This window comes from Magnolia sinica, chromosome 6, assembly GCF_029962835.1.
Source record: "Magnolia sinica isolate HGM2019 chromosome 6, MsV1, whole genome shotgun sequence".
In the NCBI taxonomy this organism is placed as follows: Eukaryota; Viridiplantae; Streptophyta; class Magnoliopsida; order Magnoliales; family Magnoliaceae; genus Magnolia; species Magnolia sinica.
Window position 1 is genome coordinate 36,912,801 of NC_080578.1, and position 72,089 is coordinate 36,984,889.

General features: G+C 41.8%; 2 protein-coding genes across 2 annotated transcripts; both read right to left on the reverse strand.

The window, feature by feature from the left end:
* Positions 1 to 31,475: 31,475 nt before the first annotated feature.
* On the reverse strand, positions 31,476 to 51,926 carry LOC131248657 (conserved oligomeric Golgi complex subunit 4). The gene is made up of 2 exons (XM_058249040.1): positions 50,090 to 51,926; positions 31,476 to 32,168 (listed from the first exon to the last, which is right to left on the reverse strand). Exons 1-2 carry the CDS (start codon positions 51,722 to 51,724, stop codon positions 31,539 to 31,541), a joined length of 2,265 nt encoding a protein of 754 aa, XP_058105023.1. The 5' UTR covers positions 51,725 to 51,926; the 3' UTR covers positions 31,476 to 31,538.
* Positions 51,927 to 54,739: 2,813 nt separating this feature from the next.
* Positions 54,740 to 56,373, reverse strand: LOC131248658 (conserved oligomeric Golgi complex subunit 4-like). The gene has a single exon (XM_058249041.1). The coding sequence runs from the start codon at positions 56,150 to 56,152 to the stop codon at positions 54,740 to 54,742; it is 1,413 nt and encodes a 470-aa protein (XP_058105024.1). The 5' UTR covers positions 56,153 to 56,373.
* Positions 56,374 to 72,089: the final 15,716 nt, after the last annotated feature.

A 72,089-nucleotide genomic window follows, 5' to 3' on the forward strand; every position in this document is an offset into this window, starting at 1 on the left:
AGCAGCACCAGCAGCTCTTAGCCACTATTGAGGGGCCCTAGCTCAGGGTGGAAGTGCGACTCCACCTTCACCATCTGTACGCCCTGCTGGGACTGTAGGGCCTTTCGCTCAGGATGAGGGTGTGCCTTCACCTGCACCTGCTATATACCCTACGGGGAACTTGGGTATGAGTGGCCTCCTCAAGCGATTCCAGCGCTTGCGGCCTCCTAACTTTGCGGGTTCTCACAGACCCGAGGAGGCCGAATATTGGCTAGACCGCATCTCTAAGATGCTGAGGATACTACACTGTACAGAGCCGGAGCAGGTTGAGTTGGCCACCTTTATGTTTAAAAAGGAGGCCAGCTTACGGTGAGATAGTGTTCTGCGGACCGTTGAAGTTGACTATGTATGGACGTGGGCAGCTTTCGAGTTTCGCTTCCATGAGAAGTACTATCCCCAGACATACCGACACGAGAAGGAGAATGAGTTCTTGCGCCTCAGACAGGGAGGCATGTCAGTGATAGAGTACGAGCACCGGTTTATAGAGTTGGACAGGTATGTCCCTACCGTACTTGCTGACGCGCAGATGCGGATGCGGCATTTTTCAGAGGGTCTGCGACCTGATATTCGCTCGAAGATGTGTTGTGCTAACATACCCTCCTATGCTGAGTTAGTACACATGTCTATGTGAGCGGAGTAGGATGGAGATCGATTGTCACGTTCTCGTGGGCCTATGATCCCTAGGCCACGACCAGATATGCCGAGCAGGCCATTCCTCAGCAAGAGATCTCATACCGACTCTCCTCCCAGGATCGCGACGCCACCAGTTCCGATGAGGCGACCTGGTGTGACATGTACTACTGTGGGAAACCAGGTCATGCGATGGAGAGCTGTTTTGCACCCATGAGAGATAGTGGATTTTCGCCACCACAGAGAATCGACCGCCCTCGCCCTCAGGCTTTATCGGCTCCACCCCTACGGACAGCACCTGCACATCCTTCCTTCAAGCCCCCTGCACCTCGATCTAGGCCACCTCAACAGCCTATGGCACCTCAGCCCAATCGTTTTCAGTAGGCTCGGGTGCATTCACTTACAGCAGAGGCATCAGAGGCAGCACCTACGCCACCCATGGCTTTTGATATTACAGCACATATCCAAGGTACTCCCGTCTTTTTATTAGTGGACACTGGGTCCACTGTCTCTATCATATCGTGCGCAGCAGTTAAGTGGCTAGGGTTGGAAACTAGTCCTATGGTTGGGGTGAGAATCCTTACTGCCACGGGGACTTTCTCGGATGTTACTAAGATCTGTAAGGGGTGTTTGATAGATGTAGGGAGCGGGACAGCGCTCCTCGACTTGATTGTCACCCCATTACATCACTATGATGTCATTCTCGGTATGGATTGGCTTACAGATATGAAGGTAGAGATCGACTGCGATTGTAGAGTGGTGACAGCTTATGGACCAGAGGGCACGACCTTTACTTTCCCGGTGCAGGTCAGTTGGCCCTATCGCATTGATTGTTATGCTTCCATGCTGAAGGATGCTCATGGTCCAATGCTTGAGAACACTCCTGTGGTCCAAGAGTTCTCAGACGTGTTCAGGAAGATATCTGGACTACCCCCTCAGCGCGAAATTGATTTTACCATCGACCTAGTGCCTGGTACGACACCTGTATCTCTTCCGACCTATTGCATGGCTCTGTGTGAGATGGAGGAGCTGAGGAAACAGATCGATGATCTGTTGGATGCAGGTTTTATACGACCCAGTGTGTCTCCATGGGGAGCGTCAGTGTTGTTTGTAAAGAAGAAGGATGGATCTCTGCGATTATTTATTGATTATCACAAATTGAACCAAGTGACGGTAAAGAATAAGTACCCTTTACCCAGGATAGATGATTTGTTTGATCAGTTGAGAGGAGCGCAGTATTTTACGAAGATCGACTTGCAGTCAGGTTATCATCAACTGTGTGTTAGGGATGAAGACGTGCAGGAGACGGCTTTTAGGACTTGTTTTGGGCACTATGAATTTCTTGTGATGTCGTTCGGTCTTACAAACGCTCCGGCTGTGTTCATGGACTTGATGAACAGAGTATTTTGGTCGTTCCTTTACCGATTCGTCATTGTGTTTATTGATGACATTCTGATATACTCCAAGAGTCGAGAAGAGCACGAGGAACACCTATGAGCAGTCTTGGATACTCTAAGGAAGAACCAGTTGTTTACACAGTATAAGAAGTGTGTCTTCTAGAAAGAAGAAGTCAAGTTCCTGGGACATGTGGTGTCCAGAGAAGGGATAACTATGGACCTTGCTAAGGTAGCCGCAGTTCAGGACTGGAAGCAGCCCGGTTCGGTTACCGAGGTGAGGGTTTCCTTGGTCTGGCAGGATACTATCGATGATTCATTCAGGATTTCTCGAAGATAGCTAAACCTTTGTCTCAGTTAACATAGAAGGATATGAAGTTCGCCTGGAATGAAAAGGCGAAAGCAGCTTTTCAGGAGCTTAAGGACAAATTGATGTCCGCCCCTGTGCTAGTATTGCCAGAACTAAGGGTCAAGTATACGATATACACGGACGTGTCTCGCGTCGGTTTAGGCAGTGTTTTGATGCTGAATGACAGGGTTATTGCTTATCTGTCACGACAGTTGAGGAAACACAAGAAAAACTACCCTACGCACCACTTGGAGTTAGCTGTCGTCATCTTTACCTTGAAGATCTGGAAGCATTACCTCTACGGAGAGGAGTTCGAGCTCTTTTGCAACCACAAGAGCCTCAGATACATATTCACTCAGCAGGACCTGAATATGAGGCAACGGTGATGGATGGAGACCTTGAAGGACTTCAAGTTCGAGGTTTCTTATCATCCCGGTAAGGCCAACCTTGTGGCAGACGCACTGAGTCGCAAGAAGGCATTAGCATTTGCAGTTCCGTTGATGATAGTAGAGTAGGACATGATAGAGTTTGTGCGAGACTTTGAGTAGAAACTCAAGGTGGACGAGTCGTATGAGGGCATCGCACATATTCGACTACAGCCCCTTATTGATGACAGGATTATCCGGCTCAGGCAGACGATGAGCTGTTGACGAAGATGAGAGCAGGCTAGCAGCGATGAGGACTCAGAGTGGAGCATTGGTATGGATGGGGGCTTACGTTACCGTGGTCCCTTATACTTCCCGAACCTCTCTGACTTGAGGAAAGAAGTTCTTGAGGCCGCTCACGATTCTTGGATGGCTATGCATCCAGGCAGTATGAAGATGTATCATGACATGAAGAGGTCGTACTGGTGGGACAATATGAAGGTTCACATAGCAGATTACCTGTCCCGTTGTCTCACGTGCCAGCAGGTCAAGGCAGAGCATCGCCGATCTCCTGGTTTGCTTCAGCCCATACGCATAGCTGAATGGAAGTGAGATTTCATCTCTATGGACTTTATCTCTGGGCTACCGAAGACGAGGAAGGGTTATGATTCTATTTGGGTGATTGTGGACCGGTTGATAAAATCAGCTCATTTCCTCCCTATTAGAGTCTCGAACTCTGCAAACGAATTGGCTAGGTTATACATCAAAGAGATTGTACGTCTGCATGGAGTTCCATTAGAGATTGTATCGGACTGAGACACGCGATTTACATCCATTTTCTGGACTCGCATCCAGGAAGCGATGGGTGTAAAGTTGAAGTTCAATACCGCGTTCCACCCACAGACTGACGGCAGACGGAACGAGTGAATCAGATTCTAGAAGATATGTTGCGGGCCTGTGTACTGGATTTCAATGACAGTTGGGATGACTGTCTTCCTTATGCAGAGTTCGCCTATAACAACATCTTCCAGGTGAGTATTGGCATGGCTCCTTACGAGGCACTGTATGGGCGCCCGTGCAGAGCGCCGTATTGCTGGGCAGAGATTGGCGAGAAGAGCTTGATTGGCCCAGAGTTAGTACAGGCGACCTCAGAGAATATCGACATTATCAGGAGCCGACTACTGACAGCGCAGAGCGGACAAAAGAGCTACGCCGATATGAGGTGGCGACCACTAGAGTTCGAGGTCGGAGACCATGTGTTCGTCAGAGTTTTTCCTATGAAGGGAGTCCTTCAGTTTGGCAAAAAGGGAAAGCTTACGCCTCGATTCATTGGCCCATTCCTGATACTTGGTCGAGTGGGAGCAGTAGCGTACCGTCTTGCTTTGCCCACACCACTTGCGGGCATGCATAACGTATTTCATGTATCTATGCTGAAGAAATACGTTCCCGATCCTTCCCATATCATCAGATGAGAGCAGGTACAGTTGAGCGAGGACGCTACATATGTACTGCGACAGATACATATCCTAGACAGGAAGGAGCAGGTATTGCGTAGCAAGGTCATTCCACTTGTGAAAGTGTTGTGGACGCATCACACGGAAGAAGAGGCTACTTAGGAGACAGAAGCCGAGGTTCGAAAGAACTACCCTCAGATTCTCGAGGAGTACCAAAATGTACTAATTTCGAGGATGAAATTTTTCTTTAAGGGGAGTAGATTGTAACGTCTGAGAAAAAATCCGTACAAGGACCCGAGTACCACCTCAGGCAGAAATCACCCAGGACCAAATCCTTTAGAAATCAAGTTAATATTTGCAAGTGCTAAACTAGAGTGCTTATGAAATTAGCACTAATAACTTTAAATATGATCTGCAAGAGCCAAAACGTGCAGAATCATTGACGCTACATTACCCTGAAATCTAGAATCCATCTCAAAACCCAATTGCTCTCGGGAGCATCTTGAAACTTTGTATCGGACCGGGACCGCACGTCGAAAGTCCGATTACCCCAAAACTATACAGTTATGACCTCATTACTAGACTTGACAACCCCCTCAGAAATCAAGCCTTAATTGTGTCTAGAACTGCACAACTTGAGCCCGGAGCGAAGAGTGTGAGAAACGTGAAAATATTTAGAAATAAAAATCTGAATTTAAGTAATCTGAGTCGTGTCACTTGCGAGCCAAATATAAGGATTCAGACCGTCAGAATCTGACCTAAATACACCCTCGGATTAGGAGAAATGTCCCACACATGTCGATGTACTTGTGGCCCTGATCGAGTGACCATGACCATTGAACTGAAACTAGTCCGCCACGGCTGATCTGTAAATCTGATCGGAACTAAAACTCAACCTGACCTAGATCCATGGTCAGGGAGCTTAAGTCCAACTGCACATGGAAAAAGGGCCACCAGAAGTGCTCCGTTGGACCGGAACGACCCATATTTGGATATAACCTAAGTATACCTTGGCCCTGGGGCCATTCCCATCAAACTTGGGCCTATATAAGGACCTTAAACACCCTCTCTCATATGCCATACAAATTTGCAAACCCTAAGGGAAAGAAGAGAGAAAAGAGAAGAAGAAAGTGAGGAAGAGAGAGAGAGAGTGAGAGTTAGAGGTTGAGATCTTTCCCTGACGCTCCACGTGCTTAGCCACCACTCCTGTGTCGCTATACGGGAGATACCAATCCCGTTCTTAGGTAAGAAAATCTAACCCAAATCTGTTTTAGGGTTTCAGATAGTGTAAGTTATGAAATAGCTAACCTAAATTATGATATAGGTTGCCAATCTGTCGTAAACAAAGACTTCGCATTAAAACTGAGTTCGTTACAAGTCTACCGGCGAAAGGTGCGGACTATAAACATATAGGTTATGGTTTTCAAGGCTTTCAATGTCGGTTAATGGTTTATTACTGATGTGGGTGCAATTTCACATGCCAAATACAATGTTTGTATCGCGTTTCAAATATATATGAACTATATTGAGTTTAGTGTATTCCATGTATATGTAAAAAGTATCGTATAAGTATGAAATTAGAACATGTATTTGCCATGATTAATTATCGTGTATTTGTGCTAGTTGTATGTGTAACAACTCCTTGGCGAAAGGATTTGTCCTAATATGTGCTATCACCAACATACGTCATGTATGTTGGAATATGTAGTCTAAGTGTTTGTAGAAATGTCTGAATGAACAAAGTGTGTAATATATTGTACTTTATATGGACATTGAGAAGAGATTCTCAACTACCTTAACGATGTGTATGATTTCCTCCATGTAACTTACATTCTTTGACTGTTTTACTTAGACACTGCTTATATGTGAATTCATGTTTAAGTTGAAATCCATCAAATGCTCACATGCTCCATTACTGTTCTGATTTGCTTGTATGATTATCTATTATAATTGAATGTGTTTGGGACTACGGAATAGTCCAGGCAATCGGTAACAGGCACTGAATAGGTGGCTGAGGTTGTCTCGCCACATAAGACGTGATCGATGAATTCGAGCCGTACTTGGGATGTCGGCAGTGGTTAGGCCACGCGGAGTGCTTACGCACTTCATGTCGATCAGCTCAACGTGCGCTCGTACTAATCGAGCTCGTCAAGTAACCCGATTGACCCAATGTATGTTCACCATGTATGGACGCTACTACTTGAATCTAAGGTACCAAACTCACCAATGAAAACCCTTTTAAACTTTGGTACCTCGATCCGCTAAGACTCGTGAGCCGAACATGGTGGTATGGGACACCGTGGTCGAGCTGTCGGCCTACGCTGGGGTGACAAGCCTCCCCGTAGTGACCAGTGAGCAACCCAGACTCGTGAGCCGAATATGGTGGTATGGGACACTGTATTTGAGCTGTCGGCCTACACTGATAAGGTGATGAGCCCTTTGTAGTGACCTCGAGCGTACGCTAAGACTGCGTAGAGGCGACGAGCCCTTATGTAGCAACAGGAGTACACTAGGCCTGCACTGATAAGGTGACGAGCCCTTTGCAGCGACCTAGAACCATAACATCGTATGAGATTACTAGAATTGATGACCCTAAATTGGATCATTGTTTGAGAATTGATATAAGGGAGGTAACTTAGCTTCCCAATCCTACTATATGAAAAGGACTAATAATAACTCGGTAATCACGCTCATTTCATCGCACTGCATGTGCCTCGGGTTGAAGAGCACAGAGGGAAGAAAGCATGCCACGACCGTAAGATGGTGTTGCACGAGGGAGTGTAGGCGAGGGCATGCATCATGCTTACATTTTATCCTTGCATTAATCAGAGTACTTAGGGATGTTTGATTGTATTGCTTTATCATTACTGCTTGACTGAATTGAGAACATGTTAACCTTTGCTTTATTGTTCCACTGAGTTGATCACTCACTCCCACATTCTGGGACGATATTCTAAACACCCACCAGACTCTGTCTTAGTTGCAGATGACGATACAACTCAGGAGGCGGAGCCCGATTACTATGATGATCAAGATGAGTTCTCATATATGCAATTCTCCGGCGGTTTCGCTTAGGCCACCCGGATCAACGGGGCTACAGGGTTTATTATTGTAGTTGAACTATTTTGAACTATTACATGTATATGGTGACTCAGTGATGTATTCATACTCTGGAGACCGATCGTGATCTTTTTGGTTCATACACGTCTATATACATTTTTCAGTCTTCCACTTGCGTTATATGAATTGATCTGGAGTATGAATTACTGTTTTGGTATAATCCCACTCATGATTAATGCACTAACACAGACAACATTTAATCATCATTATCTATGTTGCATAAGTGATGCGTTGGAACTCGGGAGTTGGACTTTTACTCGACACCCGATTTTCAGGGCGTTACATTAATCCTATTTATTTTATTAAGTTGTATTGGTGTTAAAGTAAAATTTTCAATTTTGGGAATGATGTGACCCTACGAGTCGTCGCGCTCACACTCTTATAGATTGTTTTGTAGGGTCTATGTATAAAGAGCCAATTAGACGAGATTAAAGACTTTTCTTTTTGTTTATTTAAAAATTTCTTAAAATTTAATGTATGTTGTTATTATTTATTTTTAAATGTTAATGTAACTAAAGATTCAAGGATTGAATAGTGGACAATATTTAATGACAATGATTAGTATCCTTTTAGTTGGTCTGATTGCCTTGAAAATGCATGGAAATAATGTGGGTTGTGTCGTATATTTTATTTAAAGTCGACTCACAGTCCTGAAATTCGGGTTTGCGCCTGGCCAACTTGGGTTCTGAATTTCGGGGCGTGACAGGAGAGATCTGAGGAGGAGTAGGCAGCTCTAAAGATCCAGCTGGAGGAAGTCCAGAAAGGGGAGGCCCAAGTGAGGGTCAAGCTTGACGGGGTGTGGTCACACCTAAATGTGGTGGAGGCTAAGGCTGTAAAGCTGGAGGCCGAACTGGCCGAGTTGAAGGTTAGCTCAGCAGAGAAGTTGGTTGAAGTCGAGGCATCCATCCCAGCAGCGGTTGTGGAGGAGTTCAAAGCCTCAAAGGATCGAGCGAATGAAATCGAGGTGTAATGTAGTTGCGACTATGATAAATGCCTCAAAGACGTCAAGGGGACATACCCTGAGCTTGACCCGAGCAACCTGGAAGACAATGTTGTCGAGGACCTGACCCCAAATGAAGCGGAGCAGCCCTCAAGGAAATTAGCCTCGCCAACTGTTGAGGGTCAAATATTGCATATCAGACCCAGTTGTTGCCTAGATTTATGAACATGGTACCATTTAATATCTCATTTTAATCATGTTTCTGTTGCAAGGTGGAATCAGGAGCGTGGACTGAAAAATAGTATCAAAAGCATGAATTTGACACTCCGAAGTCATCAGAGCAAGGGACGGACTCCAGGGGACCAGGATCAACGGAATTACACTCCTGGGGTCCGCGAAAATTGAGAAACTGAAGCTCAAGCGGCCTGAAAGTCAGCCAAAATGCAAGATCATTGGGTTTCCGCCATCTGCTTGGTTCAAAACTTCATACATGGCCTGAAGACCATAAATTAACCGTACACGTCAAAAATCAGCCATTGGATCTTTGTGGAAATGTCTCAACAGACAGATCAGCCCACAAATTATCAATCTGGGGCCCGCCTGCTATCTCGAAATACTTCAAGATTGGTGTCAACCGTTTAAATTATGTGGCAACCAGGTTGGTCGGAGCTGATCTCTCATATACATCAGCGTGGGACCCACATGTGCATTGCACATGTACAGCATAGGTGCACTAGCCGTGCACGGCAACACGTTTGACCGAGTCTCCCTCTCCAATTCAAATTTTTCTTCTGCGGAAGAAACAGGGATCACGGTTCGCTGTAGTGGGCCGCCATCACGGTTCCAAAGACCAATCTAAACCGTCCATTAGATCATATTGGTCCACATTACCAATGCCTAGGTGGATGAACTTCAAAATACCAGCGACAATGGCATCTTAAACATTCTAACACAGGTCGAACGGTTGTAAGACTGATCAAGTGGGTCGCACCAACGGAAGGCAGAAACCATCCGTTCCCGACCAGAATTTCAGGAGGAAACCGATGGACGGCGTGGATTTCTCCATCGCTGTCAGTATTGAGCCCCACCAAGACACAGCGAAAGCTTTTCGCAGGCCCTGCGTCCGTGAAAACCGGACGCTGTGGGCTATTCTATGATCAAGGGCACGGTCGGATCCATGATCCGGACCGTCCGCATGCTCGATCAGGTGGTCCTGACCCCCACCAAGAAGTCAGATTCCGAGTTTGGACGATCAGTCGTCCAAAATTTCAATCCAAACGCAAGTGCCTTTTGCGTTTCTGCTGCTGCGCACGCTGCTGCCGCGCCTGGCTGCGTAAAGAGGAGTGTCTTCGCACCCTATTCCGGGTAGGACTCCCGGACGACAGTCCTGTATAAGAGGACGGAAGAAAGGAGGCTGGAGGAGGTCTCGGTTTGGGGGAAGAAAGGAGGACGTGAAGAAGAGAGTGCAGTCGGGGGGGCTGCTGCTGCTGTGCACGGCTGAGGATAAAAGAAAAAAAAGGGGAGCAGAAGCTTTGCTGCTGGACGTTGGCTGGATAAAGTATTGGACGGTGAATCTGGAAGGAGACAGGCAACAGGAAGGTTTCAACGTGGGAGTTTGGCAAGGAAGCTTGAGGTGGGCGTCAGCAAAGGCAGAGGTTTCTTTTTCTTCTTGTTTTCTTTTCTTCTTATTTGTATTTTAATTTATTTATTTTTTCCAGCCATCCATGTCCGGCTGAACCTCTTAGCTAGGGCTAAGAGGTGAAGCTTGTAGCCTGATGGGAGAGATGTTGCTTGTGCCTTTTGATTAGATTGAAGAGATTTTTGATTTAATTTTATAGGAATATTTTTCCTAACCTTTAATGGTCTGTTGTGACTGAAATTACAATGGGATTGCAAGGGCTTTGAATATTTCTTTCCTTTTTTTTATGTTTATGAAGTCAGGAAGCCCTGTTGTTCATCATTGCTCCATGGGCATGGTAGGATGACAGTACCCTTCCCGATCCTCATACATTGTTGATTGGTTGGTAATTAGTTTAATCCTGTTGTTTGCTTTGTCTCCTGGGCATGGTTAGATGATGGAATCCATTCTAATTCATATACCTTTCATCTCTTGAAAACCAGATCAAGTAAGTTCAGTTTGAATTCCATAAACATTGATGCAAGCATAAGATCTTCCTGATCTCTACAAGTGGATCTTCTGAATCCCTAGTTTCCTTCCTCTGAATTCCTTAAAGTTTTAGATAATTATTCCACAATTATTTGCTAAATTCTATTTGGTTTAGATCACATCTTAGTCTAGTTCTATTTCTACCTAGTTTCAGAAAACGTACAAGTTTCAGTCCCTGTGGATTCGACCTCGGTCTTACCGAGTTTATTACTACATCACAACCCTATACTTGGGGAGTGAACACCAACCCCCTTTACACCTATATTCCTCACGATGTAAAAAATTTTCTTTATCAATGGAAGAGGCCATGTATATTTTGTTATGTTGTGTCTTTTACTAGGTCGGATCATATGCTTCGGATCATATGCTGATGATTAGGTCATTCATAATTGTACAAGTAGGTTGGTCATACCATCCTAGTGGTCGAAAGTCGAGAACTCCTAATTCGGGGGAGTTCGGTTCTTGTAGAATCCGTAATAAAAAATTAACTGCGTTGAGCACTTATTAGTGTGATGGGTAGTTTGATAAGAGGACTATCCTCCCTTGCGCTAAGGGAAATCCTCATAATCGACCATATAGCTTGGGTAGTTAAAATATTAAAAAGGAATTTAATTTCTCGACCCTGGGAAGCTCTTTTTATTGTAGATTCTGTTAAGTAGATAGACAGGTCGTTCTGAGCAAGTAAATTAGTTATTTTCACGGGTAGTAGATTTTTAAGTGCTCGACGCTCCACAGATGTGGCAGAGGTTGTCCACTCATATCCTCAAATCGATGTCCTAGGCTACGTCATGCCTGTTATCCTGTAGGGCCCTTCCCAGTTCGGCCACAAGGTTCCTGAACCGGGCAACTTGGTGTTCTGGGAGGTTTCGCAAAGGACCAAGTCTCCTAGCCAAAATCTCCTCACTTTGACTCCAGAGTTATAGTATCAGGTGACCTGTTGTTGGTGGGCTGTGGTCCTCAATTGGGCTCGCTCTATTTTCTCTTCTAGTAAATCCAGGCTCAATGTCATTTGCTCAGCATTTTGGTCCTTGTTGTACAAGTTAATCTGGGCAATAGGGAGCCCTATCTCCACCGACATGATGGCTTCTACACTGAAGGTAAGGAAAAAAGGGGTCTCCCTAGCTGATGTCCAAGCTGTAGTTCGGTAGGCCCATAGGACGTGCGAGAATTCCTCGGCCCAGGCCCCTTTCTGGAGCTTAGTTATGAGGTCATTCTTGATGATTTTGTTGACTACCTCAGCTTGGCCGTTAGCTTGAGGGTGCCGAGGAGATGAATAGGCATTCTAAATCCTAAGCCTTTCACACATGCCTCGGAATCGCTCGATATCAAACTGCATACCGTTGTCCGAGAGGATAGTGTGTGGGATCTCATACCTGCAGTTGATATTTTTCCAAATGAAATTGGTGATCTTCTGCTTAGTAATTTTGGCCAATGGTTTGGCCTCAGCCCATTTAGTAAAGTAATCAACTGCAACAACAGTGAACTTGGTCTGACCTTTGCCCATTGGTAGTAGGCCGATGATGTCGATTCCCCACTGAGTGAATGGCCATGGTCCGGTCATGGGGGTCAACTGTTCGGGCGATTGACGAGTTATTACTGCGAACCTCTGACACTAGTCACATTTTCATGTATACGCATTTTCACATTTTCGCTAGGGCGTGGCCATCAGAGTGGTTGTCATAGATTCCTTCATACACTTCTTTCAAGACGCACTCGGCCTCTTCAGGTTGGAGGCATCTTAGGTAAGGTAAGGAAAACCCTTTCTTATAAAGGATATCTCCTACCATAGTGTATCGGGTTGACCTGGCCCGAATCCTACATGCTTCGAGATTGAGATGACAGGAAGAATTGTTTCCAAGTCGGGTTCACCAATGTTGGGGTTCGCCAGAAACTCGATTGGGATTGACTTCAAAATATTATCTTCAGTTGTCGTGGCTAATTTTGCCAACACATCTGCTTTGGAGTTTTTCGACCTGGGGACCAAGGTAATCTCGCATTTGCGAAACTTGCCAATGAGTTCTTAGACCTTTCGTAGATAGGCGATCATTTTCTCTTCTTTGACCTGATATTCAATGGTGACCTAATTAACAACAAGTTGCGAGTCATTGTATACCTTGAGAGTTTGACTCACATTGCCACTGCCAACTTGAGTCCGGCAAGTAGTGCTTCATACGACCACATTGTTTGATGATTGGAATCCGAACCTTAACGTATATTGGGTGAAGGTTTGGTTGGGTGCTTCGAGGATGATCCCAGCCCCACTGCCTTTGAAGTTGGATGAGCCATCGACAAACAATGTCCAGACCTTCTCGACGGCTTCTCTGTTTAGGTCCACTGGAACTTTTGGGTTCTGTACGTCATGAATTCAATGATGAAGTTGGCCACCGCTTAACCTTTGATGGCAATCTAAGGTTGATATTTGATGTCGAACTCACTGAGTTCAACTGCCCATTTTGTGAGCCTTCCTAACATCTCAGGTTTCTGAAATACTTGGCGAAGAGGTTGATTGGTCGAGACTATGATCGTGTGGGCCTGGAAGTAAGGGTGGAGGCGACGAGATGACATTACCAAAGCTAGAGAAAGCTTTTCAATGTTGGGGTATTTGGTCTCGGCCAAGACTAGTGCTTTGCTAGCGTAATACACTGGGAGTTGCTTGCCCCTGTATTCTCGAATGAGTGCCAAGCTGATCATTGCAGCGGAGACTACCAGATAGAGCAATAGTGGCTCCCCTTACTTGGGTTTGGAAAGCAATGGAGGTGAACCCAAGTACTGCTTGAGCTGTTGAAATGTTACCTTGTAGTCCTCAGTCCATTTTGTTTTTGTCTCACCTTTCAGTTGCTGGAAGAAAGGGATGCACTTGTCAGTGGCTCTGGAAACAAACAAATTAAAGGTGGTGACTCTGCCCGTCAGGCACTAAATTTCTTTCATATTCCTGGGCGAGCTCATATTTAATAGGGCATGTATCTTGGCAAGATTTGCCTCAATTCCCCTCTGATGGACTAAAAAGCTGAGGAATTTGCCTGAACTGATGTCGAAGGTGCATTTGTTTGGGTTCAGCTTCATTTGGTATTTTCTCAGGATTGCAAACATCTCCTCAAGGTTGGCTGCGTGATCTATGGCTTTAATGCTCTTAGCGAACATATCATCAATGTAAACTTCCATGGAATGGCTGATCTGTTCTACGAACATTTTGTTGACGAGCTGCTGGTACGTGGCTCCAGCGTTCTTTAACCTAAAGGGCATAACTTTGTAACAGTGGAGTCCTTTCTCAGTGACGAAAGTCATTTCTGTTTGTCACGGGAGTGCATGGAAATCTGGTTATAGCCCGAATATGTGTCCATAAAGCTCAAGAGTTCACATCCTGTCATGCTGTCAACCAGTTGGTCTATTCTCGGGAGGGGGAAGCTATCCTTGGGTCATACTCTGTTCAGGTCTGTGTAGTCAACACAGACTCACCACTTTTCGTTGGATTTCTTCACCAGAACGATGTTGGCAATCCAATTGGGATAGTAGATTTCCTCGATGAACTTGGCTTCAAGGAGTTTACTGACCTCTTCCCCTATGATGACATATCTTTCTGGTTCAAATGCTCATTGTTTTTGTCTCACTAGTTGGTGGTCGGGGTCTACATTCAATTTGTGGACCATTACTTCCGAACTGATGCGGGCATGTCTTGATGAGACCATGCGAAGATGTCAGAGTGGCATCGGAGCAAGTCAACGATCTTGTCCCGTAGGTTTGGGGCTAGCAACGAGCCAACCTATATAGTACGAGTCGTGTCGAACTCGCTAAGGGGGACAGCTATACGGTCTTCCACAGGAAATCCTCTCTCAAGTGACTCTTCCCAGGGGTCAAGGGAAGTGATGGTCATTGCATAGTGTTGCGCTTCTACTCTCAAGGTTGTGGAATAGCATTGGCGGGCCTCGTGCTGGTATCCCCTAACTTGCCCGATGTCGTACTCAGTCGAAAACTTCATCAAGAGATAGTAAGTCAAAACCACTACTCGCATGGCGTAAGGGATGGTCGTCCGAGGATCATATTGTAAATAGAGGAATACCTTGATATTATGATTAAAAATAGTGGATGCCTTACAAGACGATACCTCAATAGTTGATACCAACGGTGGGAATTATTGTTCTGAAACACCTCTTTCCACAAATTTAGAATGTTTACCATTAAAGGTGGAGGTGCTGGAATTTGAACCGAAATTTGAAACTTCAGAATTTATAAAGACTACATTGCCTATTAAGATTTATTTTTTTTAATTTCACCTACTTGTAGTCTCCAATTCACCATGGTGTACAAACATTGAAAATTCTTCTGTCACGGATGAATATTGAATTCTTTGGAAACATCAAAGTTTTGATCGATAATATGTTGTTGAGGTTCATAAATTTCTCTGGACATTCATGCTCCAGGGCATCCAAGCGTATTGCAAAAAGGGCTTTTAGATAATCTTATTGAGAAACTTACTGAGAGATTTTTTGAGATACTAGCTGGAGGAGGAACCTTACTGACATGACTGAGTACTTTTCCCTTGCTTTCATAGGATTAGGATTTATTTCTTTCTTAAGATTAGTTAAATTTCTTAGTTTCGTTTAGTTGCTTACACATCTTTCACTAGGAAGTTCGCACTAGCTTATCTGTTATCGCCTTCCAGGTACTCTTCATCTACTCCCCTTTATTTTCATGCTCTTAATTTTTCTCTTTTCTCATATACTTATATATTGAGGATAATATAGATTTTAGGTTGGGGGGGTAGGTTTCCTTCGGAAATTCTTCAATTTGTGATTTGTGCTGAATTGCAAAAAAAAAAATTTAAAAATTAAAAAAATAATAATTATTATAATTATAATTATAATAATAATAATAATTAAAAAATAGCTATATTTTTTTTCAATTTTTATGGAATTTTCTGTGATTTTAGGTGATTTTATAGATAATTCAAAGGTTAGAATAATAAAATACTTAATGTTAAGGATTTTATAATTCTGAATTTTAGTTATTTGCTCAATTTCTAAAGATAAGTTTGAGTTATTAATTCTTGATTTAAAGTTTTTAAACATTGATTAAGTCATGATTTAACATATCACATCTAGCTTACACATTAAAGTTTAAGTTTGATATTGAATTGTTAACTTGATGATTATTAAGAATGATAGGAACCAAACATGGAGAATTTGTCCATCTTGTTCAATAAAAAGAATTGGAAAAAAAAAAGGAAAGAAATAAATAATACCCAGCTAAAAAAAGTTATCATTGAAAAGGGCTATCTATTAAAGTTCATTAAGGACTGTTAAAAAGAACAAAAAAGTGAAAATAGTGTGAAAGTTGTCAATAGAAAAATCAAAAGCTGGAAGAATAGAATGTCAAACTGTAAGGCAAGTTTGGTTGTTTTGAACTCTTTTGATTATCAATGTCATCATGAAAGTAGATAATTGAACCTTTGGTTGTGTTAAGTTTAGAATTCAATATACACTCATGGAACTCAATGTTTAGAATTGTTCTAATTATAGGATTAATGCTTGGAACTTGATTGGGGGATTTACAAAATGCTAAGGTTTAGGATAAGATAGTACTCAACATTAATATATTTTAGATTTCCATAATCTGGATTGTTTTTAAAACCACTTGAACTTATGAAAATCATTCTTTTATTTTCGAAATATCTTTCACATGTTTTGCTCGAGACTAGCAAAATACTGGTTTGGGAGTGTGTTGAGACTCAAATATTGTATATTTAACCCTTCAATTACATTAGTTTTCTTGGCATTTAAGGATTCGATTTAATTATATACATTTTTTGTTCTACGAGGTGATTCGAAAGCCTAAGATGAACTTGTCCTTAAAAGAATGGATTTAGAGCTCAAAAGAAGATAATGAAGAATCGGATGTATGGAGGATAATATTAAAGAATTCAAGTACCAAGGATCCAAGGAAACTAAGTGAGAAATAAAGGAAATCAAAGATTTAAAGTAAAAAAACCAATGAAAAGGAATCTTGAAAATTTAAGGCCAGAAAAATCATATCCTGAAATTCTGGGGCCAGAAAGATAAAATCCTAAAAAATTGTAAAAACAAACCTTCGATGCAATCGATGACAGCTTCGATGCCATTGAAGCTAACTTCAATCATATCGCAAAAAATCAAGGAAAATTCAATTTTCTAGTTAGACATATTTATGCACCTTTCAATGCCATCAAATAGTGTTCGATGCCATTGAAGGAGCTCTAATGCCATCAAAGGTGTGCGTGATTGCGTAAATTCAAAGTCAGTTTGTGAACTTTTCCGAGGTGGTGTGAAAGATTGAGTTCTAAAACTATTTAAAGGAGTCCCTATAATATTCCAAATCATCTTCTAGATTTTGGAAAGGGAGAGATGGCCTAGGTGGAGCACCAACAATGTTCATCTACTTCGATTTCTTCATGAGTTATAGTAGATATTTTAGTTTTTCTTTTATTTTTGAGTTAGCTATAACTAACTAATCTCTTAGCTAAGGCTAAGGGATGAAGCTTGTAGTTATTCTTAATATTTATTTTACTTTGATTCAAGTTATTTGGTTTATGTGTTGAACAATTCATTGAGATTTGGTTTGAATGAAGAAGTATTTCTAGTTTATTTTGATCCATTGTTGACTCCGAGCATATTGGATGCTTAAGAAAGCCAGGAATATTTTCTTATCTCTTTTGTAAAGGATTGATTTGTAAAATCCATTGATCTATCGTAGACTTCAAGCATGATAGATGCTTTGAATTCCCTACAATCAATACTTTGGTGCATGATGTGAGAACCACTTCAATTGAAGTTCGAATATGTTTTGGTATATGAATGATGGTTTAACTTAATTATCTTCCGATTGGATGAGATATGACTTCGACTCCAATTGAGATTACATTGAATCGGTAAATTTAATATTAAGATTGTTATGAGTGGATTCTTGGATTCTTAGTCTTTTATTTATTTGTTTTAAAAAATCTTTCCTACATCGCTAGATTAAAAACTCAGATAAACAATTAGACTTATATTAGTTTTAGGTTGTGTTCCCCATTCCCTATGGATTCAACCTCGGTCTCACCAAGTTATTACTACATCCCAGCCCTGTATTAGGGTTGTTATAACAATCAGATGATTCTGTAATAGAAAAAGGTGAGTCTATATAACTTTAAGGTTTTTATTATAGTGGATCTCTATCACTTTGTGTCGTGGTTTTTCCTGTAAAGGTTTTCTATGTGAAATATCATGTGTTTGTGGATTGTTTATTTTTTTCTTTGGTTATCTGCTTTAATATATTGTTCTATCTATGTTTACCGTGCTTCCGCAAAGCGTACAAATTGAGGATGGTGTTAGATCCGAATTTTTAACACCTAGGGATTGATCCGGGTTTGTTGTTGGCTCGAGATTATAACCGGTTCACTCACAACAATTTCATGAGAAAACGCACGCTTATAACTCAAAAATGGAAAACCTACCCCCCATTTTTTAGAGTTCTAGATTGTAATGCTCTGAAAATCGGCACCTAAGTACATAGACTCCGATCCCGAGTTCCCGGATATTAACTTAATGAAATTCATATGTGACCCCATTCAAATTCACATTCATTTCACACATGAGCAATTAGAGTAGCACGATTCAAATAAGTGGATCCAAAGCGAGGTAGAGATAACAAAAATGTAGAGAACAAAAATCAATAAAAATAGGATTAATAGTCAAAGTACAATTAAAAAGTGGTATCTGCCCAAATTTCGATTATACAAGCCACAATATACATACCCAAGACAATTAAAGTGTAAAGTTTTCAATTTTCACCCAATCCTCCAAAACATAATGGCGGTGGCACAAGTCGATTTAAGCCTACCCGTCTGAAGTCTCGCTAGTACTTGCATTAATAATATTGTTTGGTTGATGTTTTAAAATACAGTCTCAGGTGGGAGTGAATAGCTAACTCAGTGGTTCCATTAGTTATAAGTTACATATATTATCAACTCAATCAGTGCAATTAATTGTAAACAAGAAATCAAGTATTTTCTAAATACTCTTATTAAATGTATGAATGAGATTATGTAATGATGTATTCACCTTACAGTCCAACACTCCCTTACAAGCAACTTCAACGCTTATTTTGCAAATGTCAACATTCCCTCACAAGTGACTCCAACGCCAAATTACAACCTATCCTAGAGTATGCATGATTAGCCAAGTGATTATTAATTCAAATTCATATAACAGATTGGCGAAGCTAGGATACTGACATTAAATCACGGGTCTTTATCCAGATCACGTGGCTCGTTGTGACACGTAGCAGCTTCTCACTAGTGTCTTTTGATCAAAATTTAGGTATCACCTGTTTATCTCACAAATCAATAATTTCAAGGTATGACATGATACCCAAAGGTATGAGGATCAACCCGATATGTATCGTCACCCAAACACCGAGTATGATCACTTAGTTCTGAGGTGTAGGCTTGTCATATAAAAGAAAATCACCACAAAGGAAAGAACTCGTCACCCGATTCCATTCACGCCCGAGTTGTTCAAATGGTACTCTGACATAGAACCATCGGCCAGGTAATTTAACAAGGGCCGTTCAAACAATAATCTTTCACATCCATCAGTGCTCACTAGTCACTACAGGGAGGCTTGTCACCTGAGCATATTTGAAAGGAAGTAACTACAAGAACCTAAGCAAGTATGCAAGCTTGTAATATTTGAAAGGAATTAACTACAAGAACTAAACCTATAAATACGACTGAATACTTACCTCTAATCGTCATTGAATTGACACTGATGAAGGGCAATGTTACTATAGAGGGGATGAGAGGGTGAAGGTGTACAACTCCCCACACTTCTAAGCTCTCTCTTCTCATTCTCCTCTTTCTCTTCTCTCTTCAAAGATAGAGCTCAAAATTCGTATGGGGGAGAGGGGGTGCCCAAATGAAGGCCTTATATAGTTCCAAAAGTGGTGCAAATGGCCCCAAGGGTTAGCTTTTCATTACACTAGCCTTTTAAGAGAGTATTTATAACCTTTTGGGCCCACTATGGGGTGTACAGGTTGATATACACCATAGGATAGTTGGCCCTAGTGGTGATCTATGTATGGATATGATCGGCTTGCCATTTGGATGCGTCGATTGACGTGTATGACCAGAAGTCAGTTCAATAGTCACCAATGGTCGATCGGGGTCGCGGTTATATGGATGTGTTGGGTATTAACTTAGGTTATTTTCTTAAAATTGGTCATGATCTAACGGTCCAAAAGCCACAACTTGGGCAAAGACCAGACGTAAACAATTAACTTAAGTTCTTAATTAATTTTAAGAATATTCGCACATCTCATGCACTAACCTTGTGAGTCAAAGTTACTCGATTTAATGCATGATTTCGGCTCGATGTCCCACGACGGACATCAAGCCCACTAAGACGAATGTCCTTCTATAGTCTCGAGTTTAGTGGCCCACTAACAAGCGGTTTAGAGCTTGTTTGGATAATTAGGGCATTTCTGGAATGAATTGGGTATCGAGATTTCTTGTGTGTAATGATTAAGGTTTGGATTAGCTAAGTTCATAGTGTGGCTTATTTGTAATTTGTGAAAATGATGATATGATCTTAATAACCCTAAACCGTTGGTTCTTAGGCTAAAGGAGTAACTAGATTGATTTAGTTTGTTAATTAAGATCTGACCCCTAGTTGTCTCGACTTTTGGTAGGTCTTTATTTAGTTGTGGTTATCTTGATTAGTCAATGATAGGTTAGCTGGATTTGTACCTTAAATAAACAAATCACAAGGCTAAACTCGATATTTAAGTGATCAGGCGGATTCATTGGCTTTCTATTGTTGATTAATCAGATTTGTATGGTTCTTTACCAGTACCACCCGCGTATAGTCTCACCTTGAGCATTAACGGTCAATCAGTGATAATATAGGCTAGGTATATATATATATAATTAAAGATTTTTTGAAATCCAAAATAGTGAAAATCTGAGACGTTATATAGACTTTCATCTTTTTTAGAAATTACTCGTAATCATATTAAGACTCCAGCAAAAGTTTATTTGGAATTTTTATTTTTGAAAATTAAGCTTTAAAAGAGTTTTGCTAGAATTAGGACTTTTATTGGATTAGAATTTTGTTATTTTTTGTAATTATGAATTTTGGTTTACTTTTTCTTTATTAAGGGTGTAATTAAGAAAAATACACATTTGACATTACTAGACATTATTCAATAAAATTATTTGAGTTTTATCTCTCTCTTTTCTTATGGATTTAAGAAACTACCTTATAAATTCAAGGTTTTGAATACTCAAGGAAAACGGTGATCTTCCTCCTCACTTTTCCATGCTCTTCCCTGTGTTAGTTAGTATTTTAGCGAAGTTTTTCCTCGATTCAAAGGCATCTAACCATGGTAGGAGCAACAATCCTATGGACAGTGCTCCAGGGATCAATTCTATAGTGGCGACGCTTGAAGCATTCCAGCAGGAGAATCAGCAAGCTATACGAGGACTGGAGTCAGCTACTGACCGCATGACAGAAGCCTTAGGGCAAACCCATGTTCATGATGATGAGCGGCCTCACGTTGTCATTGGGGCTCACAATCATCATGTTTATGGTGTAATACTGGTCATGAATCGCAGGCCACCGCTCTAATTGTGAGGATGTCATTGTATATGTCAAAGGTGAAGATAGATTTATTGTGGTATAACATCTTTCAAATAAGGTGCACTGTAAACCAAAAACTATGTAATATAATCATCGATGTCAAGAGCAGCGAGAATCTCGTATCGAAAACAATGGTGGAAAATTTGTAACTGAAGATTAAAAGGCACTCATCTCCATACAGTATTGAATGGATCAAGGAGGTCAGCGAAACAAAGGTAACAGAAAAATATCATATTGTAATCTCCATTGGTAAATATTATAACAATGAAGTAATATGTGATGTAGTCAACATCAAACTTTGTCATATGTTACTTGTTTAACCATCATAATATAATGTTGATGCTACGCAGAGAGGTCGGGATAACGTATTTATATTTATTAAAGATAGTAAAAAGATTATCCTCGCCCCTATGAGCACGAAGAACTAACCCTAGACTTCTAAAGTGGAGGGGTGGTCTCTCGTAACTACGCCATATTTCGTCAAGAAAAAACTAAGGAGACAGGGGAGATCAATGCATTACTTATAAATGGAAAAGAAGTTGAACCCACAAACATCCCAGAGATCATCAAAGAATCTGAGGAGATGAGGGAGATCAATGTATTAGTTGAAAAAGGAAAAGAAGTAGAGGCCATAAATATTCCAAAAGAGTTAAAGCTAGTGTTGTAGGAATTCAAGGCAATCATACCCAATGAACTTTCCGATGGGTTGCCCTCCATGCAGGGGCAAGTCTGCCTAATTGCCCACATTATGAGATCAATCCGAAATAATGTGAGATCTTACAGGGACAAGTGAAAAAACTGAACCATAAGGGTCTAATGGGGGAGAACATTAGTCTGTGTGTTATGCTAGCCCCATTGGCGTCAAAAAAGTTACATGAGTCTAATGTCAAGGAACATGTAAATAAACATCGACGCCAGAAGGTGTTTGAAGTGGATGATATTATACTCATTTACCTGCGCAATGAGAGATTTTCAACTAGGACATGGAAAATAAAAGAAGAAGAAAATCAATGCATATGTTGTTAATCCTCCCGAGGGCATGGAGATTTCATAGACTTTCAATGTGGCAAACATGTATGAGCATCATGAGCCAAGTTCGCTGAATAACTCGATGACGAGTTTTTTTCAAGTGGAGGGGTTTGATAAAAGACGTGGCACAAATACATTCCTAACATGGCTGGACCAAGAGAAAGCCAAATGGAAGCAGAAGTAATCTATCAAATTTGGGCCTAGTTGTACATAGGGCATGATGTAATTGGGCCCTGAGCGTGTCCGATTCGAAGAAATTAAATCTGAATAGGGAGAAATTGTTGTTTGAAGTGGGAACCGTAAATTGGCCATAACTTTTGATCCAAGTATCATTACGAGACGCAGACCTATGAATTTTGACTAGAACAAGCCATTCGAGTCCAACCTACCCACAAAAAGTGGGTCGCGTCTATCCGCTTTGTAAGAAAACACACGTTTACAGCTCAAAATGGGATTTTAGAGAAAAAAATTACTATTTCTAGTAATTTCAATTTTTATCGTATTTCCTTATTTTTAGAGTTTTAGATATCCATCTTTTTAGAAGTTTCTTTTAATCATGCTAGGACTCTAGCAAAATTTTATTCGAAATTTTTATTTTTGAAAATTAGGCTTTAAAATAGTTTTGCTAGAATTATGACTTTTATTATGATTAGAATTTTGCTATTTTTGGTCATTATGAATTTTGGTTTATTTTTTCTTTGCTAATGGTGTAATTGAGAAAAATATATATTAGACATTAACAGACATTATTCAATAAAATTATTTGAGTTTTATCTCTCTTTTTTCTCATACATTCAAGGTTTTAAATGCTTGAGGAAGACGGTGATCTTCCTCCTCACTTTTCCACGCTCTTCCCCTGCATAGAGTCTGATCAGATAGACCAGGGTGCAAATAAGATGCTTTGTAGTTCATGAAAGAACTAAGGAAAGCATGATTAGCAAGCAATCTATCAAGCCAGCACTTTATTATTTCAGACTTGGAGCTCGAACTTGACTATAAAAAGATATTACCCGTAGAGCAAGGTCATCCAAGCCAGTAAATTAGGAGAGGCATTCATAAGGTCCTCTATTTACTTTTAACTTGAGGTCAGCTCCTCTCCGCTTCTCGTGAAGGAATCTTATGCAATTGAAATCTCTCGTTAGCAACCATGGGTAAGACATTCCCGCTCCAATTTGAACAATATCTTCCCACAAAGAGCTTCTTTTACGAGCTTCCTTGGAGTCGTAGATCCCCATAAACATTAACTGACCTGAAAACATGTTAGTTCTAATGCAATGATAAATAAACTTGTTAAATTTGTTTAAAATGAGAGAAGGAGGGAATGATTCCGGGCTATAATTATCCTGTAGTTGGAACAACACTCCACAATAATCCTAAGAACAGGAAGAAAAGCATTGAAAACACAGTACAAGTTTGATTTTCTGATTCAGGTTTCAATGATGTGGACGAGAGAAAAAATAAAATGAATAATGGAGTTTGTTAACTCCTGTTACATAGAGTTAAAAGCAAAGAGCAAATGATGCAGGCTAAGAGAAAAAGATTGCCTTTTGATTTTCTGTGTATTTGAGACAACCCTAAAGGGTTGAATATATAGAGCTTTACAACGTCAATACATGATAAATGTTAAATACAGAATCATCTATCTATGGAAATTAGTTGCACATCATCTATCTATAGAAATGAGCTATACAAAGCATGTGGCCTGTCTAACATCCCCCCTCAAACTAATGCTGGTTATCAACAAGTAATAGTTTGCCAACTAGAAATGAGTGACGTGCAGAAGTGATGGACTTCGTGAGAATGTCAACTATCTGATCATGGGATGCGACATGTGGAAGAGAAAAAAGCCCAAACTGAAACTTCTCTCGGATGAAGTGACAGTCAACTTCAATATGCTTTGTCCGTCCATGAAAAACTGGGTTAGAGACAATCTGAATGGCACTCAAATTATCTACATATAGTGGAGTAGGATTTTGTATATGAATGCCCAAGTCAGAAAGAAGTCTACGTAACCAAACAAGTTCACTACAAACAGCTGACATCGCTCGATACTCGGCTTCCGTACTTGATTTGGAAACAGTGGTCTGCTTCTTATGCTTCCAAGAGACGAGACAAGTGCCAAGAAAAACACAGTAGCCTATAGTAGATCTGCGTGTGAAAGTACAACCGGCCCAGTCAGCATCCGAATAAGCACGAAGATCCAGAGTGGTCGTGGAGGAGAAGAACAGTGATCGATCCAGAGTTCTATATAGGTAGCAGAGGATGCGCAACACCGCAGTCATATGAAGAGTCTGAGGAGCAGAAACAAACTAGCTAACAACTTAGACAACGTACGCAATATCAGGGTGAGTCATTGTTAAGTAAACCAGACTCCCAACCAAATGATTGTATAATGTGGGTTCCTGAAGGAGATCACCATCGTCACGACCATATTGAACGTGAAATTCTAAGGGAGTCTGAACTGTCTTCCGATCCGTCAAGGAGGCCAAGGCAAGAAGATCCTTGGTATATTTACGCTGGCTGACCAGGATTCCACGTTAAGAACGTAAATTCAAGTCCAAGAAAGTATGTCAGATGTCTAAGGTCCTTCATCTTGAAGGATGATTTCAGAACTTCCTTTAATGTCGAGATACCAGTAGCATCGCTACTAGTGAGAAGTAGGTCGTCAACATATACGAGAACAATGACAATTCCATGATCAGTGGTGCACAAGAATAAAGATGGATCATGATCATTTTGAGTAAAGCCAGCACTTGTAACAACATCATGAAAGCATTAGAACCATGCCCGAGGGGCCTATTTGAGGTCGTATAGAGCTTTCTTGAGGCAACAAACCTTATCGGCAAGGATTAAAGATCAAGGAGGAGGTTTCAAATAAACTGTTTCTTGGAGGTCGTCATGAAGAAAAGCATTTTTGACATCCATTTGGGTGAGAGGCCAAGAACGAACAGATGATATTGTCAAAAGAGTGCGAACAGTTTTCATCTTGACCACAGGAGCGAATGTCTCATCATAATTAATTCCATGTTCCTGTTTATATCCTTGAGCGATAAGCCAAGCTTTGTATCAATCCAATGATCCGTCAGACTTGAGCTTTATAGAATAAATCCATTTACTCCCAATCAATTGGTGATCAGTGGGTTGAGTGACAATGTCCTAAGTATGGTTATCATCCAATGCTTCCAGTTCTTCTGCCATAGCCTTTTTCCAACAATCATGAGTAGCTACCTGATGATATGAAGTAGGAATAGAGACAGTATCCAGAGTAGGAATCATGGTAGATATAGAGTATATCAAGCGATTAGGCTGTCGATGTACACGAGTGGAATGACGTACCAAGGTAGGATCTGGATCGGTAATAGGTAAAGTAGGGAGAGGAGTAGGTGGTGGATCTATACATGGTTGTCGTAAGTAAACCTGCAACGGACAAGGGAGTGTACTTGAAGTAACAGGAATGTCAGGAAAAACAGTAAGACCAGGAGAGTTTGATGCAGGCGAAGGAGGAACAGATGAATGAAAGGCAATATGCTCAAGAAAAATATCATGTCGAGACACCTGAACACGAAGAGAGACCGGATCATAGCAACGAAAACCCTTCTGAGTTTCTCCAAATCCTAAGTACATACATTTGACTGATTTTGGTGAAAGTTTGTTAGGTTCACGTGATGCCAGATAAACATAACATACACAACCAAAAATACGAAATGTGGAATACATAGGAAGTGAACCGGTGAGAAGAAAGTATTGAGATTTACCGTTCAGAACTGTGGTTGGCATTCGGTTAATCAAGTAAACTGAATGCATCATAGCTTCCGCCTAAAAGGAACGAGGAACACTCATAGCTGTTATCAAGGTATTGGCAGTTTCAATAATATGGCGATTTTTTTTGTTCAGCCACCCCATTCTGTTGGGGAGTATCAGAACAGGTTGTCTGGTGAATAATCCCATGACCCTGAAGATATGCATAAAAATTTGTGAAAAGATATTCTCCCCCTGAGTCAGAGCGGAGAGTTTGAATTTTTACTCAAAATTAAGTGTCCACCATAGAGTAAAATATCTTGAATTTTTCAAAAACCTATGATTTAGAATGCTGGAAGTAAATCCAGGTGTAACGTGTGAAATCATCAATGAATATAACATAGTATCGTAGTCCAGAGAGTGACATAATTGGTGAAGGGTCCCAGACATCCATATGCACTAGCTCAAACATAGATGATGATTTCGTAGTACTTAGAGGAAAAGAAATACACTTACTTTTTGAAAGGCAACAGGAAGAACAAGAATAATCCAAATTACTTTTATTAAGAGAAATATTCCCTAACATGCTAGAAGAAAAGAGTTGAATCAAATGATCAGAATGTGGATGACCCAGGCGAAAGTGCCAGAGTTTTCACATTTTATTTGCCGAACAAATATCCAAGGAAGCTGGAGAGAAGAAACAACGAGCTGGAGTGATGGATGGATCAAAGTCCAGCACGTACAAACATCCATGCTGCCTACCCTTCCCAAGTACCTTCTCCGTTGACAGATCCTGCATAAACAACAATTTGGAAGAAATATGACTAACCAGTTATTGGATGTAAGTTGACCAACAGAAATTAAATTTGATAAGAGTTTGGAGACATGAAACACAACACGAAGGGTAAACTGGCGATGGGCAGAAGGAGAGAAAGTCAAGGAACCAACAGACTGAATGAGTAGTTTAGTATCATCCACAGTAGAAATAACCTGATTTCCAGTGTAGGGACGAATGTCGCGAAGATGTGATACGTCACCAATCATATGATTAGAAGCACCCGAATCGAAGAACCATGGAGAAGATAAGGATACACCTGACATATCGGCCACAGAAAGGGCCTGCACGATCTGCTATATCATTGCAGGAGTCAAAGGTGAGGAAAGACATTCAGCAGAAACAGTAAATGCAGTATCACCAACAAACGGCTTGGAAGAACCGGTCACAGAAGTAGTAGAAAGAGCACAACCACGACCACGACCTTGACCACCACGTCCACGGCCGAATGAGGATACATAGACACGTGAACGGCAGTCCTGAATACCATGACCAGTCCGTCGACAGTAAGCGCACCAATCTTTGCACTAAGCGACAACATGTCCCACTTTGTTACATCCGCGATAAGTTAAAAGAGTGGAACCACGGTTTGGGGCAGAGGTGTATACAGCGAGTGTCAGGTCAGATAGTTCTTGAAATGGTCCTTGAGAAAGGACTTGCAGTTGTTGTTCCTCAGCTAATAGATCATTAATAACCGAATTCATTAAAGGAGTTGAGCTACGGTTCAGGAGAGCAGCCCCACAATGCTCAAATTTCGGACTCGGCTTCATAAGAAACTGTCGAACTCGGGCATTGTTTGGAATATCTTAAAGTCATTAGGGAATTCAGGATCCATCATACCCATCTCTGTCCAAATTGTAACCATTGTAGAGTAGAATGTTTGAATACTTTTGTCACCCTGAGTAAGGTGAACTAGATCTTTTTCCAGGTGGTATAACCTAGCCGCATTACTCTGTTGATAAATAGTCTGGAGATGTTCCCACATTGCCTTAGCAGTGCGATGTGGCGTGAGGCCAACAGTAATTGACCAATCGACTAAATTGAGAATCCAGGTAATAATCCGTCCATTTTTCATTTCTCACTCGGTCACTTTGTCGACATTTGTGGAAGTGGGGACAGTAATAAACCCATCAATTAGTCCCCACAAGCCACAACCCTTGAGAAAACTCTGAAAGTGGATAGCCCATAGATTGCAGTTGGTACCATCGAAACTACATCGTGGGGCCTCTGTACGGAATTCTTTGTCCATAGTTAGGAAACGATATAAACCACGCCAAGGAAGAAGGTACCTTGCAGCAGAATAGCTGATTGCAGCGACAGGCAACAGAACAACAACAGATCAGTAGCATCAGAACAGAGACGTGCGCAAATCAGCAGTGACAGGCAACAGAACAGCAGGGGTGTTCGCACTAGGTACTTGCGTAGCAGAGATGCAGCAAGGACGAGCACAGCAGCAAGGATGGGGCGTGTGGGCGTACGCAGCAGGGACGCAGTAGGGGCGTGCGATCGGACAGGCCTGGGGAGATTGGACGGGCCTGAGGAGGTCGGATGGGGGTTGGGTATGGTGGAACGGAGCTGTTGACGCAGAAGGGGCGCAGGGGTGGTCCGGAACAGGGTTTTCTAACGCAGGAGAGGTCGGATCTGGCAGGAGGCGGTGCAGGTGATGGAGGTGCCAGATCAAGATCGGTATGGCTCTGATACCATGAAAGCAAAGAGCAAATGATGCAGGCTAAGAAAAAACGATTTCCTTTTGATTTTCTGTGTATTTGAGGGTTGAATATATAGAGCTTTACAACGTCAATACAAGGTAAATGTTAAAAACAGAATCATCTATCTATGGAAATTAGCTATACATCATCTATCTATAGAAATGAGTTATACAAGGCTTGTGGCCTGTCTAACAAGAGGCTCTCTTGAGCTCACCCACATTCAGATTAAGGTTTTCATTTGATGGAAAGAGAGGCCTCAAAAAAGGTAAGAGGGGGCCTTTTTATGGGTTGATAGCACCAGAAATTTATTAGCTGGAGCTTGATTTCGTTCTTCCTAGACTCAGCCAAGAATGGAATTTTGGAGATTTTCCTCTTGAGTCCATTCATGGCGGACCAAAGACTGCCCCAAAACAGGAGCAACAATCCCATTCGAAGAAGGTTTGGGATCTAAATGTTTTTTATTTTTTCCACCCATACATTCTTTTGAGCTACCACTTGAGGAGGTGCCAAAGTGGATTCTATTGGAGAGGAAGAGGGAGCATTTGGGGAGGCTTTGGAATCCTTCCTTTGGAGGAAAAGAGTAAAAGTCCTCTACAGAGTTATTAAAGGATGCCCACTGACGAACAAGGGTCCTTTAATAAGGACTTGTGTCTTTAAATATGAAGAGATATTAGAAACCATCCTCTAAAGAATGAAACTCTATCCCATGCTTTTATTTCGATGCCTTCTCAAGTGCCACCTTCACAATATGGAAGTAGGAGTGTTTTACCCACAAAACAGCCAACCAAGGAGCTAACCCATTCCTTTTCAGCATCAGAATTCTCCTCATTACTATAGGAGAATGCAAAATGGGGAGTGGAGTTATGGTTTATATGAATAGTAGAGTTAGGGATGGATGCATCATTTTTGGGCTTTTACAAGTTGGCTATCCCAACGAGCCTTAAGGAGAAATGCCTGACTAGATTGGGCTCACTTGAACAGGGCCACACATTGAATTACTAGGCTTGAAAGGATTTTATTTTTTTTCTTTCTTTCTTTTTTCTTTTTTCTTTTTTAAGGGGCTTGTGAGTGCTCCTTTGGTCAACCAAATTGGGGGCTTGATTATTGCTCCCAAATGGTTGGGATGGAGCCTTTGGATCGCTTAAAATTTGGGCCTTGTCGTGGCAAATGGAGGGTTGAGATTGGCCCACTTCATTAGGCCCAAGGGCTGAGACAGAGTGCATGATAGCCGCAGAGAAAGCCCAACGGTTACAACAGAAAGGCCCGAAATGGGCCTAGCACGAGATGGTTGGGTGGGGAAGCAGCAGGCCAACAGCATGGTTCCCTCCAACTTTCAAAATTTTGACCGTTGGAGTATCCTTTGGCTTCTCCATCGCCGGAGTTAAGAGGGGATAAAAGCAGTACTGACAGAGAAGGTTGTAATGAAGTCTTCACTCCCACGTTCAGTGGCTGATGGAGCATCCTTTTAGCAAAAAGAGGTCCCTAACGGTTGAAAATCCAAGTGATGAGGGATCCATTTTATTAGTCATTGATCAGATTATCAGGATCATCAAAGAATGGTCAATTAAAGGTGGGCCCCACATGATGGATGTTCCAAATCACTGATTGGACCTTCCTTTGCCCTACCCACTAGTTGGATGGCTAGATCATCCATCAAAGTTAAATTTAAGAGGGACAGTCAATCAAAAGTGGGCCCCACATGATGAAAATCTAGATCAAATATTAGGCCTCCTCTGTTATAATTGATACAAGCCGTCCATTTTAATAGCCATTAATTAGATAGTTGTTGTAGTATATATGAGGTTAGCTGTCGGCTTTTAGACTAAAGCTTTTGGGTTGTAATTTGTAAGCTAAGATTTTTAGAGGATGGTTTCTATCCTAAAGATTTTTAGAGTAGCCAAAGATCATATAGTTAGAATTACCTAACTATGGTGATCTAGGATGCGTGTGGAATTAAATGTGGGCCTACGTGATGGACGAACCAAATCAATGGTGGAACCTTCTCATTATATACAATATAGACCATCCATTTTCATGGCCATTGATTAGAAGCTTTTAGATAATCCGAGAAAAGTGATTTTTTGAGTTGACGGCAATGAAAGGTGGATCCCGTATATTTGATGATCCAAATCAATGATCGGACCTCCATTGTAATCAACATCAACCATCCATTTTCCCATACATTGATTGAATGGACAGGCTCATCTTATCAAAGTGACATTTATCAGGAACGCACAATGCAAAGTGAGCCCCACAAGATGGACAATAATGGTTAGACTTTCTCCATTATCATCAAAACACGGCATCTATCTTCATAGCCAATGATCAGATGGTCCAATCATCCAATGCATGGGCAATCAAAGGTGCGCCCAACATGATGAACGAACCGGATTGCTAAAATTGGTCCAAGCATTGATTTGAATTGTTCGTCATAATGGGTCCACATATGATTGCCTTTGCCTCAAAAGAACCACTAGATTGTAATTCTTTATTAAGCATCCCAAACATTCACAATGATGAAAATTACATCCAATTGTGAATTCAGGCAGGCTGGCCAAACAGTCAATAAAATATATTTTAAAAATAAATAATAAAAAAGGGACAATTTTGTTAATCAAGAAGTTATTGCTTTTTAATCATATAAATTTGTAATTACGAAAGTTTTGGGCACCTAACGTGTTTATAATTAATCGTTTCGGTAAGTGTAAGTGGCATGGATGCATGGAAATCTGGACGATCCAAATCTCAGGCCCTCATTGGGATGAAATATGAGGGGCGAAATTCAGACTGATCAAACGATCTTAACCCCACAATTTCACTTATGCAATTAGGACTCCTTGACGACTCGATATTTAACCATCCATACAACAATAAACATCCTTAGGCAGTGGAGTATGAATGCAGGAGGATTTGGTAGAACAGCTGTTGGCTTGAATGAGGTAGAAGATGAAGTGTAGTAAAGAAACCACATTCTCTCTTTCATTCATGAACCAAAAAAGAATCGAAACACAACAATGGAAAGCAAAGGCTTCTAATTTTTTTTAAAAAAAAATTAAAAATTAAAAATAAAAATTAAAAAAAGTAAATCAGAAGATCCACATCAAAAGTCATATCTTGTTACAATTTAAGAGTGGCTATTGATTCGGGTTTAAAATCAACCCTGAGACCCAACACCCTCCTCACCTCCGCGGGAGTGAGTCGCCATGTCATTGGTCCCGAGTTCTCTCCCCAGAAGTCTAGTATCTCAGATACTTTCTCCAAGTTGAGAATGGTTGCCATCTGAGTGAGGCGGGCGAACTTGTCTCTCACCGTCCTCTGAGTCATGCCGGAGAAATGGCTCACCAATGCCCTTGCATCCCTGTCGAGCTGCAGTCCGCCAAGCTGGGTGAACCTTTTCTGCATCATGATAGCTTCGAGCCTCTTCACAATGAAATCAATGATCAGATGGATGAACAGGTCGTAGTTGTTGGTTGTCATTGCAGGTTGTAGCCATGCTGCGTTGGTCTCGACAGCATGGAGAAGCTTCTGGACCCACGGATCATTCACCTCATTTTCCGCATACTCAGCTTCAGAGAGCTCATAGCTGATGGTCGCCACACTGTCAAGCACTGGGCGGATGCGGGGTGTCACAGTTGCGACCAGTTGCTCCATGCCGGCCTTTAGGGTTTGCTTGAAACCGTTGCTTATTTCACTCAACTCAGATAAACAGGACTTCACTCTTTCTCTGTCAGCTGGTGCAGGGAACACCTTTTTTTTCACAAGAAGAAAATCAGGAATCGTCACAATCAGGTTATGAATAAAAGGAGATTTCTTTAAACAAGCATGACACAAACATGTAAAGCGATACAATTTGCATGCAAAAATGGACCCATGCCAACATCAATACTTGAAGAGGATTAAACATGGTTTGACAGCTCGCCCAAGTCATATCTGACTCACCCGAGTTGACTCGGTTTTGGTTTCAAATGGGTTGGTAACCCGATCCACCCCCAACTCAGGCGAATCGCAACTTTTAAGCCAAATGAGTTACTGGGTCACAAGCCCAAAAAAAAAAAAGGGATTGGCAAAAACAAAGAAGCATTGGATCATCATCATCATCATTAGAGAAATGCTTCAGTGCTCTCAAAGGCTGTAAGTTATAGTGCACCTAGTAGCATTTAGTTGCATTAGGGCACTTGTATTGTCCAATCCATTGATCTAGACCATTCATTAGGTCCAACGAACATCTCGTGGCCTAACATGCAAGAACCACACCAATCTAAGAAATATTAACCATTCAATCAGTGGTTATCAATTTCAATGGTCAAGATCATTTACATTTTTTTTTTTTTTTTAAGTCTGAGAAATATATTTTGGACTAAATGGACAGTTCAGATCGATTGATTGGACTGTCTAACCAAACTTATATTTTGCATGGTAGTCTGAGAAATATATTTTGCATGGTAGTCTGAAAAATATATTTTGCATCCGTGAGCACCATCTAACTCCACACCCCAATCGACCCAGCATGTAATCCAAAAAACCCCAATCGACATGATCATATGCTTTCTCTACATCGAGCTTGCATACCCCTTTCCTTACGCTTCTATTACATAATTCTATACATTCATGCGCCACTAGAACACTATCCGCAATTTGTCTTCCCACCACAAAAGTCCCTTAGATTTTGAAACAAATTGACCAATAGCCACTTTGAATCTTGTGGCTAATAATTTTGCCGGAATTTTGTATGGACCTCCCAAAAGGCTTATGGGTCTAAAATCCTTCAAGCTTTATGCTCCTTCCTTTTTGGGAATTAGTGCAATGAACTTAGCACCTAACTCCGGGGGCAGAAAACCAGTAACATAAACTTTGTTAATAAAACTGATTACCTCACCTTTTACCAATTCCCAAAATTTCTGGTAAAATGAGTATAAGAAAACCATCCAGCCCAAGAGCCTTATCTCCACCCAACTCTTCAACTGCATACACTATTTCTTCCTCAGAAAATTCTTTTTCAAGAGATTCCGCTACCTCAAGCGAAATGGAGTCAAAAGCCAGGTTATTAATCTTTAGCCGATTCTAAGCTTCCCTTGATAGTAACTTCTTATAAAATCTACTACTGCCACAAACTTTTTGCTCCCCTTCCATCCTTACTTCCCCTACCACCACCAATTTGATTCTATTAACCCCTGCCCTTGCACTTACCATGGCATGAAAAAACTTTATATTTTTATCACCCTCTTTAAGCCATAATGCTCGTGATCGTTGTCTCCATTTTATCTCTTCTTCCCTTATTCTTGCACTCTATTTGACCAGTGTATCTCCCTCCATGCCCTCTCCTCTTCTGACAAACCTACTGACTCTTCTTTAACATCCGACTTCTGGATCTCATTTAACAAATTCATTGTTTCCTCCCCCTACAGCTTAGGACTTTTTTTTTCCACCCATTTATCTTGCACTTTAACTTCTTTAGTTTTTGAAAGAGATTATAACCTGCTCCCCCTTGGTCAGGGAAGGACTTCCACCACTCCTTTATTAAGCCTGAAAATCCCTCCACCTCTTAACCAGGACAGCTCAAAACGGAACAGCCTTGGGCCCTAACCCTCCTCGTTCAACTCTAACATTATTGGGCAATGATCTAAAATAAGCCTTGGTAGGAGATATTGATGAACAAGAGGGAATAAATCTAGCAAATCAGGCAAAAGAAGAAACCGGTCCAATCTTGACTTGACTGTTGAAACTTGCCCATTTGACCATGTAAACTTTACCGATCCCAAAGGTAGATCTACCAATTCATTCATTGTGATCCACTCCAAAAAATCCCTCATGCTTCAGTTGATCCTGCCCCCATTTGATTTTTCAAACGAGAATCAAACTACACTGAAGTCACCTCGCACACACCACGGAAATGACCACTTTTTACAACAATCATCCAACTTTGCCCAAAACTGATTCCTGCATCGTGACTTATGTGGACCATAAACCACCATCATAGACCATCTGAAACCAAAAACCTTATCTCGCAACAGTAGAGATAAAGACAATTGTCCCTTTAACACAATCTTCTAAACCCCATAAATTTAAATTCCATATTACTAGAATGCCACCCTGAATTCCCCTCTGCATCTAATGATTCCCATGATTTAGCGGCCTTTCCACAACAAATCCACCACTCTTTTGTCGATACTCTGCATCTTAGTTTCTCGGAAAGCTACCAGCTACGCTTTGTATTTTCTACAAAGATCCTTGATTTGTAACCTTTTATGGGGGCAACCCAGGCCCCTCACGTTCCAACTGACCAGCTTCATCGATCAACCATCTTGACCCTTTCTTCCTATAAGCAGATATACCTGCAATCAGTGATCCGCAAGGTCTATCTCCCCATCCCTTCCATTTGTCACCTTACATATACCTGATCTGCAAGGTCTATCTCCCCATCCTGTCCATTTGTCACCCTAAATATACCTGATTCCACCTCCCTCTGTACCAGTGCCATGTTCTGACAACCCCTCTCTTCCACAAAGTCAAAAAGAGTAACATAATCTTCCGAATTATCCCCAAATGTTACTCCCACCAACCTTGCAATTTCCCTAGAAACCCTTTTAACTCGTTTCATACCCTGTGCCATCGACACTTTCTTCCCTTTACCTTTTCACTTAGACAAAACCCTACTGGTCCTGGCCTCTGATTGAGTTGACAGAAAATCCCCTGTTCGAGTAGCTTCTAAATCCTTGGTCACTACTATTGGTGTTGCGTGTTGGATATCCAATCTCTCTTCTATTTCCCAACTCTGTCCTTCTAGATCGATTACTTGCTGACACATTACCTTCTCGTCAGAGCTGAGAGATTGATTCTGTTGATCCCCTTCTACTTTGAAATATTCGTTTTGTAGATTTGACTGTTGAGTTTTAGGAGTTGGACCCATCCCACTTGGTTTTTATTCTGTAGAGGATCCTCCATGGTCTTGACCATTGTCCTTCACAGTGCTAATTGCTTTCTGGGAGAAATCATCAAGGATACCTGCTTTGTGTAACTTTTCCCTTCGCACATGAGATAACTTACCCAATAAGCCACATGTGTAAAAAAATGCCACGTGTGCTAAAAAAATCGCTTCAAACACGTGTTTCTCCCTCCACACAAACATCCTTAAGTGACCTTTCTTTGCACATATCCTTCTGATGTCATTCAGCCAGGTGTCAAGATTTCGAATATCTCCATTTAATGCATTGCCACACGTCAACCAAAGATCGAGGTTATCAACTCTATCACCGGATTCTCTTCCCTCCTCATTACTAACCATTCCACATGTCGCACGGCAAGGGCAGCTGACATCACTTTTCCTGCCAGAGCCATCAATGCATTCTGGAAAAGGGAGCTAGCTGAGCCCAGCGCTGTCAGATGTTGCTCTTCTTTCTGAATCTTCTCGTGCTCCTCCCATATCACCAATAGGATTCAGACATGTCATCTTTAGACCCTTCAGTGCTCTGCCGGACCACCCAGCATGTGCAGCTTCTTCCTCTGAAGCGTTCTCCACCATTACAGGCGCTCAAGTCCTCTGGAACACATGGCTTTTCTTCCTCTCAACGAATCACCACTGCCATCTTCTCCTTCCCAACTCAAATGCCCACCTTTCCTGGGATCTCGTAGATTCTCCTCCTCCTGATTAGGACCCTGGCATAATGAATGAATTCTTAATTCGGTGAGCGAGAATCGACGGCACAATGGACCCAATACATTCCCCGATTTCTCGAATTACATTGTTGATCCAAAACTCAGAGTGAAAGGTGCCATATCTAGAACCAGCATGTCTCCCACCCAAAATCAGACCAATCCTCCTATCGTTGCACTTTTCTGACTGTATCGTCCCCGTACAAATTGTAGGACATAAAGAAGCTTACAAATCGCAGGACATAAAGAAACTATCTGCATCTTGTTGAGAACATAATGAAACGTACACTGCTTCATCTGATAACATCTTCACCATTGTATCTTCCGTACCCATCCCGCAATTGTGACTGAACCAAGCTTTGAGTTCTTCCTCAGAAACACCTGGTCGTACTGTTGCCACAAAATAAAACTCAAGAGGATTTGATTGACTCTTCTAGTACTCTCTCCTAAATTCGCACCACCATATCTCCTTCCAATACCTCTTTCCAAACCCCTTTCTAGTTTTGACTGTCAAACTCCTCCATTTCCATGTCCATGAAACACCCCTTAGTGTCAGAGTAAAGCACCACATCCTTATAGGATCTAATACTCCTATTTCCTTTAGACCCCGCTTTTGTTTTGACTTCTCAATAAGAGATCTCCTTTTCTTTCCCTTTTTTTCCCTCTTGGGATGATCCACTACAGCCCTTGTTTGTTGAGTTCGCCTTTTCACAGTTCTTCTCCAGCCCATAACTTGTTTTTTGAACACGCAGTTTTTTTCCTCCGAACCCGACACCATGCACATTTTCAAAACTCTCACCACCTCTTCTTCACAGCTCATGCGGACAAACACAAATCCACGAGAAGCAGAGGAAGATTTCTCTCTTGGAATCAGTGTTTTAAATATCGACGATATCGGCCGATATATCCCAGGATATATCTTATATCCCACCTATGCAATACGAAACACATAAGTAGTGGGATATATCCCACATGTTCGATCCGGTGATCATTTTTAAAAAAATTTCGGTCCTTTTTTGTAAATCATATTAAATCAGTGTCAAATTGTTACAAATCCATGATTTTTCATGTTTTGCATGAAAAATCATGGACTAGGAGCTTTGATTTCGAGATTTAGAGGAGGACTGAGTTGCGGAAAATTGAAAAAAAAAAAAAAAATCCTAATTTCTCACAAATCGATTGTAATCTGTGTCCAAACATAAAATCAAACATGTATGTAACCTAATCTAGTGATTCTTCTTTGCCTTTTGAATGTATTGCTTGTGTTTCCCCACGTCTTCTTACATTTATAAATTATATGAACATACTTGCATCAATTCAGTTAAACAATGCATAGATTAGGACCCCATACAATGAAAACCTATTATGTGCACTTGTTTTTTGTAATGTTTTAATTTGTGTGTATTGAAGTCTTTTTTAACAATCACTGAAATTTCATTGAAAAATTCGACCAATTTCCAATGTTTCCCCATGTTTCCAACAACAGCAATACATTACGCGATACGACCGATATATCCCATGTGATAACCGATATGTATCCGTATCCCAAGGGTGCGATACGTAACGCGATACCAATATTTTGAACACTGCTTGGAATAACCACTTCCATCACCGATCCTGCCTTGCCGAACACCCTTTCGAAATTGACTGTGAGCTGGCCATCTAGAAAACTTGTTATGAACAATATCGGATATTCAGGGAGAGTGGAGATTTTGGTTTTTCCTTTAGATTTTTTGCTTCTAACCTCCTTCCAATCCCCCTGTTCTCCGTCGACAAATTCCTTCGTCGCCTGCCGATGAATATCTGCAAGCAATCTGGTATCTTTCTTTACATGTTTTCCGGCTTGGCTACTCTCGCCACCTTTTTCATCTCCACTGTTCTCTTTTCGCCTCCACACAAGTGTTAACAAATCGAAGGTAAGAATTGTAGAAACAATCTAATTTTGAGGCTGACCTAGATATGGTGGTTTCCATAACTTAGTCAAATTAATTTAAGGCAGTGTATGCCATGTGTACAAGTTCTTAGTGCGTATGTATTGAGTGTCATACGTTGACTTAGTATATCATATAACTGCCCTTTGAGGAAACACTTCAAAAGGTTTAAAAATGCCCCCAAAAAATAAATGCCAATGGAAATAGTGAAAATTGGAAAGAAAAAAAAAAATTTTAATAGTTGTTTGAGGTACATTATGAACTTCTTTGTGAGACAATTGTCTTGGCACACCATTGACCGCCGATCTCCAGACTTGATGGCCCACATCCTGCCGACCCTCATCAAATCCTATTGGGGGTTTAAAGCTCTCCTGACCTGACTACCCTCTTTGTTAGTACCCTCTCAGATCACTTTGTCATCCTGCAGCACATGTCCGACAATAAAATGTACTGGAGTGTTGACAATGAAATGAACCTGGCAATTTCCACCAAAATTTGAAATTGGCCTCTCTGTAGTCTGGGGATGCTTGTCAAACAGTGCAAGAGATTGGTTGAGCATGAAGCCCGAGTTCAGTACAAAACCCCGCTTCAAGAATTAAGTCAATCCCCTCCTGGCCGTATCATATGTACCGGCTGGCCTGGTTACTGCTAAGGGGATCACAACGTCTTGGTTATCCTAACTTTTAGAACTCTTAAATTCTAAGGACCTGTTTGATAAGCGAGAATCAATGGGAGAATAAAGAAATTCATAATCATTATTTAATAATTATTTCCCAAGGAACTATAGAGAAATGGATTCCATTTATAGTTGTATGTTTATTTTGCAAGTGTAAATCTTCAATTCACTCACAACAATCACCTTGAATTTTGCCCCTAAGAATTGCAAAAGTGAAAAGGTGTAATGATTATTATAGAATACATGGTTTTGTTTACAAATCAAACATAGAAAAACGTTTTGTCAAGGGAAAATTGCTTCTTTTCATTTCATTTCCCAAGGATTTCCACTCATCAAACAGGCCCTCAACGCTGAATAAGTTGGTTGACCGACAATAATTTCTCCTGTCGAGAATCAATGTCCAAACATGGTTCGAAATAGTACATTATACCATTATACAACCACTCCTAGCTTCAAACTAATTTGATGAGCAGTAAAAAAAAAAAGGAAAACAAAGGATGAGAAGCAATTTTCCCTTGATATGACGTTTTCTCATATTCGGTCTGCAAATAAAATAATTCATTCTATGATGTAATATTACGCTTTTCCACTTCTGCGATCTTCGACCACAAGATTCAAGGTGACCATTGTAAAATGAATTGAAGATTTCCGCTTGAAAATCAAATATGCCACTAAAAACAAAATCCATTTCTTAAAAGTACATTAGGAAATCAAATAATGATTACAACTTCCATTTTTCCCGTGGATTCCCACTTATCAAACAAGCCCTAAAGTTTTTCTCCATAGTCTCGATTTAGCAAAAACCTCCTCTCTAGAGCCAACTCTTAACCAACACCACATCATCAACACATAACATACTCTCTCGAACCCAACTTGGATCCATGACGACCAAAAATTGTCCAACATGGGTTGATTACGCCCAGCCGAAGCCTGACCAATTCACTCATATTTGTGCAAGATTTGGGTTGTTCATTAGGTGGGCCCCACCATGCATGTACTATGGTCCAAAATCAGGCTAGTCCAACCATCAGTTGGGCTACACGTTTATAAAGAAATAAAATACTTGAAGCAGATATTACATTTGATATAGTATGAAATGCCATTGATAACCTTTAACAGGTTGGGTTGTGCCAATGGGCTTTTAGAAATAGCTTGAGCCTAGCCCAACTAATAGACAACGTGAATTTTTTACTACACAACCCTCGAGCTTAATACCATAACCTAAGCATGACAAAAGTAGGCCAGGCCTGAAAGCTTGTTGGGCAAACCCCGCCCATTAACAGCTCTATCCATGCATGTCTTTAACGATGTCAAGAAATCTCCTTTATTAGTCTTGCAACCCATATCAAGTGAGTCATCTCGCCTACAGCTCAAGGACCTCATCCAATACAATCTCATTAGCCCCTTGTGCATTCAGACTATCTCAGCTCCTTGTGATTGATAAGCTTATTTCAACTATTTATTGATGTTAAGTGCCTTGCACTCGTTTATTTATACAGCTCATGCCTCTATTTATATTTCACCTTAGAATCAAGGGCTATTCCTCTAAAATGTAATTAAGGACTTATGGTATGTCATGGCCTAGAATGTAACAAGGACTCAAATAAGGATAGCCTTTCAATTGTGTGCGCTTTTGTCTCTTGTGGATGTGGCAATGATATGAGAATGTCTTATGAATGTCTCGTGAATGGCAATGAAAGCGATCCCCAATGTATACATCTATACTTGATCCAAAATGGTATCAACAAAATCGCGACTCTACTAGGAAAGATGAAGAAATCAATGCCAAAAATAACATGTAATCAGAATAGGAATCAAAGATAAAAACCAGATCTGGACTCGATCTAATCAGATCTCAATCATTAATTGATTAGAGATAATTGTTGTTTGTGGACAGATAACGATAGAGACAATCGATAATCTGTTTTTTTCATCATCCAGAATCGGATCTAATAAAGTTCAAGTATGAGCAGAGAATTTAATAAAGAAGAAAATGAATGAGACCTACTGTGAAGAAGAAATCTGCAGAAAAGAAGCTTTGATCGGCTGATTGTAAGAGTTCTGATCTGCTGATTGTAGGAGCTCTGACCAGATCTAATATCTAATAGAGCTGTTAGACATTCGGATCTTCTAATCTGGAGCTCCTGGACATTCAGATCTTCTTGTTAGAGTTGCTAGACATTCAAATCTTCTTGTTAAAGCTGCTGGACGTTCAGATCGGCTGCTGAAATTTCCTTTTGCTTAGAACAATCTTTATTGATTGTTGTCCATTGGTCTTTGGATCTTTGCATGTTGATCTCCCTCAGCCACTTGATAGTGGGCCATCTATTTCCAGATCTACGATCTGGATGATCTCAGTTGTGGTTCTATTCTGATAAGAAAAGGAGAGAAGGGAGATAGGGAAGGAGATGGAGGGAAAACTGCTTTTGTGCTGTTCTTTCAAATGAGAATGATGGGGCTTCTCTATTTATAGAGAATGAGGCAGGGAATCATGTCACATGTCGCGTCTTGATTGGTCCACAGGAACCATTGGACAGTTGGATGACAATCGTTACCCACTAAGCAATGGCGTGATGCCATTGGTCCAATTCATGTCAACACTTAACTGGTGCACTCTGTTTTCACTGCACAGACCAATCTTGGAAGAATGGCCATAACTTCCTCATCAATGGACGGATCAGGGTGATTTTGTACTCGCTGGAAAGCTAAATGAAGACCTGCGATCCAAGCCTGGAATCAAACCAATCAGATATCATTTTATCCACCAAATGGGGCCCACAATATGCCTAAGGCATCCTCAATCATGGTCACTTGATAAGTAGCATACCTCTTCAATGATCGGGACGAATCTCACTCGATACAAGTTGGATCGCAATGAAACGAATTTTAGACGGAAATAATTTTGACTCTTTTCAATGGCTTAGAAATTGCTCCGATCAGACATCATTTGCCCATCCATCCGCTATCTCGAACTTAGGTCATACGCGTTGTCCACTTTTCAACAATCTTAGAAAATGTGATTTTCTATGTCAAAACACTCCCATCACCTCCATTTATGGAAGAACTCTCCCACCAACCCAAAACTTGATAACACCAACTATTTCCTCTTACTGCAACTTTGAACTATGCAATTACTAAAGTATTCTCTTAGGAACTTGATGCAGGACAACTAACCACTTGCTCTAAAAGCTCGAACTGATAGAGCATGGCGAATTAATCCCTTTATCTCATAGCCTAGGCCCCACATCGCATGAGTTAGGACCTCGGCCGAACCCCCTAGTGGGCCCCACTTCACATGGTTTCTGCTTCACACGGATGGGGCCCACCTCACAGGGCCGTCCACCCCGAGTGTGCCCCTGCATCCCACAAGCAACTCCACTCGAGTCTGGTGTGAAAATGCCCCTACATTAATCACCCCCGGTGAGGAGTCTCGAACACGGAACCTCCCGCTCTAATACCACTTTGATGTAGGACAACTAACCACTTGCTCTAAAAACTCGAACTGATAGAGCATGGCGAATTAATCCCTTTATCTCATAGCCTAGGCCCCACATCGTATGGGTTAGGACCTCGACCAAACCCCCCCTCGTAGACCCCACTTCACATGGGTTCCGCTTCACACGGTTGGGGCCCACCTCACAAGAGTCACCAGCCTCACATGGGCCACCCACCCCGACTATGCCCCTGCATCCCACAGGCAATCCCACTCGAACCCCGTGTGAAAATGCCCCTGCATTAGAACTGTAAATTGCAACTTCCCAAAAAGAAAACTTTAAAGAGAACTCACACATATTCGAAGTGCATGAGACTGGAAATTCTAATTCAGAGAGCCACCAAGACTTTTGGACTTCCTCGTTGGCACCAAATGGGGCCCACCAAGCTACGCACATAAGGGACTACCATCCCAAGTGCATGCTACCACATGTGCTTCATCAATATCATATGTAGAAATAACTTGCACACTACCATACAACTTTCACAAACCACACTCTCGTTTCTTACACAAAAAACAATGGGACGTTCCTATCAAATGGCATGCGCATCAAATCAGTTAGCAATGAACATGCTAGTTCGTGTAGTATCATCAGCATTCTACATAAAGAAGAGAACAATAATTTTTACCATCAGAAACCCCAAGACAAGGCATCAACTTACCTCTGAGCACTGCTCCTCGAGCTCATGTCGAGGTTTCAGGACATACTTGCTACTTACGTCCATATTATTCAAAGTTGTAGTGATCTCCATTCTAAGGTCCTTACTCTTGCTCAGGTGGTAGACTCTCGGGAGTTTCAACACCAAGTCAAGGGTTCGAGTACCCATAGGTGGTGAAATCCCACTATGGAGTAAGTGTGTGGGGGTGTGTGTGTGTGTGTGTAAAAAATTTATAATAAAAAAAAAAAAAAAAAAAAAAAAAAAAAAAAAAACAGCTTCGCCCCCAAATTTGGCTCCCTCATTTTCTATTGCAATGCATCCTGATATTCATTGCGCCACTCAAAACCGTAAGCATTGAATTGATATTCAAAGTTGAAATTGCCCACCTGCAGCAGCTCTGCAAAACATAGAACACATCATCAACCATCGAAGTTGTGAGACTATCAACCACATGCTCGTCAATCTTTATTGCCTTCCTCACATTCTCCACCATGAAAAATTCCTCCAGAATCACATAAAATCCAGTAAGATCATGCACCATCCTATTAAACCTCCCACTCCGAAATGCCTTTGTGGCCCATGGACCCAACTCCGGATCAACAGAACTCAACCCCCTAATCTTTGACACCATGAACTCCATGTAATCCTCACCCCTGTTGAGTCGACAACATGATCTCTTCCAAATGCAACTCAACCTCCCTTGGATCGGGCCCTTTAACAGACCCCACAGAAAGTAAATCCTTGCTATCCCCACTGATTTTTGATACTAATTGAGGCAACCTCCGGTATTCCATGTACTTCTCCAAGATCTTTGACCCCACTAAACTGCACTCTTCTTGAAGCTCACAAATTGCATAAACAACCACGTACTCCCCGCAAAGGCCACGCAAGATCTCATCATTTTCTTCGATTGCAAACACAGTGTCTTTGAAAAGATTAGTCAAGCACCCAACGAAATTGACCTGATTCTAGCCCACATTTTGCTCTGCGAGCTCTAGCAAGTGCTCAAACTCCAGCTTCGACCTCAAATTGATGACCTTCTTTAAATACAAGATGTAAGTCTGCAACATGTCTTGCTCGCGCCTCAGCGCCCAACTGTGAGAAAAGCCACACGAACCGCAGGATCGTGGGGTGGTCCCACTGATTGACAAAAGTGTCGAGTCTCTTCCGCACGATCAACTCCAGCTGGCGCATGGACTTGAGGAGTTGATCGCACTGCTAGGATCCCGAATCCTTGTACTTAACGTCGATCTGAAGGAACGTACTAACAAAATTCGCAGCAAATTCAGTCCTTGGACTCGAGGGCTTTCTTGACGCCATCGATGCAATTGGCACGCTCGACAATGGCATCAATGCAGGAGAGGACGGAATGGACGCGGGACTGGGCAAGGTCGAGCTCGCGGACCCTGTAGATGACCTGGTCAGAGAGATCAGTGGTGGAGCATATGAAAGAGAGTATATGATTGGAGTCTGCGCGGACAATGTCGGGGACGTCAGCGAAGCGATTGAGGGAGAGGAGGTGACGATCGAGATCCGTGCGGTGGGAGAGGAGGGATTTGAGGCCAAGATCAAGGGACTGCTGGTAGGCAATGCATTCATGGAGAAGGCGGGTCATGGCGCCAATGTCGATAATGGTTCGGATCTGGCCTAGGGTTTTCGAGGTGCCAAAATTGTAATTACTCCTCTCTATACTTTTCCATCAGTTGCAATGTAGAAAATTAGTTTCAATAGTTATCTCCCTAGCACAAAGCCAAACTGATTCTTTGATAAAATTATTTCTTTGTTTGGGTGTGAAAAATCACATTTCAAATATTACTAAAAAGTGGACAGCGCACATGAGCCAAGTTTGAGTTAGCAAACAGAGGGGCAAACAATGTCCGATCAAGGCGATTCTTGAGCCATTGAAAAGAATGTCAAAAGACCTTTCACCCAAAATTTATTTCACCTCAACCCAACCTTTATTGAGGGAGATCTGCCCCAATTACCAAAGACGTACGCTACTGATCAGCAGGCCACAGTTGAGGACGCCTCAGCCACTTGCAGGCCCTGTTTGGTAGGCCAAACGATGTTCGATCGACTTAATTCCAAGTGTGAATGATAAATCATTGAATTATCTTTCTAACAAGAACAAGATCACCCTGCTCTGACCAATAACAAGAGAGTTATGGCCATTTTCCTGAGATCACTCCGTACAAAGAACCAAATACGTTGATTAAGAGGAGTGACTTAACCGATTGCATTGTACCATGTGGCACTCCTTAGTGGAAGACAGGTGTCACCTAGCTGTCGTCCCACGCTTAAGGGGACCAATTAGCAGGCGCCACGTGGTGGGCTTTCCCCTTCTCCTTTATAAATAAGTGGTCACCAAGGGAATACAGGGTCATCCAGAATAGGACGAGTTTTAAACAATGATAGGAGGTCATCACGCTAACTTTCTCGATCATGCAAGAAATGGAAACACAAATCGAGCCAAGTTGATACCCATTTAAGTTGGGGTGGACATTTTTGCAAGTTGAGTAGATAGAACACTCATTGTGAAAGGAGATTCTTGTTTGGATATTGCACAAGGAAATGCACTCCACCATGAAACTTAGCTTTCATCCTAGGTGCCTTAAAATTACATATCCAAACCATGGATGCTTCTTTTAATCATGTTCCCAAGATAGGCAAATTGTATTGTGGATTCTCTAGCAAAGAAATCCATAGATCTTCCTCCAAATGCTTAACTAAACGACAAGTTTTTACTTCAACTAAAAGAGAGAATTTTCCGATGCCTCCAACGACCCTCTCATCACCCTATTTTAGAATAACTCTCTCACAATCCAACACCACCAAATATTTACTCCTAGTACAACTTCCAACTAAATTATTTTTTTAGGTAAGTTGCACTTGAGCTCAAGACCACAATGTTGAAAAAAGCCCCATCTACCATTGAGCTACAGGCGAATCACTTCCAAATGCGCTATTAATAACCTACTCTCTTAGGAACACTAAATTACAACTTTGCAAAAAAGATGATGATTTCAAACAACATATACATATTCAAAGTATGTGGGAAATAACATCATATAAATTCAAATTCAAAAATCCATTTGACTTTTCAGCTTCCTTGTTGGCACCAAAATGGACCCACCAACACAAATGGGGCTACCTTTCCAAGCTATGCCGCCATGAGCTACATTATCATCCCTGAGTTGGAGGGAACTCATCATCAAGTTTGAACCGTTGTTAGCCTTTGATTATGATGCACATTTATACCGTATTTTCTTCAACTTTAGTGGAAGTTGATGGTGTAGCCCTCCACATTTGATTAGCTTCGCTTGCATAGGATGGTGTCGCAGATCAATGTGTCGTTGAATCTTCTGCATCATTTCTCGAGTAGATCATAAGCATGGATTTGATCGGACAGTAACAATGAGACATACTCCATGGAAAAACGAAGCACACAAATAACTTCACATACCATGATGTGCATGTTCCATTTGCCATTAGCTTTGCTCCAGTCAATACAATCATTGTTGCAATTGATTCTTATCAAAATTCCACCAACCCTATTATCGAATTATCCATCATATCCACAATAGTCATTGTAGGGATTTCAACCACACATTCGTACGTTTGAAGGATTGGATAAAACAATTCAAACAAAGAAAAGAGGAGGAGGAGGAGGAGGAGGAGGAGGAGGAGAAAGAGCAAACCCCCTTGTTAATGGAGATTTTCTAAGCTTTTAATCTTCGGGTTACAACTTACAATCCTTTCTCAAGAGCTCTAGCCTCCAAGATTTTAGCATCCTGACAACCACTAGTGGATGAACCCTCCTCTTTTAGAAATATTAACCCTAGCTCTTACTAGGGGGAGATTAGAAAAGAAAGAGGAGGGCGTCCCAGCCTTAAGAGTGAGACCCTTCAAGCATTCTCTTCTTATAGAGTTCCTGCAGGCCTCCTCACTTCGGTTGCATGTGGGCCATCACATGCCACTTTGCACTTGAGGAGGTCTTCTCACACATGAACACTATGCCCTAGAACATACACCATCCTATATCCTTCCGCATCATCATCACCCTACCATCATATGGGCCCCGATTCTAAATGTGGTTCCCACTAGACAGTTATGAAGATCCACCATTGAATTTGACAGATGACTACCAAAAGAATAAACGTATATACTTAAAACACAAAAAATCATTATTTTCATTCAAAAACCTTTTCAATCAAAATCTTTTAACCCAAAACAACTTGCATGAGCTCATGATTAACTGGCCCTGGGAACCTACGTAGTCTTCTATGGTGAAGTAATATATACAACAAGATTGCATTTTGTGGATTCCTTGTTAAACTATTATATGCCCCATATGTTTCCACATGATTAACCCAATCACAAGCTTACGTCGTCCTGAGCATCAGGAATCACAACATTGGTCAAAGCTAATCAAATAGATATCATGGACACATAACAACTAGTCCTCAGGGCTAAGGATATTTGAATAGGGTGCTTGTAATTGTATGCTACCTCTATGGGAAGGAGCATTCCTCACATAATTTCACAACTCAACATGCCAACTATGCTAGGTTGTACACACCCGTGTACTGATGTAATTTCACAACTCAAATTGCTCAAGACAAAGTAACACCACTTAATTCAAGCCATCGGTCACATGGAAACCTTACTACATATTGGCCCAAGAATGTGACATTCTGAACAAGGTTTTCATGGATAAGGCAATCAAGGTCCCATCTCCCGTGTGACACTTGCATATCCAAAAATAGGAGGCTTGATACAATATCCATGAGGGACTCCAATCATGATTTCAATCAAACCATAACACACATGTTAGTGCAACCATTATGATGCAGAAGAGAACATACATATATTTATAGCCCATGTCTCATTTATCACAGCAAACAGCATCCATGATAGCCTGGGTGGGACATCAATCGCATATCTGGAGCACAAAACCTAAAGGTCACAACAACACATCCATTGATAGCTATGTCAGTTGATTGATAGTTGATCTATCATCTGATCAATCTGTGGATCTACCAATCAATCCAATGGTAGTTGGGATCACAGCTGCCTGATTTCCTGTAGCTTTTCATCTCTTGCGTCACACGTCAAGATGTTACTGCTTCTTCCTAACTCTCCGCACCACCACGAAAGAAGAATGCATTACATTGGAGAACTACCACTCAAAAGCTAATTTTAAGCTATGATACCAAATGATGGAGAAGAGAAAAACAAGAGGAAGAGAAATAAAGAACAAGGGAGGCAGATGAAAGTGTTATAGTGGGAGCAATGCTCAACCAAACATAACTTTTACTTCAACAAGAAGAGAGAATTTTATAATGCCTCCTATGAACCTCCGATGGAGAAAACAAGAACAAGAGGAAGAGAAAAACAATGAACCAGGAGAAAGATGAAAGTGAATCACAAAAGGGAGCATTGCTCAACTAATAGGAGTTTTTACTTTAAAAAGAGAGAATTTTCAAATACTTCCAAAGACCCTCCCATTTATAGATGAACTCTCCCACCAACCTAACCTAAATAACATTAATTACTTAACTCCCAATGCAACTTCCAACTACACTATTAATGACCTATTCTCTTAGAAACTCTAAATTACAACTTTCCACGAAGGTGATAACTCAAATATTCAAAATGCAATTGTAACTTCTAGTTCAAAAAACCACTTCAAGTTTTGGACTTCCTAGTTGACACCAAAATGGGGAAGGTACACATATATGGGACTACTATCCCATGTGCATGGTAACACATGTGCTACTTGGAGAGGACTCGCCCTTGAGTTTGAACCATTATTGACCTTGGAACATGATGCAACTCTACGGTATCTTCCTTGATTTTAATAGTAGATGATTTAATCACATGCACTTAATTGGCTTCGCATACATAGAATGGTGACAATGTGACATAGATCAATGTTTTGTTGAATTTTTCACATCTTCACAACGTCATTCCTTACAAAAATCGCATGCACAGATTTACTTGGGACATTAACAACCAGAGATAAACTCCAAGCATAAACAAAGCACATAAATAGCTTTGTATTATGATGCACATGTTCCTTTCGCCAATGAGTTTACTGTTACTGATAACAATCATTGTTGCGATCAGTTCTTGTCCAATTCAACCAATCCAACCATTGAATTGTCTATCGTATCCACAATTATCACAACCATTGAGTTTACTCTTACTGATACAATCATTGCTGCAATCAGTTCTTGTCCAATTTGACCAATCCAACCATTGAATTGTCCATCTTATCCACAATTATCACAACCACATTCATCGGTAATTGTGTCCCGACTATTAATCCATCATTCTATCTCCTTCGAATTTTAGATATTTGATTTCAATGAATTGAGACTCAAGGCATGTCTTTTAAGTTGTTAACCTCATCTAACGCGATAGAGATGGATCAAGTCTGCCTTGATTTCCCGCAACTCTACTCCTCTTGCATTACCCATCAGGATGTTGTTGCATATTCCTCTAGGTTCTTCTCACCGCCATGGAAGAAAATGCACTAGAGTGAAAAAAGCACTACCGAATAGCTAATGTAACACCAGATGATAGAGAATAGAAGAGGAATAGGAAGAGGAAGAGGAAGAGAAAAACAAAGAACTGCAAGGAAAATGAAAGTGAATCACAAAGGAGGCTATGCTCAACCAGAAGAGAAATTTCCACTTCAATAAAATTATAAAAGAGAGAATTTTCCAATGCTTCCAAAGACCTCCCATCACTTCCATTTACAGATGAACTCTCCCACCAACAGACAACTAGATAACATAAGCTATTTCCTCCTAACGCAACTTTGAACTACACTATTACTGTAGTATTCTCTTAGGAACTGTAAATCACAAATTTCCAAAAAAGATAACTTTCAGAGAACTCACACATATTCAAAGTGTACGGGGTCGCAAATTCTAATTCAAAGAGCCACTAAGACTTTTGGACTTCCTCATTGGCACCAAATGGCGCCTGCCAAGCTATGCACACAAGGGACTGCCATCCCAAGTGCATGCTATCACATGTGCTACATCGATAACTTGCACATTATCATACGATATTCACAAACCACGCTCTCGTTTCTTTCCACAGAAAACAATGGAGCATTCCTATCCAATTGCATGCGCTTCAAATCAGTTAACAATGAACATGCAGTATTATCATCATCATTCCACATAAAGAAGAGAACAATAATTTCTACCATCAGAAACCACAAGACAAGTCATCAACTAACATACCTCTGAGCACTGCTCCTCGATCTCATGCCGCAGTTTCAGGACATACTCGCTACTTACGTCCATATTATTCAAAGCAGTAGCGATCTCCATTCCGGTCTTCTGCACACAAACACCCCCCAAGAACAGCTTCGCCCCCAAATTCGGCTCCCTCATTTTCTGCTGCAATGCCTCTTGATATTCATTGCTTAACAGATTCATTGCACCACTCAAAACCGCAAGCACCGAATTGATATTTGAAGTCGAAATCGCCCGTCTGCAGCAGCTCTGCAGAACATAGAACACATCATCGACCATCGAAGTCGTGAGACTATCAACCACCTGCTCGTCAATCTTTATCGCCTTCCTCACATTCTCCACCATGAAAAATTCCTCCAGAATCACATAAAATCCAGTAAGATCCTGCACCATCCTGTTAAACTTCCCACTCCGGAATGCCTTTGTGGCCCGTGGGCCCAGCTCCGGATCGACAGAACTCAGTCCCCTGATCTTTGACACCATGAACTCCATGTAATCCTCACCCAGCTGAGTCAACGACAGGATCTCTTCCAAATACAACTCAACCTCCCTCGGATCAGGTCCTTCAGCAGACCCCACAGAAAGTAAGTCCTTGCTATAAGAATTGATTTCTGATGCTAATTGAGCCAGCTTTCGGTATTCCATGTACTTCTCCAAGATCTTCGACCCCATCGAATCGCACTCTTCTTGAAGCTCACAGATTGCATAGACAACGCCATCCTCCCCACAAAGGCTACGCAAGATCTCATCATTTTCTTCGACTGCAAGCACAATGTCTTTGAACAGATTCGTCAAGCACCCAACGAAATTCACCTGATTCTGGCCCACATTCTGCTCCGCAAGCTCCAGCAGGTGCTCAAACTCCAGCTTTGACCTCAAATTGATGACCTTCTTCAAATAAAAGACATAAATCTGCAACCCGTCTTGCTCAAGCCCCAACGGTGAGAAAAGCCGCACGAACCGCAGGATCGTAGGGTGGTCCCGCTGATCAACAGCAGTGTCGAGTCTCTTCCGCACGATCGACTCCAGCTGGCGCTTCGACTCCAGGAGCTGGTCCCGCTGCTCGGATCCCGAGTCCTTGTACTTCGCATCGATCTGAAGGAACGTGCTGACGAAATTGGCGGCAGATTCGTAGTCCTCAGACTCGAGTGCTTTCTTGACGCCATCTATGCAATTGGCACGCTCGACGATGGCATCGATGCGGGAGAGGGTGGACTGGACGCGAGACTGGGCAAGGTCGAGCTCGCGGACCTTGCGGCTGACATGGTCAGCGAGATCGGCCGTGGAGCGGACGGAAGAGAGCATGTGATCGGAGTCGGCGCGGACAATGTCGAGGACGTCAGAAGAGCGGTGGAGGGAGACGAGGTGACGATCGAGATCCGTGCGGTGGGAGAGGAGGGATTCGAGGCCGAGATCAAGGGACCGCTGGTAGGCGATGCATTCGTGGAGAAGGCGGGTCATGGCGCCAACGTCGGTGAGGGTTCGGATCTGGGCTAGGGTTTCCGGAGTGCCGAAATTGGGAGGGGCGGGAGTCGCTGCGTCGGATGTGTCGGGTTCGGGTACGGTTGTGGGGACGGAGATGGAGAGAGAGGGGGAGGCGGGTCCGTTGAGGGTCGACATTTTGGGTTTTTTGACGGCTGGGATTGGTGTAGAGAAATCTACATCGCCTGATGGATGGTGATGGTGGAAGAGGGGAGAGAAGTGAGTCTTTGCTTCCGTTTCGATTCGAAGGCGAGCTTGGAGGGGTCTTTGCTTCCGTAACAGCTAATCCGCTCCCAGCTTGGAGAGGGAAGGAAGAAATCGGATTGAGTTCTAAGCAACTCGGTGGGCTTTTATCGTACTGAGTAAACTCTGTTGGCCAATCGTGAATATATGTGGTTTATCCTAGCCGTCCATCCGTTTTTCCAGACAATTTTAGTGGTTGATCTCAAAATTAAAGTACATCCAAAGCTCAGGCGGACCACATCATAGTGGGAATAATGATTTCCACCGTTAAAATCTTCGTAGGCCCACGGTGACGTTTATCTGTTATCCAACCTGTTGATAGCTCGCAAAGACAGCACAGGGATAAAGGGTAAATAAAAATATCAGCTTGATCCAAAAATTCTATGGCCCGTGAAGTTTTCAAGAAGAGGCGTTCAATTCACATTGTTTCTTATGGCATGGTCCATTTGAGTTTTGAATGTGCTTTATTTTTATCCAGGCAAAAATATATCCAGTAAGAAGGATGAACAGGATGGATTAGTCATAGTGGGCTCAACGGAGTTTACTTACTAGACGCGGATTGCGTCCTTCCCGTCTCTAGCCCTGGGCAGTTTTGTGGGTGGGCCCACTGTGATGTATCTGTACATCCAATCCGTCCATCCCTTATCTCAGATCATTTTAAGGCATGAGCACAAAAATGAGGCAGATCCAACGTGCAAATTGACCACACGATTTTTGACTCTTGCATTTAATGCAACTAGCATTTAATGCTTTTACATTGAACGCAACCAAGCTTATTATTTGGTGTGGTACACTTGAGCGTTGGATCCACCTCATTTTTGTGTTCACGCATTAAAATAATATTACAAAAGGTATGGACGGCTTAGATTTGTAGATACATCAGAGTGGGCCTGCCCACAGAACTGACCGTACAAGGCGACAGACAGGCGGGGAAGGACCCAATCCGCGTCTTCCTTACTGGGAGTTGTTTGGATGCCTGTAAAGTTCCTTATTAAGTAATCGGATTAGATGGAGTGTTTGGATGGGTATATGTATTCGTAATCATACCGTAGTCCGATTATAATTGTAATTTAAAATATGAGTAAAAGTAATACTTCAGTTTCCAGATAAAGATATTTCAGACAACTACTATAATATTTGAATTTTTTCGAAGTAGTTAAAGTTACAAATCATCCTCAAACAACTACGATAACTCAAAACAAAAGAAGGAAAAGATGACAAGTATCTCTCCCTCTCTTTGTTATTATTATTAGGGTTAGAAACTTTTCATATGTTAGGATGTTATCGAACCTTAGTATCATGTTTGAATTAGTGGGCCTACTTTTATGGCCTATCAAATGATTTGTTTACCATTAAAATCAACCACATAGTTTATTGAGTTGACTTATCCCAATGATCTATCTTACATAGAAAATTTATATGTCATTTGATTATTTTTAAAGGACTTACCACTCCAAGTTCTGTTACAAGTGAATACCTGATTACATGATGTAAACATATTTCAAGATATCCAAAGACAAACAAATGTTTTCCTGTGATCGGATTATAACTTAAAGCCAAATAAGACCTCATGTGAATACTTTACACCTGTAATTGGATCACAACTTAATGACTTTACAGGCATCCAAACGATCCCTAAGCATACTAAGTTACTTAGTATGTTATCCGCTTTTGGGAAAGAAATGGGAACCAATTGTGTGCAAGGGTGTCAATGAACCAGGTTCGGGCCTACAAAATTAGAATTTTGAATAGGGTCAGGCCGACGGCCTGGCCCAAAATAGTTCAAAATCTAGGCCAAGACCAAGCCCAACCTTTATTGCCTAGTGTGCCGACCTTTTTGTTGTGTTGACCTCACCAAGTTATGTAGGCCTCACAGTGATGTATGTGTTATATCCACAATGTCCATCCGTATTAGGAGATCATTTTAGGTCATGAGTCCAAAATTTTGGCAAATTTAAAGCTTGAATGGACCAAAAAAAAAACTAAAGACAATTGAACATCTTCCATTGAAAATTTCTTGGGGGCCAGAAGTTTTGGATCAATCTTACATTTGTTTTTTTTATCCCCATTTGTGTGACCTGATGAACAGGTTGAATGACAAAAAAAAAAAATCATGCCGATCAATGTGATATTTGTTTTTTACCCTTTATACCGGCCTATGTTACCTAATGAATAGGTTAGATGACAAATAAACACCATGATGGGCTTTGGGAAGGTTCGGATGGTCGGAATCCCTACTGCTTTTCTATGGTGTGGTCCACGTGAGTTGTGGATCTGTCTCATTTTCTAGCACATGATGTAACATAATCTTGTCAAATGGATGGACAGTGTAGATATAACACATGCATCATGGTGGACCCATAGAACTTGGTGATATCATGTAATGCCCTGAAAATCGGGGTCAAGCATCGGCCCAACTCCCGAGTTCTTACGCATCACTTATGCAACGTAGATAATGATGATTAAATGTTCTGCATATTAGTGTATTTAACATTAATGTGATTATACCAAAATAACATATCATACTCCGGAGACAGTTACATTACGCAAGCGGAAGACTGTGATAAGTATATAAAGTATGTAAGTGATTGTGAGTCTCTCAAGTATGATCATGTTACCAGCTCGAATAGTTACAAGTATTATTTCAAAATACAAAATGTCAAAATGTGGTGGTCCGCTACAAAGTATCAGCCCTGAAGCCCCGTCGATTCAGAACAGTCTACGTAAACCCGCCTGAATACTGCATGTATGAGAATGCCTCCTCATCATCCTCAAAGTATAGCTCCGCCTCGCAGGCTGCGCCATCACCTGAAACTACAACAGGGTCTGGTTAGTGTTTAAAACACCGTCCCGTAACGTGAGCGTGAGTGATCAATTCAGTGGAACTATAAAGCAAAGGTTAGCATGTTATCAATTGATATTTGAAGTCGAAATCGCCCGTCTGCAGCAGCTCTGCAGAACATAGAACACATCATCGACCATCGAAGTCGTGAGACTATCAACCACCTGCTCGTCAATCTTTATCGCCTTCCTCACATTCTCCACCATGAAAAATTCCTCCAGAATCACATAAAATCCAGTAAGATCCTGCACCATCCTGTTAAACTTCCCACTCCGGAATGCCTTTGTGGCCCGTGGGCCCAGCTCCGGATCGACAGAACTCAGTCCCCTGATCTTTGACACCATGAACTCCATGTAATCCTCACCCAGCTGAGTCAACGACAGGATCTCTTCCAAATACAACTCAACCTCCCTCGGATCAGGTCCTTCAGCAGACCCCACAGAAAGTAAGTCCTTGCTATAAGAATTGATTTCTGATGCTAATTGAGCCAGCTTTCGGTATTCCATGTACTTCTCCAAGATCTTCGACCCCATCGAATCGCACTCTTCTTGAAGCTCACAGATTGCATAGACAACGCCATCCTCCCCACAAAGGCTACGCAAGATCTCATCATTTTCTTCGACTGCAAGCACAATGTCTTTGAACAGATTCGTCAAGCACCCAACGAAATTCACCTGATTCTGGCCCACATTCTGCTCCGCAAGCTCCAGCAGGTGCTCAAACTCCAGCTTTGACCTCAAATTGATGACCTTCTTCAAATAAAAGACATAAATCTGCAACCCGTCTTGCTCAAGCCCCAACGGTGAGAAAAGCCGCACGAACCGCAGGATCGTAGGGTGGTCCCGCTGATCAACAGCAGTGTCGAGTCTCTTCCGCACGATCGACTCCAGCTGGCACTTCGACTCCAGGAGCTGGTCCCGCTGCTCGGATCCCGAGTCCTTGTACTTCGCATCGATCTGAAGGAACGTGCTGACGAAATTGGCGGCAGATTCGTAGTCCTCAGACTCGAGTGCTTTCTTGACGCCATCTATGCAATTGGCACGCTCGACGATGGCATCGATGCGGGAGAGGGTGGACTGGACACGAGACTGAGCAAGGTCGAGCTCGCGGACCTTGCGGCTGACATGGTCAGCGAGATCGGCCGTGGAGCGGACGGAAGAGAGCATGTGATCGGAGTCGGCGCGGACAATGTCGAGGACGTCAGAAGAGCGGTGGAGGGAGACGAGGTGACGATCGAGATCCGTGCGGTGGGAGAGGAGGGATTCGAGGCCGAGATCAAGGGACCGCTGGTAGGCGATGCATTCGTGGAGAAGGCGGGTCATGGCGCCAACGTCGGTGAGGGTTCGGATCTGGGCTAGGGTTTCCGGAGTGCCGAAATTGGGAGGGGCGGGAGTCGCTGCGTCGGATGTGTCGGGTTCGGGTACGGTTGTGGGGACGGAGATGGAGAGAGAGGGGGAGGCGGGTCCGCTGAGGGTCGACATTTTGGGCTTTTTGACGGTTGGGATTTGTGTAGAGAAATCTACATCGCCTGATGGATGGTGATGGTGGAAGAGGGGAGAGGAGGGAGTCTTTGCTTCCGTTTCGATTCGAAGGCGAGCTTGGAGGGGTCTTCGCTTCCGTAACAGCTAATCCGCTCCCAGCTTGGAGAGGGAAGGAAGAAATCGGATTGAGTTCTGAGCAACTCGGTGGGCTTTGCTCGTACTGAGTAAACTCTGTTGGTCAATTGTGAATATATGTGGTTTATCCTAGCCGTCCATCCGTTTTTTCAGACAATTTTACTGGTTGATCTCAAAATTAAAGTACATCCAAAGCACAAGCGGACCACATCATAGTGGGAATAATGATTTCCACCGTTAAAATCTTCTTAGGCCCACGGTGACGTTTATCTGTTATCCAACCTGTTCATAGCTCGCAAAGACAGCACAGGGATAAAGGGAAAATAAAAATATCAGCTTGATCCAAAAATTCTATGGCCCGTGAAGTTTTCAAGAAGAGGCGTTCAATTCACATTGTTTCTTATGGCATGGTCCATTTGAGTTTTGAATGTGATTTATTTTTAACAAGGCAAAAATATATCCAGTAAGAAGGATGAACAGGATGGATTAGTCATAGTGGGCTCAACGGAGTTTACTTACTAGACGCGGATTGCGTCCTCCCCGTCTCTAGCCCTGGGCAGTTTTGTGGGTAGGCCCACTGTGATGTATCTGTACATCCAATCCGTTCATCCCTTATCTCAGATCATTTTAAGGCATGAGCACAAAAATGAGGCAGATCCAACGTGCAAATTGACCACACCATGTTTGACTCTTGCATTTAATGCAACTAGCATTTAATGCTTTTACATTTAACGCAACCAAGCTTATTATTTGGTGTGGTACACTTGAGCGTTGGATCCACCTCATTTTTGTGTTCACGCATTAAAATAATATTACAAAAGGTATGGACGGCTTAGATTTATAGATACATCACAGTGGGCCTGCCCACAGAACTGACCGTACAAGGTGACAGAGGCGGGGAAGGACCCAATCCGCGTCTTCCTTACTGGTAGTTGTTTGGATGCTTGTAAAGTTCCTTAAGTAATCGGATTAGATGGAGTGTTTGGATGGGTATATGTATTCGTAATCATACCGTAGTCCGATTATAATTGTAATTTAAAATATGAGTAAAAGTAATACTTCAGTTTCCAGATAAAGATATTTCAGACTATTATAATTTTTGAATTTTTTCGAAATAGTTAAAGTTACAAATCATCCTCAAACAACTACGATAGCTCAAAACAAAAGAAGGAAAAGATGACAAGTATCTCTCTCTCTCTTTGTTATTATTATTAGGGTTGAAACTTTTCATACGTTAGGATGTTATCGAACCTTAGTATCATATTTGAATTAGTGGGCCTACTTTTATGGCCTATCAAATGATTTGTTTACCATTAAAATCAACCACATGGTTTATTGAGTTGACATATCCCAATGATCTATCTTACATAGAAAATTTATATGTCATTTGATTATTTTTAAAGGACTTACCACTCCAAGTTTTGTTACAAGTGAATACCTAATTACATGATGTAAACATATTTCAAGATATCCAAAGACAAACAAATGTTTTCCTGTGATCGGATTATAACTTAAAGCCAAATAAGACCTCATGTGAATACTTTACACCTGTAAAAAAAAAAAAAACTAAAGACAATTGAACATCTTCCATTGAAAATTTCTTGGGGGCCAGAAGTTTTGGATCAATCTTACATTTGTTTTTTTTATCCTCATTTGTGTGACCTAATGAACAGGTTGAATGACAAAAAAAAAAAAAAAAAAATCATGCCGATCAATGTGATATTTGTTTTTTACCCTTTATACCGGCCTATGTTCCCTAATGAATAGGTTGGATGACAAATAAACACCATGATGGGCTTTGGGAAGGTTCAGATGGTCGGAATCCCTACTGCTTTTCTATGGTGTGGTCCACGTGAGTTGTGGATCTGTCTCATTTTCTAGCACATGATGTAACATAATCTTGTCAAATGGATGGACGGTGTAGATATAACACATGCATCATGGTGGACCCATAGAACTTGGTGATATCATGTAATGCCCTGAAAATCGGGGGTCGAGCATCGGCCCAACTCCCGAGTTCCTACGCATCACTTATGCAACGTGGATAATGATGATTAAATGTTCTCCGTATTAGTGTATTTAACATTAATGGGATTATACTAAAATAACATATTATAGAATGGCATATTTGGAAGGAGTGTGGGATGGGATTAAAATTAATTTTATAGGCTTCGGAAAATGAGCCTTATGTTGGAAAGTGTGAGATGGGATTTTCAAATCCCATAATGATGAATTTCCAAGTGTAATTTGAAAGGAAATTCTGGGATTTACTTTTAATTGCATACATTCCAAATATGGTATTGGAAAACATGGGATACACCCAATCTAGGGACAATACCTTACACATGCATTTATTGTTACTTTTACAATTCCATCCACCTTAATCCCACCTAATGCAGTTGGCCAAACGGGCCCTTATACCACCGCTTGTGAGGGCGGTTGGGACTGGAGCAGTGACCATGAGGCCTGAGCCCGGTGAGCCAACTCGGCTATGGCGGGTGCTTTCCCGTTTCTCTTGGCCATTGGGGGAAGAACAAGTAGTGGCTCAAGTTAAGGTGGACCATACCACATGAAATGGTGGGATTGATTAACCACCATTAAAAACCTCTTGGGGGCCACCAGAATGTTTATTCGCCATCAAACCTGTTGGTAAGGTCACTAATACTTGGATGAAGGGATCACACAAATATTAGCTGGATCTAAAACTTCTGGCCCACAAGCAATTTTTAATGGTCAGTCACCACTCTTTCATGTGGCGTGGTCCACTTGAGAATTGGATCCACTTAATTATTGGGATAATAAGCGGTCAAAAATGGCCTTGTCACTTGTGGGCCATACGATCGTGGAATATGTGGACGGTTGAGAAGAGCTTATTGGTCATCCATTTTGCATGACCGGCAGTAGCAGGCTAGTTGGTGAACAGGAATAGCCATTGATGCAGCCCAATTTTAAAGAAAAGCCCAACTCGTGAATAAGGCCCAAGAGAGAGAAATCCAACCCACTTAGGACTCATTTGGGAGCTTGGAATCGAAGGAAAATGAGTTATGGAATTGGAGGTGGATTACAATGCATTTCATTTACTCTCATTCAAATACAACTTTGTAAGTAATTTACTTAAGAAGCTTGTAAATGAAAGTAAATAAGAAATGGAATTGGAGGTAAATGAATTGGGAATAAATGGATTAACTTAGTTGTGTTTTGATGGAAGTAAATGAAATGCATTTGAAATACAAGTATTGTATTTGAATGGGAGTAAATGGGAGGAATTGCAATCCATTAGAATTTTTCAATATATTCATAGGAATGTATGTGATTTCCAAATCAACTTTAACATCTCAAATTAATATAAATATGTGATATTTAACCAAATGAATGTAATAAGCACCTTGAAACATATACTTTAGCAAAAAAATTTGAGAAATATTTGAGCCTTGGGTGGTTCACAACTAATTTTAATGATGTATCTAGTAATGTTTTGGAGTATCATTAGCATGTCATGTGTATGGCAGACATGTGCGTATCACTACCTTTGTTTACTTGTGCGACTTTCCAAGGAAGCTCAAAAAGGTACTTCACCCAGTTTACTTTTAAATCTTCCCTTGCAGAGAGGATTTCATTTACATGCCCATTTATTCTCATTTCATTTCATTTACATGCATTTACATCCATCCAAACACACCTCAAATACCATTTACCTCCATTTACTCCCAATTCTCCTCATTTACCTCCATTTACTCATATCCAAATGACCCAACCTCCAATTTCATTTCCCATTTACCTCTAATTATAAGCTCCCAAATGGTGATTTGGGAGTAAATGGCTTACTTAGTTGTGTTTGGATGGGAGTAAACAAAATACCTTTGAAATCCAAATATTCTATTTGGATACTAGTAAATGGGAGGAATTGGAATGCATTGGAATTTTTTAATATATTCATCGGAACATATGTGATATCTTAAATTAGCTTTAATAATGTAAGACCCTTAACCTTAGTGTCCGTTTTGTTCCGTTAGGTCCAGCAGTCCTACTGGTCAAATACCGGCGACCCGCGACCTGTAGATTTTGTTTGCGATCATCCTTAAGTCCCATCATGTAAACCCAACTTGGATCGACCCAAAACCTATACCGTTGCAACCGCATCGACGCCGCAGTTCCAACGCCGCGTCTTGTGCGTCAATCCGAGTTGTAGATCAAAATATGTAGGCTGATTAATTTTTGGACCCTTGATCATGATGTGGGGCTCACCTTATCCTTGTTGCATGTTCTCCCATGTGGGCCCACCTTAGTATTCCTCATTCCCTATGTAAGCTACAAGCTAACCTATAGCCACCCTAGTCTAGCATGATGTCATCCCTACCTACCCTAGAGCATGCCTTGCCTGTCATGATTACAAGCATGCTCCCATCCTCCCAAAAACTAATTATTACATTTCTAGCAACCATTTCTCCATCTCTTCTCTCTCTTTTCTCTCATTCTCTTCTCTAAGCCCCCTTGGACGTCCAGGAGAGAGCTTTCTTTCCAGCCCCTTTCACCCTAAAACCCTCGAAATCCCATCTTAGCCATTAAAACCTCTCATATGGTGCTATAGATCTCTAGTGTAGAGAAAGAAGAAGAAGTCTTGAGGTGGGTGATTCATAGGATTAGTTTCCTTCCTTTCTTCTTGCATGAACCTTTTTCCATTTGTTTGGGAGTGTGTAGGACACCAATCAATGATGGAGGTCCTACATAACTCCATGAGTGTGGCAATGGCCCACTTTATGCATGCATGATTGCCATGATGGGGCCATTCTCCATGGACCCATCATGAGATTTCCCTTTGATTTATAGGTTTGTGGGTCATCTAGACCCTAGAACCATGGTGGGGATGGTATCACCACCTCAGATTTCTGATTTTGTAAGGGCCCATGCTTGTATGAGGCCCATGATCATGTAGATGTGGTTGTGATTGTTGTGGAGGACTCATAGTGGCGGAGTCCTCCCTATGGCCGTGATTCTATCTCTTGCCCCCTCCTTCCCTCTTTTGTTCCTGATGTATGTGGCCCAACTGATGTGTCCATAAATTCCAGATCGTCCAGATTTTTGGGACGTCCAGGCCCACCTGCTGGACGTCTAGGTCATCCTATTTACATGGGTTGGATGGCCACTAAGGCCTGATTTCTTGAATGATTTTGTAAGGGGCTTGGGTCTGGAGTATATGTGGCCCATCTAGGTAGACCCCACTTTGTTAAATCTAAGCTTTAATCCCTCCATTTATTTTACAATGGGCTGGAAATGGACAGCAACATGTTGTTGTCCAGATTTCAGGCTCATTGTTGTATGGTTTTGTATGTTGTTGTAAGGCCTGTTTACAATGCCTTTCTTCTAGATTTTTTTTAGGTATTCTCTGAGGTGTGGACCCCACCTTAATGTAGGATGGAGCCCACACCATCCACCTTGATTTGAGCTCCATGGAGTGGGCCCAAGTGGGCTGGACGGTCCAAATTTTCTTGACTGTCTAGCAGTCCTGCATGCAGAAAATACACATGTATCAGCTTAGTTTTAGGGATAGTGGGCCACTCTGGTGGACCCCAATTATTGTCCATATATGGGTGCATGCAATCCACCCATTTCCCCTTTGATTTGGCAGGCCTAGGCCCACCCCATTGGGTGTCTAAGTTGGGGACAGCTATAATGTTTCTGCAGTAAAATTTTATCCAACCTTGCTATCCACTTTTGTAAATTGCTTAAACATGTATTAATGGCTTCCCTAACTACCCTCTTTGTGACCTACCTTGCTGGGACCCACCTCATGTGCTTATGGGCCATCCGAGCCACCATTATTGGGGGTGTACACTGCTGGGCCAGCATCCTTGCTGGACGTCCCAGCTGGGTTGACGTCCAACAAGGGCTGATCGTCCCCAGCTTTTAGGCCCGCCATAATGATGTGTTTCATCCAGTCGTCCCTCCCTTTGGTGTGGCCTACTTGGACGTGGCCCACCCCTGGTGGGACATCCATGGTGGGGCCCACCTTGAGAGCTTTAAAGGGGCCAGCCATCTAGGCTCTTGGGGACGCCCAGATTGTGGGTGCTGCTGGACTTTTTGTCCAGTAGCAGGCCCACCTTGCAATGTGTGTTGTACATCCACCTTCCATCTGGTGGGGCCCATTGTATCATGTATGGGCTACCTTGGGCTATGTATTTTAACCAGAAAATCTGTTTTGCTGGACTCCAGCAGCCCCAGGAAGTTGGTGGGCTGGATTTCCAGCAAGGGACCAGAATTTGCTACATATAGTTGTTTGTTTTGGGATTGCGAGGCCCACCAGGCTGAGGGTGTTATGTGTACACCCCATACTTGTAAATCTCTGATTTTTGGGCTTAATTACTGCCTTGTGAGGCTCACTTTTGGGTTGGTTTTGAGGGCCACAGTAGGCCAGATTTTTGGGACACTCAGCAGGCCCAAATAATATTGATCATCCATTCTTTGGTACTTGGACTGATTTCACCTTATGATGGACCTTGTGGGTTGAATAATTTGATCCTTGTTGCTCCTCTATCTTAACCAGATTTGGGCTGATTGGTAAGGCCCAACTTGTCAAGCATTGGGCATGCCTTACCCATGTTTTTGAGCTTATGAGCTGCCCATTAAGCTCAACATAATGCATGAATTCGGTGGCCATTATTCTCGGGCCATAGTTTGCCTTTTTGGACCCATGATGTTGTGTGAGGGCTTTGGGCCATTTTCTTGGGGCCCATTATGTGATATGATATATATGTGTTGCTGCCCATTTTATTTTTATAATAGTACTTGGACCTTAGGCCTTGCTTATAGGTAGATTTTATTTGGGCCACCTTCTAGGGGACAATGGTGGTTGAATGTCCCCATTGTGGACCCCTCTAGGCCCATTTATTAGGCCCATTCTTATTTATTGGTGGTTAAATGTCCACCTTAGATCCTTTGCTAGGCCCATTCTCATCATTTAGGCCCATGGCATTGTTTACCTAGTCCTAGTGAGCCACCCCAAACTATTGGGCCCCCATTAGTAGTTGTGGTCCTTCCATTCCATGTAAAATTGTCTAAGTACCTAGACCCTACCTTGTTATGAGGAGAGTACAACATCAATGCATGACATACTTAGCTATCTTCATGACTCATTCCCATGTGCATCATATGTGTGCTTAGTTGAGATGTGATTGGTCATGGTTTATGCCATTGGGCAGGCTATTATGGGACTCCCTGAGTGATGAAGTTGCCCCTTTTGAGCGCACTGTATGCATAGGATTGATGCATGGTTGACTCGTGTGATTCATGCATCTGACATTGCATAGCACGGTCGATATTCGTTCTAGCTTCATCAGGGCCGTAACCTCCACAGGTATATCGTGGATGTCCAGATTTGGACATTGAAAATATTAGTTTGAGCACTGTGGGCACGTAGGATGTCTTTGGGTGAAAGTCCCAGAACCTTCATAGTACTAGGAGATGCTCCAACATTAAGACCGAGTGGAAAATATGAGCGTCGGTGCCTTTACCTCTAGGCCGCGTCTACCACTGTATGGTGGTCGGTTGGGTGGGGGTGTGACCTTACCTTCCTGATTGAGGGGGCAATAGATAGGCTGAGTTTGACCGGCTCACAATTGGTCCACTACCGTGGAGCCTTGTTGGTGATTGGCTGTCCACAGGCGGGTAGTGAGGTCTCTTACGCTCGCTAAGATGCGCGGCTAGGGAGGCGACAGTCAACATGTAATGTATTTGACCTTGGTGATTTTTCAAAAAGGAACTGTATTGATTTGCGGACTTGATATGAGAATGAGCATGATCGCATTGCATATCGCATATGGCACTTGGCTATATAGCCCCGTATTGTATAGCCATTGATTGGCAGATGGTATTCCCGCCTTGCATTGCTTAGCCTTGTGACGGCTAGTGGATTTATGGTCTTACCACATTTTTTCATATACTCTGATATCACATTCATGGCACCTGTCCTGCACACACTTACACCGCCCTCTAAGCTTTCTATAAGCTTATGCACGATTGATGTGTACAGGTGATTCTAAGCAGCAGCAGTAGCTGAGCAGGAGCGTGGAGCGTGCCGTGGACCCTTTTGGAGTTTTTTTTGTATAGTCTTTATATTTCTCCCCTTAAGCCTTGTACTTATGAAAAGTTTGAATTCTTAGTGGATTTTGTAATGCTGTTCCTGTGGTTATTTATCTGTGGTTACGATGTTATGATCTTGGGCTTGCTCAAATGAATCAGACTTATGTTTTAGAAATCCTCCTTCTAGGATCCCAGGATCGGGACCTGGTGAATGGGTGCCAGGAGCCGAGAATTGGGTACTACGGAGGCTGTCACCACCGGATTCGACGATTGGGAATTTTGTGAGCCCGGTTTTCGAGTTTGGGGTGAGACAATCATAAATTATTGCATATATATATAATATTTAACAAAATTGTTGTAATAAGCTCATTGAAATATATACTTTAACAAAAAATGAGGAAATTTCGAGCCTTGGGTGAGCCATAAATGTAAAGATCATGAACAAGAAACTTGCTAATATTTTTTAACCACCCATTTAGATGATCAACTTTTAGACAATTTGGATCATTTTATAAGTGTGATTTAGCGATGTGGCTGATAATTGGATTATTTTGGAGTATGATCAGTGTGCCACATGTATGGCAGATGTGTGAGTAGAGACACCTTTGTTTACTCGTGTGACTCTCCAAGGGAGTTTTAAAAAGTCATTTTGCCCCCCATTTACTTCCAAATCCTCTCTCATGAAGAGAAATTCATTACAGGCCCATTTACTCCCATTTCATTTCATTGCTATGCATTTACTCTCATTTAAACACACCTCAAATGCCATTTACTCCCAATTCCCCCTGTTTACCTTCACTTACTCCCCATCCAAATGGCCAATTATTTCTAGCCTAACTGCATTCATAATGCATGTCTTTGGGACCATGTTGCATAAATGCAAAATGGAAGAATTTGAAATTTAAGTGTTTGTCTTGAAAATGTTTTTTCTACATAGCTTATACACTTGTATTTTTGGTCTAGAAAAATGTAACATGCATTGGGAACCATGGTTGTTATTAATACATTTATGACAGGTTGTTGTAATTAATCTATCTAACGACCCCGACAGCCTCCGTAGAACCCCATTCTCGGCTCCCAGCGCCCATTCGCCAGGTTCCGATCTTGGGATGCTACAAGGAGGATTTTCAACATTAGTTTGATTCGTAAGAAGCATAACCAAAGGCATAACCCATAAACAACAACCAAAAACTCCATCACATTTCCACTATAATAAAAAACTTTACAAGTACAATAAGCATAAGGGAAATACAATAAAGATGAACAAAAACTCATTGATCTCGCCACGCGTCCAAGCCTGCGATCCAACGTCACCGCACGCAACTGTGCATAAGCTTATAAAGCTTAGATGGTGGTGAAAGTGTATGCTCAAGGTGGTAATGCGGTTATGCAGTCAGAGTAATGCGGAACATGCCGATGAATGCCAAGAATACCATAGTCAATCAAGGCCATGCGGTGCAAAGCATGAATGATGTCGGCCCTACCAAGGCCATGCAATGCGAAATGCAACTCAAGCATACAAATCCTCATCTAAGTCAACATCAATAGCTCAAAATCTAGAATATCATCGGGTCTAATACACTCCAAACCAGTTGCCGCCCATCGCGCGCAATAAGATGAGTGGAAAAGACCTCACTATCCACCCGCCAATATCGGGCTTGGCTCGTCAATAGCGGACCCATTCCTCAAGCCGGTCAATCAGCCTAACATTGTCCCCTACTCTCGGGCGGTAAGGCCGCACCCCCTTCCAACCGACCACGACACGGTGGAAAGCATGGCTTTGGTAATCGGCACTCGGCGCTCATGCACCCACTCGGTCTAGACGTTGGAGCAACCTCTTGGTACCATAAGGGTTTAGGGACTTTCACCCAGGGATATCTATCGCACCCCATGTAGAACAGTATTTCGGGTATCCAATCCTACCAACCACGATACGTCTGTGGAGGCTACGGCCCTGATGTCGCTAGGGCGTACAGTAACCATATCACACAATGCGAATGCATGAATCACACTATCCAGTCATGCAGCAATCCTGCGCGTATCGTGCGCTCATGTAGGGCAACACCCCCTGTACGGGAGCCCCTAAACAATCTGCCCGAAGGCATATGCTATGATCGGTCATTTCTCATATCAAGCATACATATGATGCATATGATCATGAATCATGGAACTAAACATGTTATATGAGATGGATGATGTTCATAACGAAGATGGGCTTAGACGACCTACACATTACACCCACGGGCCCAACAATGGGCCCTAGGGAAAGTCATAATACGGACATTTAACCACACTATACTTGCAATGGGGACGTCAAACCGCCATTGCTCCCAAGGTATAGCCCGACATAAACATCATTACATAACCCATGTTGGGATTGTACATTGCAATGGACCTTAGGTACATCCCATTGGGCCTTAAATACGTCAAATGGGCCATATCATATGGGCCTTATATTCATCAAGTGGGCCACATCATTGGGCCGCACCAATGGGCCCTATGTGCATTGCAATGGACCATGACCCGTGGGCCTTAGAATACATCAAATGGGCCTAATCTTATGGGCCTTATATGTATCAAATGGGCCTCGCCAATTGGGCCCCCATATGTACATCAAATGGGCCTCAACCCATAGGCCCCAATACATTTTTAATGGGCCTCAACCCATGGGCCCCTAATGCATTAAATGGGCCTCGACCCATGGGCCTTACATATACATCAAAGTGGGCCTCAACCATGGGCCACAAGTACTGAGATGGGCCTCCCACCACCATTATATTATATATATAATCTAATATAATATATATATAGTACATAAAATATTGCATACATTATAATATCATATATATATATATACACATATATATACACACGTGCACACCCAACACACGTACAAGAACATCCCCACCGTCAAGGACGGTGGGGTTGAAATATGAACATCACAGTGGGCTCCACCGTCCAGGCGGACGAAGGGATAAAACACATATATCGCTGTGGGCTCCATGTAGGGCCCACCATAATGTTTCTACTCTATCCAACCCGTTGATAAGGTCAAGTAGACCTAAATGAAGGGTGAAAACAAATTTTACCCTGATTCAAAACTTCTATGGACCCAAAAAGGGTTTCAAAGGTAGAGGTTCAATTCCACTGTTTCCTACGGTGTGGGCCACCAGAGTCTTGGATGGACCTGAAATTTGGAGGGGGCCTACTGCTGGGAGTGGCCCACCTCATGAACGGGTTGGATGACAAATAAACATCAAGGTGGGGCCCACGGCTAGAGCCGTGGGTGCTGTCCGCCCGCCCGTCCGCCCGGGCGCTAGTGCGCAGGCAGCGCCTGCTGCTCTCTGACACAGCAGCAGCGCGCTGCTGTGCTGTGATATTTTATTTTATTTTTGATTTTTAGTTTACTCTAAGGTTTTCACGGTGGGGTCCACATCCAAACAATTCACTCGTCGAATGGCCCTCCATGGCTCTAGACAAGCAAAATAAGCCCGATATTGGGCATATTTCGTCGTATAGACAATCGGAAAGGCTTCGATGGTGAAAACTACCATTTGGTATGGTATGGCCCGCCCGAAGGTCTGATTGATTCCATCTTTCGGCTCAATGCCTAAAAGGAGCTTGGGAAAGGAATGGATGGTGTGGATTGAAGACATACATCAAGGTGGGGCCTACATGAGTGGGCCTCCTCCATTGGCTTGGAACCAAGCTTGTACTTATGTTTTTAAGCAAACGTCCAGCGTCCCTGGACGCTGGACTCTCTGGCCGAGCAAGGTGGGCCTGCTCATGAGGGCCACCACTGATGGATGGTGTGGTACAATACACGCAAAGTGGGCCCCACTTGTAAATGGTTTGGATAACATGCTAACTTCATGGTGGGGCCCATTCAAGTGGGCCACACAACCTCATTATCATCACAAAAATAAAATAAAATAAAAGAGAGAGGGATAGAGAGTGAGACCCGCGTGATGGAGGGACCCCGGCACTATGGGCCCTCCCTTGCACTAAATCATACATCAAGTGGGTCCCATTACATGTGGGCCCATTAAAATTAAATCCAACGGTGGAGATCCCTTCTCCACTAAATTAGACGGTCTAAATGACCCTAAATATGCAAGAAAATAAACGTCATGATGGGGTCCATGGAGAATGGCCCCATCATGGAATGATCATGATGATCCAAGTGGGCCATTGGCCATATCTTAGGGTCCAAAGTGAGATCCAAACCATTGATCGGTTGGCCTTACTTGGCCCATCTTAAAAATATCAAAAACTACCCTATCAAGACACCCACCACTTGATCTTCTTGTTCCCTTGGCTTCCTTAGCTCCTTGTGCTTCTTTTTGATGGAGGAAGATGAGAAATGGATGGTTGAGATGAGAGATGAAGGGGTAGGAAAGGTGAGCCACACATGTAGCTTGTGAGATATGGGGAGAGGCTCATACATATGGAATTTTCTTGCTTAGGGAGAGTTTGAAAATGAGAGAAAGACTTGTAAGGGAGAGAGAGAGAGAGAGAGAGAGAGAGAGAGAGAGAGAGTGATGGGTGATGGAGTGATGGATGTGGTGGTGATGGGTGTAAGAGGCTCTTTTTGACTTTTTTGGCAAAAGTTGTAAGAGAGGGTATGGGCTTGTAAGAAACTTTTTGACTTTGGGGCTTGCTTAGGAAAATGTGAAAAGTGATGTGTACTTGACATGATGGGATTGATGGGTTGATTGATTGATGTGACACCTTGTAGAGATTCCCTCGGAATTCGCACGCGCGGCGTTTTCCTCGCACCGAACGCTGGCCCACATCTCCCAACCAGGGTATCGCCTCGGCGCGCGAGTCGCGGCATCGGAACCGCGGCGACGACGCGGTCGCTAAGGTACAAGTCCTGGGTTGAGTCGACTCGGGTTGACGGCATGAGAATCAAGGTCGCGCGCAAATACCGGTTAAGGGTCGAAGGTTGCTAGAATTCGACTGGGAAGATCGCGGAAGCCTATGGAACGGTACGGTCTTAGGTACGGGGCTTACAGCTCTCCCCTCCTAATAAAAATTTCATCCTCGATTTTGTAATTAATCTATCTAACGACCCATTTGCAATGAGAAAAGAAATTCTTTTTGAGTTTTATATATATATATATATTCCCTGTAAATTTTCAGTAGAAGAGAGAGTTCAATGATTCATCTTTAATTGTAAATGATTCTAACTCATATTGATTGAGTGATTCCCAGTTCAATGACAACTTATTCCATTCATTGGCAACTTGTAGTTGCAAAAAGAATTCAATTCTGACGGGTCAGTTACTTATGATGTCTTTGATACTTTCGATTAATGAATTATTTTTATAATTTTTTTGATAATCCATCACCAAGTGTACTTACATCCCACAATATTTCATTCCATTACGAGTTTCAGAAAATTTATTAAAAAATTTTAAGTATCAGTTGCATAAAACTAATGATTTTCTAGATAGATTCAAAACATCCTAAATTAGCTATATTTAACTTCAAATTTTATTTTTTCTTTATTTTTCCCTGAAACAAGACTCATCAAGCTTTATTTTGGCTTTTAAATCACCTCAATTGAAGTTGTATCGAATAAGATACACTATTTTGAAGTCAGTATAAATAAGTTGTCCATTGCAGTCCATTGCGATCATATTCGACTTTATCGAAATGGTATCAGAACAAGTTTGATTCATAATGAAAGAATCTAATTTGGGTCAGCATTTGAACATCTTTGAATTTCATATATGAAGAGGTAAATTCTCATTCTCTTCCTCCAGTATCGTGATAGAAAGTTTTGTTGATTGGACTAAGCTACCTATGTATGAGAGGAATGTTGAAGAAATATTTGGACATAAAACTTTTAATGGAAATTGTAAGGTTGATAAAATATATGATGGCAATGATATGGTTTTGAAAGGTGAGAAAGTTTGGTTTTGTACAAGATCTGATAGATCCAGATGGACGATGTAGATATGGCCATGTGGCATGTATGCTATCTTCATGATATGTACTAAATATATGAAAAACAATTCATTAATAAGCAAATCTTCGAAGGGGCATGTCGTGCACGTGGTTTGGAGATAAGAGCTTGTAACCATTAGGTCTATGTCAGCACTGAAGAGAGTGCGGAAGGGTGTTGATGAGATAAGAATACATTTGGGAAAAGGCCAAGCACTATCAAGCTAAGGTAACCACTACTTTATAATTGCCAACATATGAGATCTTCACGTAAGCAATGGTTATTCTCATGACTTCATTAGATAGTATAAATAGTATAAGAGATACAATTAGAAGTATGCAGGACCAATCAATCAAACCCAATACAAACAATAATCAATCCAACACGATATTATTTATCTATTCCTCCGAGACACCTATATTTAGTCTCTAGGAATAGTTCAGTCCATCCCTGTGATCACGCCAAACCGACTTAATGACAGTTAGTAATTGTAATTCCCTTCCATCTGCGCCTGTGCGCCGGATCTAAAGGAAGACCATAGCTTTAAAAGTCATCCACCTACGCTCATACGCTGGTTCAATAGTATATTGTAAACTCGACATCACTCAGTCCTTGCTCATCAGCGCGCTGCTCGACAAAGCACCTCACTACTCTCAACTAGGTTGGTGCTCCTGCTTTAGTGGTAAGTTTCACTTTTTCGTATCCATCTTCAACTTATTTCTGTTCAATCATATAATTGTTGCACCTTCGAAAGTCATTGATTCCCAAGACGGAAAAAAAAACTCGCAAATTGCCTGATAGCACACTCGACAATTGGTTGCATAAACGGCTAGTCACATATCCAATCAAGCACCACTCTATCTCGACGCTAGGGGGTTAGTGCTTTCGGTTTGAATCGAACCCAATCGGTTCTGCCATGCACGTAAATCTCATATGTGTACCACATGGCCGAATTCCAAACCAACAATATGATAAAGATAAAGAAGTCACCGTCATTCCGTCCTTAATTAATCTTCGAAGCGAAGGTTTATACGATGCACTTGAAGAAGTTGATAAACAAATCCTACAAGGATGAAGCTATATATTTAATTAAACAACATAAGAGCAAATGGCCTACATCGATTTAGACATTTAAGGAATACAAACCATGGTGAGTTGTCGGATTACATCATCAACTACGAAAGAAGAAGCCAATTCTAAAATGCATTGCACTTCAAACTCAAAGATGAGTTTTTTCAAAGAATGGGAGAATGATGCATGCCCGATTCAAGAGAAAAACCTAGCCTGTGAATTTGACCTAAGCTAAGAAATCTAGCCCATTATTTCTAGCCCAAGTGCATTCATGATGCATCGCTTTGAGACCATGTTACATGTATAGAAAATGGAAGAATTTGAAATTTGTAAGTGCTATGATGATTGAGCACATATAAATTGTCAAATTTTGTAAGACAAAAGCGCTTCAAGGGAGAACTTGAAGATCAACTCAAGATCAGCTTATGGTCAAGACAAGATCTACACATCTTCGCAAAGAAATTGTCACCAATATCCAAGATGAAGTTCAAGTCAAAGTGACTCATGTATTTGATATATCTCAAGTGGTATTTACCCTAGAAAAACTTTCGGACTAGGTGCTTTCAAAACTGTTTTATTATGGGTTTTTACATATGTTTTTGCTTAGAATTCGTCCAGCCTAACTTCTGGTTCAGTCAGCCTAAGCTTCCTCAGTCAGCCCAACTTTAAGCCCGAGCTAAATAACAACTTTTGTTGAAAATT

What these genes read in the sequence shown, in the direction of transcription:
- LOC131248657 (XM_058249040.1), bottom strand. Translation starts at nt 51,724, where the DNA reads ATGTCGACCCTCAACGGACCCGCCTCCCCCTCTCTCTCCATCTCCGTC. An exon ending in TCGAGGAGCAGTGCTCAGAG is followed by an intron (nt 32,169 to 50,089) that starts GTATGTTAGTTG and finishes GTGAAAAAAAAG; the next exon opens with GTGTTCCCTGCACCAGCTGA.
- LOC131248658 (XM_058249041.1), bottom strand. Translation starts at nt 56,152, where the DNA reads ATGTCGACCCTCAGCGGACCCGCCTCCCCCTCTCTCTCCATCTCCGTC.